The sequence below is a fragment of the Zosterops lateralis genome, assembly GCF_965231275.1.
Source record: "Zosterops lateralis genome assembly, chromosome: 16".
Lineage (NCBI taxonomy): Eukaryota > Metazoa > Chordata > Aves > Passeriformes > Zosteropidae > Zosterops > Zosterops lateralis.
In genome coordinates, this window is record NC_139776.1 from 5,522,495 (window position 1) to 5,581,952 (window position 59,458).

At 46.6% G+C, this 59,458-nt stretch overlaps 1 protein-coding gene across 2 annotated transcripts; it reads left to right on the forward strand.

Annotated features, from left to right (window-relative positions):
- The first annotated feature begins 7,420 nt into the window (after positions 1–7,420).
- Positions 7,421–34,712, forward strand: SLCO4A1 (solute carrier organic anion transporter family member 4A1). 2 transcript variants are annotated; one of them, XM_083873259.1, is made up of 12 exons: positions 7,421–7,455; positions 19,740–20,718; positions 21,968–22,058; positions 23,001–23,122; positions 23,427–23,538; positions 27,847–28,001; positions 28,660–28,855; positions 29,438–29,603; positions 30,199–30,371; positions 30,742–30,806; positions 31,317–31,465; positions 32,239–34,712. In XM_083873259.1, exons 2-12 carry the CDS (start codon positions 19,893–19,895, stop codon positions 32,386–32,388), a joined length of 2,205 nt encoding a protein of 734 aa, XP_083729385.1. In that variant the 5' UTR covers positions 7,421–7,455; positions 19,740–19,892; the 3' UTR covers positions 32,389–34,712. The 2 variants fall into 2 exon arrangements, with proteins under 2 accessions (XP_083729385.1, XP_083729384.1); XM_083873258.1 differs by lacking the exon at positions 7,421–7,455 and having other exon boundaries at positions 19,321–20,718.
- The last annotated feature ends 24,746 nt before the right edge of the window (positions 34,713–59,458 follow it).

Sequence of the window (59,458 nt, forward strand, 5' to 3'; positions counted from 1 at the left end):
CTGGTGCTTTCCCAAAATACCAGGAACCCTGTGGATCCCACTCTGCCCTCCTGGAAGGGGGATTCACTTCCACAAACACTGGATATATTCTTGGGGTGAAACATTTCATATTTTTCCTCAAATCCACCTGTCCTAGAGGAGAGGGAGATAGGGGAAGCACTTGCAATTCGCTCCTCTCATCCACATCCCAAATCCTGTTTCCCAGGAATCCTGGTAAGCCCAAAAATTGTTTGAAGAGGTTAAAAAGTCACAGAATCACAGGATGGTTGGGGCTGGAAGTGACTTTTGGAGATGATCTAGTCCAACACCCAACAGGTAAATCCAAATAAAGCAGCATTTTCCACTCCTTTCCTTCTACAGGATTTTCTTTCTCCTACAGGATTCTTGTGTAAGGATCCTCCCAGTGACACCGTTTTCCTGCAGCAAATAAAACGGGGCTGTTGCAATGTTTGCATGTGCAGGAGGAGAATTCATGCCTTGCTCTGACACCACTCACCTCGGGAGCTGCTGTGGGTGAGGGAGGGGACAGCTCCTGGTTCATTAATGTCTCAGTAAATTTACTTCAACAGCAGGAAGCCTGTGATGTGCTTTGCAGCACTTCCCAGCTCCTCAGACTACCCAAGGTTTTGCTGAGACTGGGTTTATTTGGGAATTATATAGCTGCAGAAGCAGTTTCTCAACCCAATCAGGTTGTCCAGTTGGGCTATTTTTATTATTGTTAGGTTTGGGGCTTTAAAAAGGAACATCTTACTTCCTGAGATTTCGCAGATTTTGCAAGAAACCTCACAGCAGACAAATTTTCCGACTGCCTGTGTGACTAAATCAGAAGATGTAATCCCTGTAAAGTGGAAATTATCTTTTTGGAGGGTTTTTCCCTCTGCCCAACCTTCTAAATTTGCAACTTCTTTTGAGAAGTGACTCGTCTTATTTGTTTAATGCCTGGCATAGTTGGGCAATGAGATGAAATAATTCTAATAACTTCCCTAACTGCAGTACCCTTGTTGCCTCTGTTGGGGTCTCCTGGCTTTGCCACCACAGGAAATGTCTGACATTATCCTGCTAGACAGAACAGCTGCTTTAGAAGACAAAATCTGGGGTTTTACTGGATCTATCTACTCTTATTTTCCATAAGCAACAGCCACCCCACCCTGGATGTGCAATGAGGCCACTGAGTCACCATGAAGGAGTGACCAGCTCATTCATCTCCCAAGTGAAGACCAAAAATCCCTTCCAGAGAAAAGAAGAGACATCTTCCTTCAGTAGTTAATTAGAGGTGGGAAAAAAAAAAAAAAAAAAAAAAAAAAACCCACCCAAAAACACCCAAAAGACTTGGATTCTTAAAATCACCCAGAACCAGAGTGATCAAGGCCTTACATGAGATAGTGATAGAATTAGCCTCATGATTTCTTCTCCATGTTTACAGGGATAATATTTTTCCAAAGTTCAAAGTCTTCCTCTGCAGGAAGCATGTGATGTGCTTTGCAGTCACACCATATTTTGTTGCTATGAACAATTAAAAAAATCAATTTCTGGAGCAATATTTTCTATGTTTATAATCTCTGAACTAATTACAGGACTGGAAAATCGATAGCTATCTGGAAATCTTTCCAATACGGCCAACCAAGCGTGCTACAGATCATGCTGGAATATATTCTTCCCAAACACATGCTGCTGCTGCTCCTGATCATCTCCCAGCTCCCATGGGCAGGTGATATCACTGTCAATAAACCTCTGTACCTCATTGCACTGCAGTGGTAGCATTTACCAAAATCTGCAGGGGGCTTTGGGGCTAAGAAAATCGCTGAGAGCTGGAGCAATGCTTGTTGCCAGCATTTTAAGCCAATGACAAAAAAAAAAAAAAAAAAAAAAAAAAAAAAAAAAAAAAAAAAAATTCAAAGACTGAGTTAGTTCAACAAGAACCTAGGAAATGAGGATGAAATAAAGTCGTTATAAGTCCATGTCTTGGTTATAATGTTGTTTTTGCATCAGGCTTTATTAAAATAAAAAAAAAAGTAGAACCTTAGGTGACTGAAAATAACCTCCTTCTTTTGTTCCTTAACAAGAGAGAAGCAGAGTTAAATGGGCAGTTTGATGGTGATTACACTTCAGAAACACATAAAGAGGAAGGGAGTTGCTCTGATGAACAGATCTCCTCTCGCTGTACAAACACACTGTGTTGACCATGGCAAATCAGCTGGAACCAGAGCTCAAAGCCTTGTGCTGGTGCTCTCCACACTTCCCACACACTGCAGGCATTGCCAAGATCCTCTCCAAGATGCTGCCGCCTCCCTCGTGCCCTGTGAGAGCTCAGTGTGCTGTGCTGGGTTTGTGATGCTGCTAAATGAGGACTAAATATTCCCACTGGACACGGTGCCAGCAGCACAGCAAGTGGATAAGAAGCACAGACCGTGGTGCAGGGGATTTTCCCCACACTCCCATTTGCACTCCTGATTGGTACAAGGATGTGATGGATTCTGAGCTGTCACAATGCTGCAAAGGGTTTGCTCTGATTTTATATGTTTTTCTCTGATTATTCTTCACAGCTTTTTCCCTCTAGTGAAATTACCAGAGGAAAAGCAGCACTGAGGCACATCCCTGCTCTCACTGCCTCCCCAAGCTGAGGGATTCCCACAGCTCCCCAAGGGGGAGATCCTCATCCTGGAGTGGAGCTTTGGGTCCAGCAGCCCATGGAGAGAAGGCACAGCACATGCCTTGCCCCAGCCCTCATCTCAGGAGGCAGGCCATGATTTATAGTCCCTCCTAAATAAAAAGTTGGCAGGTTGGTTATGCTCAAAGAATTTAAATTTTGGAGCCGAACACGATGCATGTAATTGTCTGGATTGTAAATATTGTTCTTATTAATTTCTGTTTGCACTTCTGTAGCACTGCCACGTGCAGCTGAGGAGCTCCTGTGCACATTGGGACAGAGGAAGGAGCCCCTGAGCTGCTGAAAACCTGCCCAGAACAGCGGGCCCAGATCTGAGAGGGGCCAGGGGTGTTGATGGCAACAACACCCAGAGCACACCAGTGGTGTGGCTTTCCTAATCTGGGCTGCTTTCTGCCAAAAAACAACAGTTACAAAAGCCCTGTGTTTATCACCAGCACAGTGAAAATTTCCCTTTTAACTGCTAAGGCTGAAAGGTCTTTGGTGGGGATGTGGAGCTGCTGGGTGCCACACACTGCTCACTCTGCAGGGACAGACCTACAGCTGCTGCCTCAGCTTCAGCGTGTTTTCCCTTCACATGATGGTGACTGTGGACTCTGCTATCATTCTTGAAATATTTATGTCATATTTTCTCCAAATAAAAGTCAACTGGAGTGCGAGAACTCACTTCTGTTTCTCTCTTAGGAAAGGAAGGCTGTGGTGTCTGCACATCACCTGAGGGGAAAGACCTGAGGAAAAAGGGCTCAGATCCTTCAGAAATCTTCCAAAGAGAAGATCCATCTCTTCCCTATCTCTTTTAAAATTAACACATCATACTTTACACATATTGAGCAACGAAATTCCTAATATTGCTTCCCAACAACCCCCAGGCCCAGTGGGGCAGTGCTGTTATTTCACAAAGAAGGTGAGAACAGGACACTCACTCCCCTGGCCAGCGACAACCAGCACCTCAGGGACACCCTGAACCAGGGCTTTGCACAGAGATTATGGGGTTTAGCAGCCACCAAAGAATGTGTCACTCATGAATTTATATAATTCTTCCTTAAACACAGTTACACTTTTGGCTCTGTGATGCCTCTGCCAACAGTTGCTGTTGTTTAATCAGCAGCAACTCGAAACTTCCTACCTCACCCTTTCATTTACAGGAACCTTTGCTCTTGTAATAATGAAGGCAGCTCACAGAACTGGGCAGGACAGATCCTGATGGTCCAGTTTGCAAAGACAACAGGTCTTACAACAGGATAACACAAAGTCTGGTAAAAAATCCCAGAGGGGGATTTTCAGAAGTGCTTTTCTCACTGCAAGCCAGCACCAGTAGTGTTGAAAAATCCTACCTTTATTAGTTATTTATTATACATTTATTGTGAATGAATTTCTGGCTCAAATTAGAGTTATAATAAAACTCTACACAATTCTGCTTTTGAAAAAAATAAACCGACCAGGTCTGTTCTTCCTTCCTGGAGATTTGTTCTGCAACAGGAGATGTGAATCATGGAAATATTTCTAACAGCAGCATTAGGAAATGATCGTTTGGGCACCAGAAATCCATAAGAGGCATTATGGCTTTAAATAAATTGTTTATTGCTACATTAATCTAATCTTGTAAATACATGCACACTTAACTATATTAAAAATGTAAATGCTCCCAGACCTGGACTTCACATGATGAATAAACAACTCCCCTTTTTTGCTTTGTCAGCTCTGTGGGTCATGGAAAAACAAGAGTTGATGGGCATTGAAAAAGTTGGTATCTGCACAGATTTAGCCAAAAGATTGTCAAGATCATCTCAGGGCCCACGTGGCTCACAGGACTGAACTTGAAGAAACCTCTTTCACCATCTGCTCATGGCAGAGCGATTCCAGCTCCAGGAGTGCTTCCAGCCAGTGCCTTCCCTTCCGTGGCACTGAATTAGCATTCATTAAACCCAGAGCTTTAATGATTTATGGAGATTTATAAAAAATGGCAGCTCAGAGCTGCTGACACTCCCAAAGCTTCTGACAGGAGTACAACACGTCATAAATCCATCCTGGTGTGAAATATTGAATGAAAAACTGGTGCAGGCATAGCTGCAAGTGTTAACATGACCCATAAAATCAGACTAACTAAAATTATCAGTGTGCCCCAAACTCGAGGAGATAATATATATAATAACAGTATAATAATTATAATGTTAGTAATAACACTACCAATAGAGTTCCCAGTCTCCTTGTCATTGTTTATTCTTGTCACTGCCCTGATAATTCTCAGCTCCAAGGATGAACAGAGGCACACACAGCCCCATGTTTTGAGAAACAACCTCTGTGTTTGGGGAAACAAATTCCAGCTTCTCTTATCTCTTAGAACAAGCTCCAAGATCTTTGGGATAAGCCTTTGGGAAGGCTTTGGAGGAGCCTTCTGTCACTCACACAGCAAGGTGTGCATTGGCTCATGCTGAGCCCCAGGGTCTTAAAAACTGGGGTTGATACAAACGTGCCCCTGGGACAGACTCCTTTCTATTTACAAGTGAATCAGCAGAGATGGCAAGGCTGATTTGCAGTGCCTGCACAGCATCTTAAGGATTTTAGTATAAGACTTCTTCCAGGTGACCTCTGTGCTGCCTTGCCACACCTGCCCCCTTGGTTACCTTATCACAGTTGCTATTAGCTCATGCAAATCCACAGCACAGGCTCCTTATCTTTTCATCTTCCTCACCCAAGAGGTACTTCAAGATGCTGAACAAAAGAAAAATCACTAAAAACTAAGTAAAAAATTACTCTGCACCTCTGAGGACAACTTCAGCCAAGGCAGAATGGACCAAAATACATGTGGAGAAGTGAGCTGAGCTGAGCTGAGCTGAGTGAGGAGCAGGATGCATCCCCCTGCAGACAGAGCCAATGATTCACTCAGCTCTGCACAGTGGAAGAGGAAACGTGGGGGATTCCCCAGCTCGGATGCCCTTGACGCAATGCTTCACCTTTACACATCTGTTGTCTTTCCACCCTCTTTGTTTAGAATAAAAAAGGTTTGAAGCAGGGCCTTATTCATCAGTAACTGCACGGCACCAGGCAGAACAATACCCAGCTTTGTTGTGCAGGAAATGATTTGTATATAATAAAGCAATACTAGTTTGTATACACAGACCAAATGTTTCCTGGATTTCCTGGCCGCAGCCTGTTGTAAACTACAGACTCTCCTACACTTCATTTTACTTTAAAAGCAGATTCAACAGCTCCCAATTCAACCAAACCCCACAGGAACCCCATCTACCTCCAGCTCCAAGGGGAGCAAGGATGGCAGAAAAAGGCAGCACCTTCAGCTCCATCTTGGAGCCATAAGGATGAGGAAGAGGCAGTGATGTGACCAGCACATCACCACAGCCCAAGATGAGCTTTGATCAGCTGCTGGCTCTGCTTCTGACTCATCCTCTGCCCCAGCTCTTGGTTCCCTGTGTGTCTCTGAGCTCTGGCAGCATCTGTGGGAAAGGTGACACACTGCTGTCCCTGCACTGCACAGAGAGGGGATGGCAGGGCTCAGCACAGCAGCTGGATGTCAGATGCCTACCCACATCTTTGGCCTGCTCTCTGCCTCCTGCACTGTTAGCTGGGCTTTTCCATTAGCCAGGTTATGCTGTGCACTCCGGGAAATGGAGCGCTGATTGCACTTCAGGAGCTGAACATGCAGGGCCTGAATTATTTATCTGTGAGCACAGAGAAACGAGCCCAATCCCCAAGTGACGTGGAACAGCTCTTGGAGGAAATGCAAAAGGGGATGCAAAGGCTGCACGGGTGGGCCTGAGGAGCTGCATGGTCAGAGTCTCACACATCACATCACATCAGATCTGCTGGGACTCCTCCTGCCCAGGTGGTCTGTGTGCTCAGGTGTGGCTTCTGATCCAGAGACTCTGCTGTGAAACTGCTCAGGAGCCACCTCTGTGCCTCAAACCAACCACTGAGACGGCCAAGTCCCCAAAAAGCAAAAAAACCCGCCCAAACAAATTTGTTAATGCAAATGCGGGGGGTTTGGGGTGTCCCACAGCTTTCCTGCTCAGCTCCCTCCACTCTGGAGGGGCTCTGCATCCCCTGCAATTATTAATTCAGCCGTGCCCAGCCCGACGGTGCCTGGCACGTTATGGTGCTGTGCAGATAGAGCCACGATAGCCGTGTTTGTATCCCGGGTTCAGTAATGTCCTGTTCCGCCACTTTCCCTGTTCCGCCAGCACAGCCCCAGCAGAGCCGGAGGAGAGACCAAAGTCCTGTCGCCGCTCTGTCACCGCAGGGGCGGATGCGGCTCCTCCAGCCGTGTTTCCCCTCTCGGTGCGGCGCAAGGATGTACCCCAGGATTTCCCCATGAGCCTGCCGGGGGTGCAGGGAGACTCAGACAGCCCCGGACGAGGCTGGGCAGCCCGAGCCTGGCCGCAGGTGCGCGGGGGGCGGAGAAATGAGCTGAGTTCGATGCGATGCCGCAGCCCTGACCCCCATCCCTACCCCTCCTCCTTCCTTACCCCCCTTCTTCTCTCTCCACCACCCCTCCCCGCCCTTTCCTTGCCCCTTGACACAGGAGGCTGCCCTTCCCGTCCCTCTCCCCGCTCCCATCCCGCTCCCCGTGCCCGCACCGCTCCGTCCCTCCCTCCCGCCGCATCCTCTGCCTTTCCTCGCTTTCACTTCGGCCTCACTTCCCCCCCTCCCATTGGCCGGGCGGGCGGCGGCGTCCCCTGTGATTGGAGGAGGCGTCTGTCCATCAGAGAAGTGCCCGCCCCGGCCCCGAGCGCGGAGCGGCGCTGGCGGAGCGCGGGCGGCGGCGGCGGCGGCAGGTACCGGCACCGGGCACCGGGCACAGCACCGGGCAGGGCAGGGGCTGCGGGGAGGGATGAGACATCGGGGGGTGCCTCCTGGAGAGTCTCCCCACCTCGGCAGGACGTGCCGGGCGGGTGCCCCCCGAGGGCGCGGGGATGGGCGGGGGGATGCGGCGCTCCCGGTGGGCTCGGAGGGGCTCACCCCGCTCTCCGGGCCCGCGGTGGTCACAGCGCTGGGAACAGCCCGGGGGATGTCACTGCGGGGAGGAGAGTCACCGGCGTGGCCCGGGTGACTGAGGGGTTTCCGCTTTGCGCTGCTCTCAGAGGATGCTGCAAGGCTGGGCTGATGCTGCTGCTGCTGCCTGGGACCGTGTTCGGGCTGAATCACTGCGGTTTGGGGGTTTCCTTTTCTTCTAATGCAAAATTTAAAAGATGCTGAGAAAAGATAGAAAGTCAGGCGAGGTAGTAAAGTGGCGTGGCAGGATCCTTACAACAACAACAAAAAATGTAAAGTTAATGATAAATTAATCCCCGTTTGACCGGAACAGAAGTGAAGTTATAGCGGGCAGGATGCTGGGGGGAATCGGAGCAGTTTAGTTGCTTGTTCTATATTACTTTTGTTCTATATTACTTTTGTTCTGTATTACTTTTATAACCCATTTGTTCAGATGATACAAATCAAAAGCTGCTATAATAAAACCATGTTTTTCAGCTCTGAGAGCCTGAAAAGCACAAGTGGACCTTAATCACATGAGTTTGTTGCATTAACGTTTTATTGCCATTTTACAGGCTGTTTGATTTTCCCAGGCAACACAGTACAAACCTGAAGTTATCCCTGCCTGGCACCTCTTTATATATATATATATATTAATATAAATATATTCACATATATATTTCTGGGCTCTTACTTTTTGTAGCGCCACTCGGTTGTAAAAACACACCTTAAAATAGCGTTTGAGTCAGAAATGAACACAAAGGAGATCTTTAGAAAAAGTGTGTCAGAGCGCTTGTGAACGTGAGAAAGGATGAAACTGCGGGGGGAGTGGGTTACTCAAATAATGAAAAGGAAAAAAAAAAAATGTAGCTATTTATATGCAAAGAAGTCTGGCTTGCAAACGCCAAAAGTAGTCGGGAAGTGGAGGAGCAGCTCTGTGCTCTGGGCGGGCTGGGGGGGACAGGTCAGAGCCACCTGCCCTGCCAGGACCCCATCAGAGCCCTGCGGTGACTGGAGAGCCTGGCCAGGTGTCACAGGTGCCACCTGGAGCCCTGGGAAGTGCCCACTCCACTGATATTCCCTTAAATTTTCCTCCCTGTGGGGCAAACCCCCTTGGTGACAGTGGCAGAAACAGGCGTGTGACCCAGGGATGAGAGATGAGGCTGGGAAGCAGCGATTCCTGCCAGGGATGGATATTCTTGGCCAGTGGAACTACCTGAGCAAGTGCTCGCTGGAAGTCTGTGCAGAGATTAGAGATTTGCAGGCAAAGGGGAAGATGGGATCAGCCACTAACAAAAGAAATACCCACCGGCTTAGGGAGATCAGCATCCAGCTGCTCGGTGCCTCATGACTGCAAAACTCCTCCAGGCAGTTTTAATCTTTTTTTTTTTTTTTTTTTTTTTTTTTTTTTTTTTTTTTTTTTTGTTTGTTTGTTTGTTTGTTTGTTTGTTTGTTGTTTTTTTGTGCATGTCTTTGCAGCACGGAGCATGCTGGGGAGGATCCTGCCCTCCCATTTGGGGCTTTACACCCTGCAGCAGCAGGGAATTGTGGCTCTGTTTTATGCTGCTCATTTTGCTCAGTCCACCCCAAAAAAGCATCACTGAGCACTTGTTTTGCTTTTCTTTATTTAACTGGGGTGTACCAAGCCCGGAACCTTCCCTCTGCACAGATGAAGGTGCCCATGTGCAGGATGCCATACATTCTGCTTTACCATTTTTTGTCTTCCTCATGTGGTTCCTTGAGGTGCTGCCTGTAAGTTGGTTATTCAGAGCCTGGGACATTTGTATCTTGCATAATCCCAGTGAACGGTGGAAAAGTTTTGCAAGACTCTGCACCCACGGAACAGAGCTGGCAGCTTTTTACCGGTGGGTTAGTGAGATGCTGGGTATGATTTCAGGGGAAAGGTTCCCCCTTTGGATTTTGTGCTTAATGAATTGAGGTCACTGTGTTAAGGCAACACATAAGAGTTACCAACCATGCACAGGCTGGTGTGAGCAGCCCTGAAATGCATCAGCCTGGGTTTCTCTGGCCACTCTGAAGGATGCTGTGCTTCCCCAGCACAGTTAAAAATTGCATTGTCTTGGGCTGGTGAGGGGCTTATCCTTGTGCAGAGGAGCAGATTTTGGGAGCTGTATCAGCCCAGAGCACGCCACGGGCAGGACCAGGGGCTTTGTCTGCAGGTCAGTGGCTCTCCTTGCACCTGTCCCCAGCTATCCCATCCCTCTCTGCCTGTGGGATCTCCTCTCCTGCAGCCACTCTCCCTTTTCAAAACTGATTTATTGCTAGACCTCCCCAGCACAGAATTAGTTTTGTTCCATCTTGGCCTTGGGTGACCTCGTGGCGTGCGAGCGCAGGGCCGGACGGCGGGAGCAGAGAACAAAGAGTTCTGCACGCACGTTCTGGGGAAAACGCTCCCACAGAGGGCACAGACTTCATCTGCTTTATGAGTCCCAGACAAAAGCATCCATCCTCCTTCAGCAGATGGGATAAGTGGTTGTGGACAAGCACTCAGAGAGGGCCGCTAACTTTAGTGGATTTTGTGTCAGAGCTCTCTCCAGTACAGAGGAGAGGATGTGATGAGGCAGTGAAGTGTTTAATGTTAGCAGAGCAGTGTTGTTCTAACCTTAAATCTCTCTTCAGGCAGAAGTACCCCTGAACCTGGGGTTCTGCAGTGTTGCTGCTGCCAAAACCAGTGTTGTTCCACCTCTGGATTGTAAATGAGCTCGAGCAGTGGGCATGTGTTAGCACTGGGAAATACTCTGTTTATTCTGGTTCACCTCGTTCAGCAAACTCCTGAGCCTTTCCAGCAGCTCTTGAAATTCTTGGAGCAGTGAAGCCCCCTTTCTTCTCTTGTGCTATTTCACTGACATCTGTAGAGTTTCATTAAAACTGAGTTTAATTGCTATTGTTAATGGCATGTTGCTTTATGGCATCAATAATCTTCAGTCACTGGAACTTCCAGAGCTTGGCTTGGGTTGCTTCAAGAAAAAAAATGAAATGCTGATGAGCTTTGTTTAACTGTGGCTGATGGTTTGAAGGAGTTAGGGAGTCATTTTCATGTTGAGAAAGCAAGATCAAACACTTTTTTCCCTAAAAAACTACTTCGATTTTGTAATATTCTGGCTGAAAAAAATCCAAGAAAAATTACTTTTTGGCATTTTTATAGCTTTATATTTGTCAGTTCAAGTGCTTTGGATATCCTTTGTGATAGGAGTCTATTTATCTAGATGGGATTAAGAGATTAAAAAAATATATTTAGATTTTAGAGTTTTGATAAATGGTAGTGACCCATGACACAGAAATAAAAAGTTTCCAAAATATCTGAAGCACTTGAACTCTTTTAGACTTTTTTCTCTCATAGCCTCTCCTTGAAAAAACTACGTCAATCTTTTTACCTTGTCGTATTCCAAATAAATCAGATTTGAAATTTTAGTTCAATATTCTTTTGCTTTAAAAACCCTGTAGAAAACAGAATCTACAGTCAGTAGATCTGAGCCAGTCAGAGCAGTGATGAGGCTGCTCCACCTTGCCTGGGCTGGAAGGGTTTGCCCAGGGCAGATGCAGCAGAGCTTTATGTTAGCATAAGAATTCCCAGAAAAAATGGGATTTCCTCACCTTTCAGAGCTACTTTGTGGTCTCCTTGGATTGCTGGAGTGAATTCAGTCACTGAGAATTTAGATCTTTGAGCCAGATGTGGGTCTTGTTTATAGCAAATTCAGCCTTTTCTGGAGTGCCCATATAATCCTGAGTAACCTGTGATCACTTTAATGTTGCATATTCTCCTTTTATTTGGCAGTAAACCTTGAAAAGAGTTTAATTTGGAGAAAGTGAATTAAAAAGAGTGAAAAGTAGGTAACCAGGCTGTGATACACTGATTACCTGTCTCCAATATTCTTGTTTTTAAATAATTTAAATTTTGAAATACTGCCTTTTTTTCAAGAGGCAATAAAAAGAGTTTCCCTGCTACCACGAACCAGCCAGTTTTTGTTCCCTTGAATTCCCTGTTGCTCTCTTGGAGTGACCTTGAGAGCCCTGCTTGGATGCCTTGTGTGAACAAACACCACCCTGGTTTAGCAGAATGATCAGGACCATCATTTCTTAGGGTCAAACTCAGTCCTCAGTGACCTCCTTGAGCTGATGGCTGAGGACAAGGTTATTCTGCTGTGTCCATTTCTCGTGGTGTGGGGGCTGTAGGATGTGAGCAGGTGCTTACCAAGGAAAGTGGAAAAGTTCCTGACCCAGAAATGGAAGCCACACTATGCTGCTGGATGGAAGGGGGAATCCCTTGAAGGCAGTTTCCAGATTTCCAAGTAAATCCATCCTCCAGCAGCTCTGTCCAAGTCTGTGACTCCTGGTGCATGAGAAAGGGGAGAATGCAAAGCAGAGCAAGTGTGTCCTCACTGCTCATGGCCAGCAAACCCCTCTGAGTCCAGCAGATGTTTGGGGTTGACAGTGGGAACATTATGTGCCTGTTTATTCCTTTATTGCAGGAAGAAACACCATTTGGCGCCAATTTGCTCCCTGGCAGTTGGAATGACTTGCTGACCTGGTTGAGCACTATCAAATGAAGGACATGCCAGCCTGCAAGAGGGGCAGCCTGCAGAGCCTGTGGTGCTTGCAGGGAGTGTGCACTCACCTCTGAACACCTCTTTCTCTGTCCCTTAGTGTGGATATTGATGTGTGTGTGTGTGGAATTGCTGTTTCATACTGAGCTGGGGTTCTCAGAGAGGTTTTTTATGGCTCAGCATTTTTCCACCTCTCACAGGAGTCAGTGGAGTCTCACCTCTTCTGATCAGGGGGGATTTTTATTTATTTATTTAGAGGCATCCAGCCATGGGAGAAGCCAGCAGCCACAGACAGCACAGCCAGGATGCACCTGCCCATTTACAGTCCCTTGTGATTTGTGGCCATGCTTGAGATTTTCAGTGCTTTCTGCACGAGATGTTGCTGCACCCTCTGTTGCAACTTGCAGTACAAGGAGTTGCCATTGGAATGAATCTGAGGTTTCTAAGGGAAGCAGCAGGCCAGGTTGGCTTCTTCCCACCCATCCTTGGTGGCAGTGGTCAGCAGCTCTTCATGCTGCCCAGTGCTGATCTGCTCTGCCCCAATTCCCCTTTGGCCCTGAGTTCCTGCCCTTCACCTCAGTGCTGCTCTAATTTTTGGTTGTGGTACTTGTCTGGGGTTTTGAGTCAGAGAATGAAGAGAAGTCATCCCTTTGAAAGTGCTCATCATCTCCTCTCGATGACACAAATAGGGATCTGCCCTCTTCAAAGAAATCCCCCAATATACCACAGTCTGTCAACATCTAGGGTATTGCATGAGCAAATGCAAATTAGCTGTGAGCTGACATTCTGTTTATCTAAAAGTATGAAATAAAATGAAGTGTGATGCCTGTTTAGCTCATCTTTAGGAGCTGGATAGGGAATACTGTGTATTGGGAAACTTAGAGGCTGCAGATGCCATGTCAGAAGTCTTACAGCCATGTGAGCCTGTGCCAGTGCTGGGCCAAATTCCCTGTGCCACATCGGCTTTGTGCTGAATGGGTTAAGTTTGCACCATCTGGCTTTGTGCTAGATCAAATATTGTTTCTGTTGTGGTAGCCAACATGAGGCCAGAATAAGCTTGGAGTAATATCCTCAGCTAATCCAACAGAAATATGATTGTGTACCTGTTCCTTTTCCAGATCATATCTGCAATAATGGGTGATTTGGCAACACAAAATAATCCTTGTGGACACAAGGGAGAAGACTGAGGGTGGAGCACTTCTGCTGGGAATACAGGCCCTCACAGCTGGGGTTGTTCAGCCTGGAGAAAATGTGGCTCTGGGGAGACTTTAGAGCCCCTTCCAGTGCCTGAAGGAAGCTGAAGAAGGACTTTTTACAGGGCCGTGGAGTGATAGGACAAGTGGGAATAGCTTCAAACTGAAAGTAGTTTTAGGTTAGATATTAGGAAGGAATTCTTCCCTGTGAGGGTGTGAGGCCCTGGCACAGGGTGCCCAGAGAAGCTGTGACTGCTCCATCCCTGGAAGTGTCCAAGGCCAGGTAGGATGGGGTTTGGAGCAGCCTGGGAGAGTGGAAGGTGTCCCTGCCCATGGGCAGGAACTGGATGGTCTCTGAGGTCCCTTCCAACCCAAACCATTCTGTGATTCTGTGACTTCAGGGCGTGTGATGATCTCCTTGCAACAGGGACACAAATTAGGTACTTAGCTTTAAACAAGTCATTATGAGACAAAAAATTGCAGTCCTAGTGCAGAATGGCTTCCTAGGGAGTCACCTGAGGCACAGCAATGGAGGTGATTTAACTTTGCATTTTGCACGCCGCAATGACCTCCAAGGTGCTAATCTGAGGATAACCAAAGCAGAACAGCTGGAGTTCTACTGCATTTTGAAGTATTGCACATTTCAAGCAGTGAGTTCATTTAAGTGCTGTCTGGGAGGCTCTGCTGCTCCCCTGCTTGGAAGGAATCTCGAGACTAATACCTAAGAGGATTAGGGAGCATCTCTAGTTGTTAAGCAAGATCCAGGCTAAGCGGTGTGCACCGGTGAGCTCGTGCTCCCAGGGCTGTTTGGGGGAGCTGTTACTTGCTGATCTAGAAAAAACAAATGGGTTTGTGGGGAAATACCCTTCCCTCAGCTGTATCCTTGCTGTGTCTCTCATGCTCCCACCTGGCTCTGTTTCCACCTGCCCATCTTGTGTTGTCCTGTGCTCACTGCAGTGGGGAGTGTTGCAGGAGATGCTGATGAGCAGCAAGTTTCTTTTTCTGTGATGATTTTAGCTCTTCTAATGTGCTCCACTGAGCTCTGGTTGGACATGAATGAGTGGGCATCCAGCCCACCAACACAGGGATGAGCTGGAGGACTTGTCATAGAAAGCTCAAGCTAAAGTCTGTCCTTGGCTGGTAGAGCAAAATGACTTTGTGGTACGTGATTTTCCCCACAAAGTCTCCTTAGTGCAGAGAGGAGGGGCTGGAAGGCAATTGTCTCAGGAAAAAGTGAAGTTCTAGGTAGTTTCATGGTAGCATTCCATCTGGTTTTCCGTTTTGTTTCTACCTTCATGTTGATCAAACCATAAGGATAAACAAGTGTAAGTGCCTGTAAACCATGGTAGATGTCAATGTTATTGAAATAAATCTGTTCTGAGCACAACATCCTTGAGTTGTGTAACACAGGATGTTGCATTTTTTTGCATTTGAGTGCTTCTATCTTTAGAAGCGCCAGAGGATCACGGCTCACATTCTTTATTTGGGTTTTGCTCATTTTGTTTAATTTCTTACATCATAAAGGATTTGTCTGAGTCTGCATCTTCTGCTTGGAAACAAAGAAGAGACAGCTGCAGGAGCTAACTGGTAATCCATGGGAAGAGCTGACCAGCAGCTCATGCAGAAAGAGTGTGCTGAATATAGAACACTCTTTAATGTGTTGTAAGAATCCAAATGATGGAAAGTAACACCATGCAGGGCTAGGGGTTGGGAAAATGCTGGTGGTGTATCTGGAAACACCCAGCTCCATGGGCAGTGACAGTGATGGAGAGCACAGCGCTGTGCCAGCATGGAAACCTTCCCAGCAGTGGCCAAATGTATGGGTAGGAAAAAGACATTAAAGCAAGAGTGACATTAGGGAGGGGGAGTTAGGAATTACAGCATAAAAGACCCTTTTGTCTGGTTAATCTGTGCTGTGGCAAAAAGCAGCGTCCGGGTTAAATCTGCTCCGTAGGTTGGCACTGCAAGTTTTTAAAGATGGTCTGAGGCAGCTGCAGCCAATTGTATTTGCACAGATAAGCTGGAACAAGTAAATAGACTCAGAAAATCTGGTTAGATTTATCTTCAAAGCATTTTCAAGCAGCTAATTGAAAATTATCCAAGCCACCTTCCTGATTTCTTGCATATTATTGCAATAATTTCCCAGTGAATGGAAAGCACTTGGAAAACATACAAAGGGTTTGTGAGTGCTAAGCTGTAGTATATGGAATTTATGTAATTATAAATATGTCCTCGCTCATGTGATAATTCAAAGCCAGTTTCTGGTGCTCTTTTCCATGCTTCAGACTCCAGTAGGGCTAATCATGTAAAAGCAGGTCTCTGACAGGAGGGGTGGGTCAGGATATTCCTATTGCCCCCCATTCCTGGGAGCTTTCTGCCTCATCCTCTATCTGTCCCTGCAACACCGATGGTGAGTACAGCATTTGGTACATGGTCAGCTGGCAGCTCTCTGGGCATGTTTCTCATTCCTGAAACTTTTCCATGCGTGCAGGACCATGATCTTCCCTCAGGAGTTGCTTTCCAAAGGCTCCAGTCTGGTCCTGGTGCCAATCCCACAACAGCAGCATCCTCTGTGTTGCTGATACAAAGGGATGCTTTTTAAAAGTGGGCTAAAAATGTAAGGGTTACACTTGGTGTGAGCTGGGTGAAGTTCCTCAGCTGCCAGGAAAAGAGTTCAGTGTTACTCAGAACAAGTGACTCATCCCATTCCGGCTTTTATCTCCTTGCACTGAACCAGTGCCCTAAGGACAAGCCCTGTTCACCGGACTGGGAGGTGGATTTATCTCACTTCTGGGAGGCTTCCCCACTCCTAAAGCAGCCAGTGGATTACACTTGATCCATATGGTGTTTATCAGCCATGACAGAAGGAGTGCTGCTAATCCTCTGAAGCCAAACTCTCCGAGGAAAATTCTCTGTGTGTTACCAAGAGAAGTTAAATGGACAAACCCGGATGAATTTATCCCTTGCTGCAGCAATATGAGCTTGCTACTTGGATGTGGACTTTCCCAGATTCTAAGTACTTGAATCAGTAAGTCCAGGCTCACTCACACATTGAGAGAAATAAAAATAGAGGAGACCCAGAGGAAAATAAAGGAGACCCATCACAGCCACTGGGCATTGCCTGAGGCTGCTCCTCTCCTTTTTGCAGTACACTTCCTGGTGATTTTTAATCCTTTACCCCTGTTCATTAGGAAATATCTCCATGTGTGCAATAGAATTGGAAAAACTACTAAGTCTGCTCATAAACTGTGCTCAGCTGTGGAAAGCAGAAGTTATGTGTAGATGTTATTTGCCACAATAATACCATATAAAAGTCAAAAACTGTAACGTGGAAGGGAAGATTAACTATTATTGGGCATGTTTCAGCAAATGGGATTATTTTGCATGTCAGTTATGAGTTAATTTGCAACATTAATCTCATCGCAGTCCTTGGCAGAAATACAAAATGTTTTTAATTGGTCCTATGACTTTTTAAATGATCACCTGATGAAATGCTTGTAAGTTTTACTATTGATTTAATGCTAAATATTATTGGGGGGGGTGAGTCTTTACAGATTTCATCAGGAAATACAAATCATATGCTTTCATTGCCTTGCTACTTCTGCTGTGTTGACTCGATAATGTTGGCACTCTGGAACCAGCTGTACAGTGGGGAAAAAAAAAAGTTGAAATTTTGCAGCAAAATAGCAAAATGAGGAAATCTATGGCAGAGAGATAATAGCATTGGGACTGATTCAGTGTAAGCAAGAAATCACCCGCTGAGTCATTAAAAACAGAGATGAATGGGAGGCAATAAATGGATGGCTTGGAAGAATATGAATGATTAGGAAGTGCATGAAGTTGCTTGGGTTTTTTTTTCCCCTGAAGATTATATTTTGTCCTCTAAAGTGGCATATGGCTCCTGTGAAAGCTGATACCCACAGTGAATGTGTCACAGCCAATTTATAAATACTTCAAGAGATGCCAAGCAGCTCGGGGGACAGCACAGAGCAGGAGTGGGCGCCCTGCCCACGGCACCTGGGCACCAGCCATCAGCCCAGCTCCACTGGGACATGTACAGGAGGGGGTGTTGGGCTGAGAAAGCTTCTGGGTGGGGGGAAACATCTGCTGCCTGGAGGAAGGGCTGGCTGCTTTCTTGGAAGTGCTTCACCCTGTTTTCTGTTAACTCTCACTGACAGTGGCAGGAGTTGAAGGGGGGGATGATGTGGTCACCTGGGTCCAGTGGCCCAGACTGCTGCCACCAAGAAAATAAAACCTTTGATGAAGAGCTGTAATCTCTTTCCTGATTCATGAAATACCAAAATATCAATATAAATTCATGAGGTATCAAAGGAGAGATCCCAGTGTTTAAAGGAGAGTTTCCTCCAGGGTGAAGCTGGGCCAGTTTGGGAGCTCAGGGCTCGTGCTTGCATATCAGGTAGTAACAGAGATGTGCTTTTTCTGTCTGCTGAAATCAGCGAGAGCAAAATCAATCCCCAGCCAAGAAACCTTCTTTACATGTGCAGTCAAGTGTAACATCAGACATGAGTCTGATACAAGTTTGATAGGGAGGAGGAGGGTGCAGCTGCAGTCCTGGCTGCTGTGCAAGGAGGCGTTTGATTTACATGAGTATGAACCATTCCGCCCCTTAGAGCCTGATTCAGCGCCTAATAATCACTCCTGACTTTAACAGAGTGCTAAGGCAGGCTTATTTATTGCTTCCAATATTGCATCCAAAGATGAGAAACAAATTTAGAGCTGTAAGAGTCATAAGAACACTGGAGAGGCAGAAAAAGTGGAAAAAATAGAGCCTTGCACCAAGGCATCATTTTTTTGTGCCAGCACATTACAGCAGTCTGTCTCTGCAGCAAAATTTCAACCCCTGCAGTTGTTTTTTGCATTTACACTTTACACATCAAAGTTACCTGGCTGTAACTGACTACCTGCCTACCTGACTCAGCCAGTTAAGGTAGGAGTTACCTGGAGGAGTCCAGCATGGAGAGCAAGGCAGTGCCCTCCTGCCTGCCAGGCTCACCTGCCCTGCCCTGTTATCAATACCCTGCTGAAACCTGGACCTTGAAATAAGAAATAGTCCATGCACTCTGCTCCCCCAACAGGGTAATTAAGATAAAATTATTTGCAAATGAAAGTTGGACCTAATTTGTTTAACCTACTTTTAGTACCAGATGTGTTGTAACACTAACGGACATGAACAGTTAAGATTTGGTTGCTCACATGGGATGTCCTCTGCCCTTCTGGGGTGGGAGCAGCACCTTGGTGCTGCTTGACCATCACTTTCTGCCCAGTCCTCCTGCCTCAGTGCCTGCAAGACCTGCTGGTGCAGAGGGAAGTCAAATATCAATCATTTTTTTACAGCAACATACAGATAAGTATTAGTCTTTACCAAAGGCTGCAGAATTCCCAGGTTACAGCCATCTGAACGTAGTTCATTTTATCAGGGAAAAAAACACCCTTTTCCCCTCTGCCATGCTGATGAGGCTGTCATCTCAGGGGGAACATTTTTGTGGGAACCTCTTGAACAGATATTGGCAAAATTATTGGGAATTAGAGGATGCTTTGAGGATTCTTTCTAATAAAACAGTTCTCGCCTAGCATTTGTTGCATATTTAAGACCAGTATTCAAGGGAGAACCTTATTATTTTCATCATTTATAGTTCAGCCAAAGGCATTTAAGGAAAAATACTCCTGGCTGCTGGCACAGTCAGGTGCTGCAGTGCACAGGAACAGGGTGAAAAAAGGCAGTCTGCATTGGTAATCAGGTTAGAGTCAGCTGCCTCTGCCCTCCAGCCTGCTCTGAAATGGCATGTAGTCTAATTAGTTATAGAAAGGATTTTACTGAATAGTTGTAAACAGATCTGAGGGCTTGGAATAAAATCAATCTGACTGTGGAAACTTTTCAGGATAATTATAAACTGTTATTGGCAGAGTGTGAAAGAGAGACCAAAGGACTTCTAGCACTGAGAAACTTGTAGCTGTGTGGGCTGTTCTCTGCAGGGGGAAGAAGGGGGATGGAGCTTGTGGAGGTCTCACCAGGTCTTTTTCAGAGGAGGGATAAGGGGCTTCAGTCAGTGGTGCCTTAGAGGAGCTTTTCTTTTAAAGCTCTTGAATGTTTTGTTCATTTCTGTAATGTCAGTAATGCCCTGACGCCTGAGGTACCAACACATCCCATGGTGGAAGGCACATGACCACGTGAACTGCACAGTGAAATGATTATACTTATTAAAAAGAAAAAAAAAAAAAAAGAAAAAAAAAAGAGAGAAAAAAAGAAGAATATTTGTGGGATTTGAGTATGGTTTTATATAAAGGCATGTAAAAATTCTCTTTGCACAGATCAGAATGGTCTTGGCTCAGACCTTCACCGTCTCCCTACTGAAGTGCTGAAAATTGCATCTCCTGCACAGGCTGGTCCTCGCTGCCCCACGGAGCCACCCTGGCCACCAGCCCGCCTACCTCATCCTGCCTCTGGACTCTGCATTCCCGTTCATGGCAATGCCCCAGAACTCCACCAGAGAAAATGGCTTTTGTTTCACTCAGCCCCTCGACTTCTCCTGCCCATCCCCTCGTCCCGGTGAGGCTGGCCAGCCCTTGGGTGCTATGGGTGGAAGGGATGGCTGCAGCACCCCCATGAGCAATGGCCTCACATCCTCGGGGGCTCCCAGCCCCTCTGACTCCTGTGCCCAGCCCCTCTGCACTCCCACTCCGGCAGAGGAGGAGACGCCTCTCCAAGAAGGGATTAAATACGTGTCTGATGAGGGTGAGGAGCTGGCCTGTGGCTGGGGGGGCTTCACTCCTGGCTGCTTGCAGCCCTGCAACACATCCAAGGGGGTCTTGTTCTTCCTCTGCATGGCCTCCTTCCTGCAGGGCATGACGGTGAACGGCTTCATCAACACGGTCATCACCTCCATCGAGCGCCGCTTCGACCTGCGCAGTTACCAGAGCGGGCTGATCGCCAGCTCCTACGACATCGCCGCCTGCGTCTGCCTCACCTTCGTCAGCTACTTTGGGGGGAACGGCCACAAGCCCCGCTGGCTGGGCTGGGGGGTGCTGGTCATGGGCTTGGGCTCGCTGCTCTTCGCCCTGCCCCACTTCACCACGGGCCAGTACGAGGCACGCTCGGCGGCCCAGGTGGGCGTCTGCGGGGGGAACCAGAGCCTGCCCTGCTCCCAGGCTGCCTCCAGCCTCTCGGGGTACAGGTTTGTCTTCATGCTGGGGCAGTTCCTGCACGGGATGGGAGCCACGCCGCTCTACACGCTCGGCGTCACCTACTTAGATGAAAACGTCAAGACCAACTACTCCCCTGTGTACATTGGTGAGTGGGGCTGAAAGGGCAGCTCCAGCCCTTCAAAAGCAGGGTGATGAGAGGGGAAGGTGATGGTCCTTCTGCCTTGGCCAGTCCACACTGTGAGCACCTTTCCCGACACTTCTCAGTCTTTTGTTCCTGTTGAGGGGCGAGGTGGAAGTCAGAGGGATGTGGCAGCTGTTGGGGAAGTTTTGATTATTTACCAGGGAGAAAATTGTGAGCTCAGTTGGGTCTTTTTCCTCTCTCAGCTGGTAAACGAGGGAGGGAAAACACCCAGCTGAGACTCCCCCTGTAGAGATGGGCAGTACCTCCTGCTCCTGGCATGGGGCCAACCCATGTGGCATGAGCATCACTGGCAGACAGCCATGAGGCCATACCCCCATCCGTGCAAGGAGGCACAGAATCACACCATGATTTGGGTGCAAAAAGACCTTTAAAGGTCATCTAGTCCAATGAGAAGGGACACCTTCAGCTCAATCAGGTAGCTCAGAGACCCATCTAATCTGACCTTGAATGTTTTAAGGGATGGAACATCCACCACTTGTTTGGGCAGCCTGTGCCAGTGTTTTATCACCATCATTTATATCTAACCTAAGTCTTTAAATCACCATCCCTTCAGGCCTCAGCACAGCAGGGATGGTCACTGGGCTGGCTCAGCTACTGCTGGTGCAAAGCACAGCCAAGAGAAGAGGCTCAGCTCACCCCTCCGTATCACTGGCCACTCAGCAGCTGCCAAGAACTTACAGTCCTGTTGATGAAAGTGCCAAAAGGGTGATCTTTTAGCAATTTCAGAATGTATCAGTCTGCCCACGCTGTATCAGAAGGCTGTGTAGCGTGGGAAGGAGATCACAAGGCTATTGTCAGCAAGTTGATGATCTTTCCGTGTGTCGTGGTTTAAACAGTAAACTGAAATAAGTGCCAGTGGTGCTGTGTTTAGTGTAGACATTTTGTGTTGTCAGTGGGGAGGGAATCCTGCTGCTTATTGCTGTGGCAGAGGGATCAGCTGCATCCCTGATAAATAAGGTTTATTCCTGAACCAATTTTGCCTGCCCCATACCATAAAACTTCCCAGGTTGGATGCAAAAGCTTCCCTGGAACAGAAGCATGAGAGGAAAACTTGTTGGAGTGATCTGGGTTTTTAGGGGGAGGAGTGTGAGACAGCCAGAGGCTGAGCATCCTGCATCCAGGAGGGAATCAGGCTGGGGATCCCTGGCTGACGTGCTGCTGGTTGTCTAACACGACTTGTTTTCCCTTTCAGCTGTTTTCTACACTGCTGCAATCCTTGGGCCTGCAGCGGGTTATCTGGTAGGAGGAATGTTTCTAAATATTTATACTGAAATTGGCAGAGAGTAAGTCGTTAAAAAAAAAATCTTGTTCCTTTCCCTTTCTGCTCTGTGTTTCCTTTGGGGTAGAAAAAAAATAACAACAATGATCTGGAGCAATGAGCTGGTGGCTGGGTGGAAGTGTGCCTGGGGTGTTGGGTGGTGTGTCTGCAGGTGAGGAGGCTGGAAGGGTGGTTTGCATTAGTGCTGCTGCTGGAGGGAAATTGCTGACAAACCTGTCAGCTTAAATCCTTCCTCACGCTGCACTGCCTGTGCTAATGAGGCTGTGAGCAGCAGATGAATTTTTTGAATGAGTTCCCTGATGAGGTAGTGCTCCCAGCAGTGCTGCTCACCCTCCCAGTCATCTCACCAGGATGCTTAGCCCCTCCTTGCTTTGTAATATTTGTAATTTATTCTTGTTTCCTTACGAGCTCTTGGGTAGATCACAGAATCACAGAATGCTTCGGGTTGGAAGGGACCTTAATGATCATCTAGTTCCCACCACCCTGCCATAGGCAGGGACACCATTTACTAGACCAGATGAATGGATTAATAAAGGGGAAATGGGTTTCCAGGGGAAGAAATGGAAACAGGGTTTTTTTCCACCAGTTTTCTTGCAAAGGGTGTTTTTGAGGTGGAACAAGGATCTTGGCAACCCTCAAAGCACAGCTAAAAGGAGTGAGGCGACTGTGCAAACCTGAGATTAAATGAGAATGAAATGATGCTATTTCCTGGGCCTGTGAAGTGTTGTGCTCTGGTGAGGCAGGAGGGATGGTGGACGTGCCATGCCCATCAGATCACTCAGTTTCCTTGGCTGTCCCCCCCATTACCCCCATCCCCTGCCAGCCTCAGGGAGAGGCACACGGAGCTGCCCCGCTCTGTCTCCAACCAACCAACCAACCAACCAACCAACCAACCAACCAACCACCTCCTCTCTCCCTTGTGTCCCTTGGGCTTCTCTTCTTGCAGGATTGACATCGCCCCCGAGAACACGCTGTGGGTGGGGGCCTGGTGGATCGGCTTCCTGGGGGCTGGAGCCGCCTCCCTCCTCATCTCCATCCCCATCCTGGGCTACCCCCAGCGCCTCCCAGGTATGGGGCTCCTCCTCTCGGGGCTGCACCTTGCTCCTGCTTGCCCTGGGGCTTCCATCCTCATGGATGTGTGTAGCCTCATGCACGTGGGAGCAAAGGAAGAGCTTCCCGTGTTTAAGTTGTAATTCCTAAATGGATTTCACCCCTTTGGCTTCCCATCTGCCTCTATTGCTGCTTCTCCCTCGCGGCTGTTGGTGGAGGGAGGATGTCAGATTGTGTTTTCCCCTCTGCAAATCCACGGCTCCAGTAGCATCCACATCCCGTGTCTGACACATTCCTTGTTCCCTTTGCCTCTCATTCTCAGGGTCCCAGCGCTACATCGTTATGAGAGTGTCAGAGGCTCATCAGCTGAAGGATGGGAGCCACAAGAAAGCATCGGATCCGGACTTTGGGAAAACGGTGAAAGATCTGCCTCGGTGAGAAAAGCACCCCACACAGAGGGAGCACTCCACAGAGGGGAGAGAGAGTAATGGGCCCAAGCTGAGCTTCGTTTCAGCCCTGCCAGCTCAAAGGTTTCACCCATATTCAAGCCATGACACTTTCTTTCAAAGTACCTGGTCCTGTGAAGGTCTGGGAGCTCTTGGCAGAGAGGCTGAACTAGAGCTGGTGCTGGGGGTCACATGGGGGAACAGGGGACAAGTGGCCAGTCCCATCTGGGTTTTCAGAAGCTCGTGTCCACCTGCAGTCCTGTGCTACACACTTGAGTTTTGCTGAGAGTGTCTGGATGCCAAGCTTTAGGAGGTGGGAGATGCCCAGGCATTGTCAGCTCCCTCCCTCTCCCCAGCAGCATTATTTTTATTTCTGCCTGTTTGCTTCTGCCTGGCCTCACCTGGCCCAATTGCGTGTTTCCAACAGCTCCTCCTCCCTGGCCCCTCGGGGCTTTATTCCTTTCCTCTATTTTTACTTGTGTTAGATCCCTGTTTTGTCATTTTTAATGAGAAACGAGATGAAACAGGCCCTGTGATTCTCACAGCTCCATTCCAAACCCAGGGAACAAGATATACTGCACTGTAACTTTCAGTTCCTGTTCTCTTTTTTTATTGGTTTCCTTTTTTTTCTTTTGCCTTCACATCTTTCCGCCACCTTTTATGTATTACTACTTCTTATCTCTCCAGCAAGGCAGTGACACAGCAACTTGCTTAATCCTGAGCTGCTGCTCAGCTCTGGGATGGGAACAAAGCAGGGGCCAAAATAAAATGCCATCTTTTAACCACAGAATTTTGTTACGGATTTTTGAAATATTTTATGATTTTTTTTTTTTTTTGCGTTGAGTTGTATTTAAATGGAGGGCAGGGGGAGAGGTGCTGCTTTATTTATTGCTTGGGGTTAGCTGGCATAGAGGCTCTGGATGTTGCAGAGATACCTGGATATTGATTAATTTTGGAGCATGCAGTCAATAAGGAGATCTTCCTTTTTTTTTTCTTTTTAATTATTTCTCCCAGGATTGTGTTTAGGGAGGAGATTTTATCCATTTGTGACGGCTGCTCCCTGCAAAGGCAAACCCCAGGCTGCTGCCAACAATCACTACTGAGCTTTAGTTGTGGTCTTTGTTGTGCTGGCAGAGGAGGATGGAAGCAGGTGCTCAGAACAGGAATTTTCAGCACCAGTCGAGCTGTGTTGTGTCAACACAACCCCTCACACCCATCTGAAATTCTTGGAGACTTTGTAGGAAGTTTAGCAGGGGTTAAGGCAGTTTTATGAAGAATATTACATTGAACAGATTTCAGTGCTGTTATTAAATGGCATTCTTGACTGGGTGCCATTTTCCGAGGTCGTGGCTTGTTCTCCTCACGGAAATTGAATTCATAACCTGCATTTAAATAACGATAAGGCTGGGACTAAAACCAACACAAATGGGGCAATAGAGGGGGATGAAATTCAGTGCTTTTCTTGCTTGTCTGGAACAAAGCTCCCACTATTTCTCTGTCTGACAGCAAGAACAGAGACAATCCTCCTCCAGGAGCATCTTTGCACATCTTGTTTCTGAATAACAAATACCCAAAGGTGGGAACTTGTACCAGACAATTCAGACCAGTGCAGTGTGGTTTGACAGCAGGAACCCAACAGACTTTTGTGGTCCCTGGTTTTGATTAATAAAAGGGAAGTGCCTTCAAGGCTTTCTGCTCTGGAAACTTGCATTAAAGAGGAGATCCCATCTGTGCAGCTCTTGGGGACACGTGGACCAGGCTGGAGGGTGAGGCCAAAGGACACTCACTGTTCCTTTTGTGTTTGTAAGGGATATTGTGCCACACATTTTCTCACAGTGTGGGCAGTAACAGCCTCAGAAAGATAAGCAGAAATAGTGGTGAAATAAAATACTGTTCTGTGCCATCAGATCCTTTCTAAGTGAGGTTAATGAATTGCTGCATTCACAGTGCTGCCTGAGAGCAGGAGCTTACAGGAATGCAGCCCATACAGCCTAATCCTCTGCCCTGGAGACACTTCTGTCTTAACTCTTGGGTTGAAAAGGCCTGATAAAACAGCATTTTCCTTTCTCTGCTTACATATGATTGCTCTCATGGAGTAGCCCCTTCTGTCAGAGCAGGGGGATTCAAAGGGAGGGCATGCAGAGCTGTACCAAGAGGAGGTTTTGTCCCTATGAGCTGCAGGGTGGAGTTAGTGAGGATCACTCCCTGGCCTGGCAAGCCCTGATCTCCAACATGAGGAGCTGTGCTCAATATTCCACTGACCACTCCTGGATTAGGTGCAGGGTGGGACTCTGTTCCATTTCATGGCTTTTCTGCAGCTTCCCCCCGTTGCAAAGGGAGGTTGGTTTATCTGCCCTCTGTCCCCCCCCTGCTGCTGGTGACAGTAGGTGTCGTTCTGTGCTGGAGAAGCCCCCATTCACACACTGTAAAATTGTATAAATATTCATTTATTAATGACTCCTTAGCCTTGTGTCTGTACTCTGGTACAGTCTGGGGGGTCCTGGGCATGCCAGTGTTCCTCAGAGGAGCAGGCTCTGATCATGCAGGTGGTCCCAACCTAGTCAGAGAACCATTCTGTGGGAAAGAGTTCCTGTATGTGCCCTTGGAGGCTTTAAGCTTTTTTAGGTCGTGGGATTCTTCTCTGTGCAGTTCTGGGTCTCCTGAATTCCCTTTGGCTGCTGAGCACTGCCAAGGCTATTCAAGAGTTAGGTGATTTCTGGGTGTGTTGAAAGTCTGATGTAATAAAAAGGTTTGTGTTGACTTTGGTGAGGTTTTATGTGCCATAGCTCCTCGTTACTACATTTTCTGTCTTCAGATAGATTAAAGTGAGTAAATCCTTATTCTTAGTGCTGAAAGGAGTTCCTTTGCATTTTCTTACTTGCAAGTCCAGCCTGTAACTTTTGGGCAGAGGGCACAGTCACACTAGTGCCAGGGAGCAACTCTCCTCTGTAGAAAGGTAAAGCCACTGTCCATCTTTTTGCCTCAGCCACAAGATCTACAAGCATTTTCTCACTAAAATTGTAGGCTTTATGCTTCCAAATTAAGCACAGTCAAAAAGATTTGGAGAATAAAATAGTACAGTAATCTAATACCAAGAGCTAGGCAGTGTAAAGCCCCCTGTAATCAAAGTGTAGGAATGTGTGGTATTTCTGTCTTTCAGCTTCTTTGTTCTTTTGATGTAATGAAATTCTTCCCTTCATGTGAGTAAAGTTGCATAAAGCTGACTCTGAGCCTCAGTGTGTCTCTCCCTTTCTTGTACCAAGGCAGGTTTTATCTGATTTCACATTTCCACCAGAGCAGGAGGTGGTGGCTGTGCCTTTCTGCTCAGTGAGCATCCCATGGCCTCACTCTTGCAGGATTTATGCCCATCCCAGAAATGGGATAACCTGTGGCACTGATCTGGGCTTGACTAAGGGGAAATCAGGGGGCAGAATTTGGAGCTCCTTACAAAACATCCCCTGCAAAGCAAAGTCAGTCCTCTTAGTCCAATATCCGAGATAGTGAGAGATAATTGAGACCATTCCCTATGCCCGAGGGCCTTTCTGCATCTCAGGGATGGAATTGTTGCTGGATCTGCATATAAATGACACATGGCAATTCTTCAGGCATATATGCAGCTCTTTCCTAAATCCCAGTGGGTCGAAATAAAATGGAGTTACTCAATTTATACATTAAGCTTCAAGTAGAACTGGGCTTAGATTGTGGCAGAAAGATTGCTTTCTGTTTTTCAGGTGTCTTGGAGTTGTTTGTTGTTTGCTCCATACAGAAAGGCTTGCTTGGTATTTCCCATGAGTTACAAAACATCCATGGTTTTCAGAGGTTGTTACTATTCTGAGAGTGTGGCTGCACGAGTAACCTGTGTATGTGAAGATGTAGCACAAGTTTTCTTCTCTTGGTTGAGTCAGGAGTCCCAAGATATCTGCCAACAGGCACTAATAAACCTTGAAATGATGGAGATTTGGTGAGGAGTGATGTCCTCTCAGTACTGCCCCATTTAAAAGGAGAAAGTACTCAGCCTGACCCTAAATGTTGGAAAATTACTGCTGAAATCATCCATGTGGAAGTCATGGGTGCCCTTAGTGTGAGTTACACCACTCACATACAATCTCTGTGTCACTGACTGGAAAAGCTCTTTCAAACCCCAATAAGCTTCCTTTGGGTGTTTTTCCTTTCAGAGAGTTGCAGGATGATGGGGGTGCTGCCTCATCTTACCTGTGATCCTTCTGACTTGGAAGACCTGAAATCAAAATGTGCCTGAAATCAGTGATTCAATTCCAATACATTTGTCTTTCCCAGGTCAGTGCTGCTACTTCTGAAGAACCCCACCTTCATCTTCCTCTGCTTGGCAGGAGCAACCGAAGCGACCCTCATTGCTGGGATGTCCACGTTTGGACCCAAATTCCTGGAATCTCAGTTTAGTTTAAGTGCCTCTGAAGCTGCCACCTTTTTTGGTAAGGAAACCACGTTTTTGCAATGTTTTGCCAACAAACAGAAGAGCACTTTTAGCTGGCTTAGAGTGGAGACAGATGCTTTGCAGTTTAATTATGGACTGGTTATCCTCTTCAGCTGTGAGATAGGATCATTTCCCATCAGCACACCTACACCCAGTGCATTTCCAGAGCTGCATCTAGTGACATCAGGAGGAAATGTGTCACTTCTGTAGCCATCTGTTACCCTCTAGAGGAAGGCAAAATAATTGTAATTCCTGCTAGTGCATCACCAGGAAACACTGGCTAAACGTTTCCTCTGAGGAGGGATGTCAGAGCTGGGGGGGATATTTTGTCAGAAACTGGGAGGGTCCTCACCTAAGTGCCATGACAAAGACCAAGGAATGGTGTCCAACAAGTATAAACACTCATGATGTGCTCCTCAAAGAGTCAGTTTTAAGATCTCTGGGTAGGAAAAGCCTTACCAGGCTCATGGCACATTATCTGAGCTGTTAGAGAGGATCACCAACTACAGGAACATCCACTGAACTCCCACCAAGAAACCACACAGCAAACAAGGGGTCCTTTATATGCAAAATACACTGCAATTAATGTATTCAAACCTGAAAACTCCTTGCTGACATTTCTAAACTCACTTGTGGGTTTTTTTCCTCTTTTTCAGGTTATCTGGTCGTACCAGCTGGAGGGGGAGGCACATTCCTGGGAGGATTCCTCGTGAATAAATTTAAACTGCGCTGCTCAGGAATCATCAAGTTGTGTTTGCTTTGCACAGTGTCAAGTCTGCTGGCCATATTCGTCTTTTTTATCCACTGCCCCAACATGCCCATGGCAGGAGTAACCCACATGTATGATGGAAGGTACCAACAGCCACCCTGTCTGTCTGTCTGCCTGTCTGTCTGTCTGTCTGTCTGTCCTGAGGGGCTCTGGTCCCAATAGAAGGATAACTCAAACACACAGTGCTGGTGGCAGATGTGTGTGGATGTGTTGGGGGTGCAAGTTGCTGTCTGGTCAGTCCTACAGGCAGATATCGAGGGTGAGACACAGAAAATATCTGTTTTGGATATTGTCCTAAGGGTGTCCTAAGTTTTGCAGTGAGATGGAGTTTATGGAAGAGACTCCCTAGTTAGTCAGGGAAGGAAGATCAGCAGGACCAACATGGGAGATGCTCCACTCTTCAGCTGCCTTTGCAGCAACCCCCATCTCTGTCCAGTGGGATAAACTGGACCAAAAGTGGGAGTCTGCTCTCTGAATGGAAGAGCTGGTCACTTAAAGTCCCTTGGTGGGAGAGACAGCCGCAGGTCATGGTTAAAATTTGGTGAGAAGAAAGCCTTCCCAAGCCTGGCTTTATGCTCCTTGGGGATCCATCGTAACTCCCACTGTCCCTTCCTCTCCCCATTTCCTCCTGTGCTGCTCACTGACTGCTCCTGTGTTTCCCTCAGTACTTTGCCAGGTGGGCACCTCAACCTGACAGCAGCCTGCAATGCCCAGTGTGGCTGCTTGCAGGAGAACTACAGCCCTGTCTGTGGCACTGATGACATCATGTACTACTCCCCCTGCCATGCTGGGTGCAGGAAGGTGTCTGAAGACCTCAGGAATGGCAAGAAGGTAGGTCTGAAAGCACTGTGGATGAGCAGGGTGGTGGCACATCTCTGGAGTGATTTGGCTAGCTCTGAAAAAGGTTTGAGCTTTGCTGCAAATCAGTGTAAAGTCAGCCAGGGCAGGGTGGATGCTCTCAGGTATCATGTGAGATGGAGGCAGAAGGTGCTCTGAGGTCACCCTGCTTTGCTTCTCTCCTTGGATCCAATCATCTTGGCCTCATTCTGGGTCAAACTGTGCTGAAATCAGTGGAAAATCACCCAGGCAGGCAGGGAGCTTGGTAAGCACCTGACTTCTGTCCTAGTGCTCATTTTGAGTCTTGTATGGACATGATGCACTGCCTCATCCTTCCAGCATATTGCTCCTGGAGTCAGACAAAGGTTTAGGAAGGGTAGAGGTGATCCTCAGCTGCCTGGCAGAGTTAATTTCCCTTGCTTAATTGACCTGTTTGGAAACAGAGGTGTGTCAAAAATGCAGCTTCATTTCCACTTCATTCTGGGTGTCTAACCAGCTACTTTCTGCCCTCCCTGAAGTTCTTGTTTTTAAAGCTTTGACTGTCACCACGCTCTCCTCAGCAGATCCCTCACCAGCCTTTCTTTCCCAGGTCTACCATGAGTGTAGCTGTGTTGACAAATCCCTCCTGCCTGGCCCTGACACAGCAGAGGCAGGGAAATGCACCTCCTCCTGTGACAAAAAGCCCTTGCTTCTGTGCTTCATGTTCGTGGTCATCCTCTTCACCTTCCTGAGCAGCATTCCTGCCCTGACTGCCACTCTGAGGTAAGCACAGGATGGCCCTGCCCTCTGCCAGCACTGCCAGGAGCCTCAATATCCTCCCCTCTGCTTCATCCTGCTGGATCAGGCGTGGAACAGGTGTGGTGGGAACCACTGAGTTAGTGGCAGCCTGGAGACATCAGGATTAATTCCTATCCCAGTCTAGCTGGAAAGGGAAATTTCAGCATTGGAAGCTTTGCCCTCTGGCATGGGGTGCACACATTTACAGCAGGGCTGGAGGGACACTGCACTAGGGTGATCCTGGATCTCCAGAGGGGATGGAGGTCTCAGGTGTGTTGGACTCGAGGACCTGGAGTTGTGAAGCAGGGAGGTGCAGCCTGGCAGCATTTTTAAACAAACCCCTTTTTTTCCCCAGGTGTGTCTCTGACAGACAAAGGTCCTTTGCACTCGGGATCCAGTGGATTGTGGTACGAACACTAGGTATGGAACAGAGGGAATTTGCACACCACAGTGGTCTGGTGGTTCTGGGAGGCCAAGATGTCACCCAAGAATAAAACACATTGGGTTGGAAAAGAAGGGAGTAGGACACACACTGCTGAAAAAGAGGATGCTTTCTTTCATTTGATGTCATCCAGGACAACCTAATTCCCTTTGCATGTGATTTGCAAACTGAATGGAGGGTTCTGTAACACGTCACAGGTGACAGAGGTTCAATGTCCTGCCAGTTTGCCCTTGTTTTAAGGAAAAGGAGCAGAGGTGTTGAAGTTCCTGTGAGTTTCTTTGGGCTCTCATGCAACATGTAGGTCAGGATGGCCAAAAGACCTGCTGGACTCTCAGATCTTGAAATTCAGCATGTTTTTGATACCTGGTGGCTCTGGATGCTGCAGGATGAGTTCTCTTAATTGTGGTATCAGCAGAGCCTGTTGCTTTTCTGCAAGTGCTGGTGTGTAAGTGCTGCCCAGACTGAAGGTGCCCTCTCTCTGCCCACAGGAGGCATCCCTGGCCCCATTGCCTTTGGATCCATGATTGACAAATCCTGCCTGCTCTGGCAGGACCAGTGTGGTGAGCAGGGCTCCTGCTACGTTTACCAGAACTCAGCCATGAGCCGATACATGCTCGTCGCTGGACTGGTCTACAAGGTGAGGCTGCTGCTAAACTCCACTCCCTGATAAAACAGTCAGGTCTTTAGGACACAATGTTTTACTCTGGGAAAGAATTTTACAAAGTCGTGTTGCCCTGATCTGGCCCACCCCCGGATGAAATTAAATTGTCACACAAGAAATTTCTCAGCAAAGGCAAAATCCCCATTTACTTCTCATCAGGTAATGGTGCTCCAGACACCATCATTCTGTTAAATTCCCATTATTTTCTAGGCTTACAGCTTCTATTACACCATGTGAAATATCTCCTTCCAACAGAAAGCCAAGTGATTTTTGCTAGAAATGGAGTAAAATCTCTAAGTGCAGTGTATTAGTGAGAGTGGGGGATGGCATTGTGGGCAGGCTGTAAATAACCATTCCCCAGTCACTGCTAGAAAATAAGAGAGCTTAGAGCTGTGGGTTTTATTTATTAGTAGAAAACCATAATTTTAACTGCTCCCAAACAAGCGCTTGCCCTAGACAGTAGTGTTTAGCAGCTGCTGTGATAAAGAGGTTTTCAAAAGCCTTCCAGCAAAAGGATGAGGCAGTGGAGGCTCATGCAGCACTGTGCTCCAGGTGTCCACGTGGGGCTGAACTTTTCCAAATTCCCATTGCTATAGGGCTGGCTAAATTCAGATTTTTACCCCCACTGGCTCTGTGTGCTTCCCTGGCTGGCCAAAATCTCCTCCCCAAAGCTTGGTCAGCAAAGATGTGGGGTGGGCACCTGGTTTTAGGGGGGAGCAGAGAGTAATGGGGTGTCTCCATGGCTGCAGGTCCTCGGGACAACCTTCTTTGTAGTGGCCTGTTTACTCTACAAACCCCCAGCCCCGGAGTCAGCCCCAGGCAGCTCGGATGCATCTGAAAATGGCACCAGTGACCTCCAGGAGCACAAGCCTTCACTGCCAGCTGAAGAGGATTTATAGTGCTGTCCACATGCAAGGGACTTTCTCAGCCTCAAAAATACCACAGGAAGACATTATGCAGTCTCACAAAGGGGTTTTTAAATCAACTGTAATATTTTAAATTTTTATTCTTTTTTTTAGTTGGAGATAAATAATTTAATTAACCACTGGTGTGCTTTGCTATTTTCCTAACGGCAGAAGCACATTTAAAGTTGTGCGCTGGTGCCACGTGCAGTTATTTAATTTTATTTAAAGAAAGGGCTACTGTAGCTTTATTCTGTGTCTGTGACAAGCCAGGACCATGTTCTCCACTCGTGGAAGTAATCACTGGTAACTCCAATGGAGCATGTGGGGTTTAAACCACCAGAGGATCTGGGCCAACTGTATTGAATATCTCAATTGTAAAGCCAACTGTAGCAAAACTCCTGTTGGGACTTCCCAAGTGTGGGAGGAGCACTGCTGTCCTGCAGTCTGCACTGCACAGGGGTCAGCTGGCCCTTGAACTGCTGCATGCAAAGCAGACAGCCCTGGCAGTGTTCTCCTCCTCCCTGTGACACACAGAATCACTCTGTTCAGGAGCACCTTCTCTCGTTATGCAAGTTCCTACTACTGGGAGAGGAGATTTGGTTAGCAAATCCATCAGTACACTATGGGCAGCCATTCCCAGAGCTGCTGAGCACTGTACACTCACTGCCTCACTCATTGCAGGGTTTACACCGTGGTGACACTTCATTTTTTTTTTTTCTAATTTTTATTTGTGTTGTTTAAAAGTGATGCCTTTTGTAATGTACTGTGCAAAACTTGAACTTCTTGCTGTTTGCTGGGCGTGGGAAGATGTGAGATGCAATTCTATGCAATGTTTCTCTTGGATTGTTCTGTAAAGACAGTGGGTTTGGGTGAATGGAAAGGTGGGAATGAATTTAATTTGTCTCTAGACCAGTAGCCTGAGGGCTGGGTCTGCCTTGTGGAGGGGGGTGCTGGCTTGTAACTGGCCTGCTTGGAAGGACAGAGGGCAGCGTTCCCAAAATGACCTTTGAATGTGCTCTTGCAGTATTGATCAGGACCTTTCTGAGGGGCAGAAGTGGAACTGGGGCATGTGTGAGTGTGGTTTCCCTCTCAGTGCAGGTCAGGCCAGGTTAGTACTCGGTGTGTCAGTGTTTGCACAGCCACATGGTGCAGGTGCATCCCCAGGGGAGGCTGTGGCCAGCCCCTGCAATCCTGCATTGTGTAACTTTGCTCACAGGGGACAGGACCTGCATCTCTGAGCTGCAGAACTGGTGCCTCCTCTGTGCCAGCTCCCACTCAGCATTACTTTGTAGATGTTTTTGTATATTTTGTGTATTTATGCTTTCAAAAATGGACACAGGGTGGGCGTTTGATCCTTCATTAGCAAAGGACTGACTCTGGGCTGTTTCCCTTGCAGACAGGGATGGTGGTGCTGGGAGTGTGCTTGATATTCAGGTTGGTGGAGGAAAGCAGCTTCTTCCACTCACAGATCCCCTTCCACCAAAGCCACATGGTGACCTTCCTGATTCCAAAGCCCTTGTTTCCCAGCCCCTGTTGAGTGCTGGGGCAGACTGTGCATCCCCTGCCCCATTCCTGAAGTGCTCAGTGCCAGGCTGGGTGGGGTTTTGAGCAAACCTGTCCAGCTTAAGATGTCTCTGCCCACAGCAGGGGATTGAAAAAAAATCATCTCTAAGGTCCCCCCAACCCAACCCATTCCCTGATTTGGTTTCACTCTCTAGTAACTGCTGGAAAAACTAGAAGTGATAAGGATGAGATGGATGGTGGCTTTTGGCTGCTTGTGGATGGGCAGCTGATGCAGCTTTGATGGGGCACAGTGTGCAGGAGAGCTCTGTTTTTTCTAGGGAGGCAGGATTAGAACCACTGATGCAGGATTTAACCCCAACATCTTCACCTGGGTTTGGAGCCACCTGCAAACACAAGGCTGTTCCCAGGCCTTGCCCTTCTCAGCTCAGACACTTTGGGTACAAGCAGGGATCTTAGATGGGGAAATGCATGAATGTATTTTGGAAGCATATTTTATGTATGATGTATTTATGGAAGGTTGAAGTTTTTCTTTATATATATATATATATATGGGTATATATATATATATATATATATATGGATATTGCAATGCAATTTTAATGTTTATAAAATGAGCTTTATCAGAATGTGTTGTTTCCAGATCTAAACAAAAGCTCCTGGGATTTATAATGTTGCTGTGGAACTGGTACTTCAAGGATTTTAGTGAGCAGCAAAATGGCATTCCTGTTCCATAAACAGGCTGTTTAGGTGTACAGGTAATTTAAAATATTTGGAAGTATGTTTCCCAGTCTGATATGAAGTATTATATTGCTATAAAAGCATAGAAATATAACCACTCTTTCACAGGTACTTGTGTGCGTGTTTTTCATCAGTTGTCACCCTTTCCCAGCTGCAGTTCTTGGCTGGGCTGTATCCATGGTGCCATTTGCTGCAAGGTCATCATGGGATCTCCAAGGAGGAAGGTTGGAACTCAGGTTCCTGTTTGATTCGTGGCATTAATAAAGCCCCTCATGGCTACAGGAGCTTCAAGCATCGAGGCCCTGTGGGTTGATGCCTCCTGCTGCTTTACCCACTCCTCCTAAGACAGAGGATTGTTGCATTTGAGGGCAAAAAGAGATTTGTGATTACTGGGGAAGAAGAACCATTTCCCTTCTTCATCCACAGCCCAACTCTGTGAAAGCCATGGGGTGTCTGCCAGCCCTGTGCTGGGTAGAAAAGGTCAGGAGTTCTGTGTCACCTGTGCTTTGCCCAGGGTGATTCACACTGCTGGGGACTGCAAACAAACCGAGGCTGGTGCTGAGAAGAGGCACGGGGAGTGCAGCAAATGAGCGCCCAGAGGGAGGGCAGGCAGGAGGAACTGGATGTTATTTACTGTGGGCAACATCCCAGGCAGTCGATGAGCCGTTTCCCTCTGCTGAGGAGTTTGTTTGGAAGCTTCCTGGAGGTTTTTAAATGCCAGTAAATAAAAGCTTTGAGTGGCACGCAGATGGTTCTGCAGAGCCTCCCACCCTTCTGCTGCTGCCTCAGTCTCTCCTGTGCTGGATGTGCAGAAGAGACTCAATTCCTCCCTGTCCCAGCAGCTGCATCCTTTGGTGTCGTTTGGTGCCCTCCTGCCTTTGTGCCAGAGGCAGGAAAGGCAGCAAATACTGACAATTCACTTTTTATACTTAGCTTCATATAACCCAGGAAGGAAAAAGAAACACCAAACAAACGATGATGTGCAGAGGAAGAACCCCCTCCTGTTTTTCCAAGGGTCAGCCCCTGCTCGTGGCCCTCGGTCAGGGTTTTGTGCAGGGCCAGGTGGGACTGGGGAAGGTGCCACTAGATGGCAACGGAGCACGGTGCCATGGCCAGCCCGTGTGCTGGTGACTGCGCCTTCCCGGTGCTTTATGCAAAAAGAGAGAAATCAAATTGGTGCAATCACCAGATTCCAGCTTTGCAACAGCAAAACCACGAATACAGGTCCTGAGATCCATATAAGGTCCAAAAGTAAAATTTTAATATCTAGTGATGCATTATTCTAGGGAAAATACACATTTTGTAAGCAGAAAGCTGTGCAACAGGTAAGGGTTCAAAGACAGCAGCTGTATTATTGCTACAAAAGCTGGTAAACTATTATCTGAAGTGTTCCCTTCCCAAGAGGGGATGGAGGGCTCTGACCTGTCATTCAGAGGGCAGTTTTTATATTTTGATTTTTCTTTCTTCAGATGTTATAATTGGGGTTGCTGTTAGCCTGATCCTTTCACCTCACTGAGACAAGCCTGCCTGTATTCTTCTGAAGTTAAAAGGATGTTTGGTTTGGAACACAGGAATAATCCCAGGTGCTCTGACCTGGGTAGAACTCCATGGTAAATCTTATACTGAGCCCAGTGATCTCTGGGTCAGGGTCATAATTAATAATTTATCTTTATAACTTGCTTTAAAATCAAACAGAAAAAAAGAGGAGTGGTGGGTTAAGGGAAATGTTTTACCAGCCAGGGCAACCTCAACCCAGCAAATGTGAGGGTGTTCAGGAGGTGTGAGGGGTGGCTGTGGCTCTGCCATGGGAGCAGAGCTGGGTTTCCTTCACAGAGTTGCAGGGAATTTGAGGAAACAGAATGTGCTGGCATTTTCTGCAGCCAAATAATTTTCTCTGGAACTGAATAAACACCAGGATTTTCTTGTCTTCCCTCAAGTTTTCATATTGACCTGCAAGCAGCAATTTTAGAAGAAGAAAATGAGACCATTCTGCTCCTTCTGATGGGGTGCTGCATGTCTTCTCCAGCCAGGGACCCGCTCTCCAATTTCCTAGAGATGCACAGAAGAATGGATCTCACATTAAATTAGAATCTTCAGTTGTGTTACAAGTTGCCTGCTTCATTATCAAGTAACAGTCTTGTCAGTTAAGAGAATCCTGAAAAACCTCCTAAAAGTGCATACAAAGGGATGAACCCTCTGAACACCACAAATTCTCTTAAAACCCCTCTTTCTAGTAAGGGGGAAGCAGAGCTGCTGTAAAATGAATATTGCAGTAGTTCAGTGAAACACTGATGCACGAGTAACTATAGAAACTGTAGCTCCAGACATGAGTGTTCAACATACTAATGTGCCCTGCTTCAAACTAATGTGAAAAATGTGATTCTTACTATTCTGCCTTTCTGGTTTAAAAATACAAAATCTGTTCCAAGTGGAGCAGTGCTCTGAAAGTTGAAGAAATCACAGATGAAACCTTGCACCTCAGCAGGGGGAAGAATTGAAAATGCTGAGCTACCCGAGCCTCTGTGGCATTGCAGATGAAATCTGCCCTGTGGTGCATAGAATCGTGGAATCATGAGATGGTTTGGGTTGGAAGGGACCTCAAAGCTCATCTCATCCACCCCTGCCATGGGCAGGGACACCTTCCACTATCCCAGGCTGCTCCAAGCCCCATCCAACCTGGCCTTGGACACTTCTAGTATTGGGCAGCCACAACTGCTCTGGTCAATAGAAAAAATAAAGTACTCGTTGTCTCTGCATGCCTTCACTCTAAGGAGGGATTGGCAGAGGATTTGACTTGGGAGATGTAGATGCTTACTTTTGTTTTACTCTGTGAGGAAAAATAAAATCAGTAGGGTTGAGCTTGATACACCAAAAAGAGGATGGATTTTTGCGTTTTTAATATCGAGGGTTGTCCATCTGACTTCTCAACAACTTGCTGCTCCCTGTGCTTCTCCTGGGAGACAGCCCAAGGTGCTAAAGACACCCAGTCAGGGCCCTTCTGAGGTGTGGTTCATCTTTCTTTAACAATATCTTAAAACCTTATTTTCATCTCTTCTTTTTTTTTAATCCATTTTCTTTTTTAAATGTGATAATTCCCAATTCCCCACCAGCAATCTGGGAAGATCATTTGTGCAATCCTTTTAACACTTCCCTTGGATCTGCTCTAAGAATATTCCCTCATTAAGACACTGCAGTGTCTTTCATTTTCTCTGTGCTGGGAGCTGGGCCCTCAGCAGTGTGTCACCTGCATCTGCATAAATCAGATAACCGGGAGGGAAATTGATGAAGGCCCGATTTATCAGTGTTTTTCAGAGATCTCACACTTTGTAGGTCAGTGGACTTGTGAGCGTTCCTGGCAGTTTATCTGCTTCTTGTCTTGCTCTGAATCTTACGATGCTCTTCTCTTTGAATCTTATGATGCTCTTCTCTTGGAGATAAGGCTCCTCTCATTTTTCCATAGCTCTGTTATTCTGCTATGCTGCAGATCCCAGCGGCTCCACTGGGGTGACTCCTGGGGATGCCCAGTTGGGTTTAAATTCCCTGTGACTCCTGTGAAGGCTGGAGAACATCTGCTCCTCCCTGATCTCCACTGGGACACCGCGCTCCGGCTCTGTGTGCCGGGGGAGCTGCCCAGAGCACACTGAGAGCTGCCAAACCTCGACTTTCAACTTCAGGTGTAGAAATTTTTCCATGGGTGGCAGGGACAAGGAACTCTGCAGACCTGAGATGTTCTAGAAACATCTTTATTATTACAAGGGTTGTGGGTAAAGAGGGCTCTGCTTCCAGCCACCAGCCTGGGCTGGAGCAAAGCCCTAAAGAGAGAATGGGGAGAGAGAAAGATAGAAGAGAGCTAAGGGGTGAAAACGGGGTAGGAGCAGGGGGAAAGCATGGGGAGAAAGCAGGAGCAAGAGAGGTGAGAGAGAGGAGAGGGGAAGGGCCAAGAGAGGAGCTAAGAGGGGTGAGAGGGCAAGAGAAGAGAGAAGGTAAGAGAGCCAAGAGAAGAGAGCGATCATCTTGTTACAATCCATTATATCTCTTTTTGTGTTGAATATTCTAATTTACAGTGACCAACCGGCGTGAGATACAAAACCTACAAACTTTGCATGCAGCCTATAAGAACTACTACATTAGCATGTCATTTTATATTCTAAACTCTAAAAGCCACATTTCTTATCTGTTTTTTTCCTGATGCCTTTGCAGAGTGGAAAGGCAACATTCCTGTCTTTTGTTTTCCTGTCTTTTCAACCCATTTTCCACTAATCACCATCTTCCTGCCTGCCATGATCACATCTCAAAACTGGCTTTCATTTCTATTTCACTCACAGGTTTTATATCTGCAATATTTCTTACTGTGATAAATGTGGCATTGGGTAAAAATTCGTGATAAAAGAATATAGAAATATATGTTAGATTGGTGTTAATATAAAATGTGAAAAGGTACAGTCTGTAGAAACTTTCCTCCAAGCCAGGCTTCTGCCATCCCCCAGTCCCAGGACAAAGAACAGGACAGGAGCCATCAGGATGGACAAAGACACTGGCCAACCCAGATAAGAATCGGCATCATACCCAGACAGAGAAATTCCTCCCCAAACGAAAAGGAATACACATTGAAATAACCATGGACTGGCGGGCTCCATCCACACGTGAAAAGAACCTTCCCAGAATACTATTTGCAAAGTTCGACAAATCCAGGAAGCCCATCTGAAAATTATTTGGACTATATGCTGGACTATTCCATGCACCTGTTTCACCTCGGGACACGAAAACCCCTATAAAACCCCGAGCTGCGATCCACTCCGTGTGGATTTGGGAAAACTGTGCCTTAGAGTACGGACCCCTCATCCACCCAGCGCTGTGCTGCAAATCCTATTTGTGGTTTTCTCTCTTTATCGGTGATTGGGATTCTTTTATTAATAAATTGTTTCTTTATTAATCCGATATTTGCCGTTGCATTTATAACACTACCATGCAGTCATATTCATAAGTCCTTCTTGTCCCTTCTTTCCCAACACTCAGGCATTCAAAAGCTGTGGGGAGAAGTAGAAATCCTCCCCTGATGCTGCTCCAGGGGAATCGCCTCCCTCCGGAGCATCCCAAGGCCAGATGGGCGCTGCTCTCTGGGAGCAACAAGCCTGGAGAGCTGGAGGGGGAAAAACCGAAGTGGCTGTACTCGTGTTTTGCTAATCTAATTAGGCAAAAGAACATCATTAATACTCTGTGTGTCTAATTGATTAACATTCCCGCCGAGCGCGGGGTTGCTCTCATTAGCGGAGATGCCTCTTCGCCCCGAGTAGCGAATGTGTTGTGTTATCTCGGAGGCAGCATCTCCTCTCCGCCTCTGTGAAGTATTTTGCATTTTTACAGGGCCATTAGTGATGAGGGGGAAAGGGAGGAGATGGGGGAAAACCCCCGAGTGCAGAACAGCAGAGGGTTTTGCACAATGAATGTTTGTTATCTTTTGTGCCTCATTAACAGCAAAAGGCTGAAAGATTTTTATTTTTTTTTCAATCTCGTAACAATAATATCTTTTTTTTTTTCCGATCCCAAAGCATGACAACAATGTTTTACATTCTGCATAGGAAAAATAAACATTAACTGGGGCTTCAGCGAGCTGAAAACCTGGAACTGTACAACTTGTTTCCATAGGATTGAATCAGACCTCTAAATTCTCATTTTGCAACTTTCCTTTCCTTTCCTTTCCTTTCCTTTCCTTTCCTTTCCTTTCCTTTCCTTTCCTTTCCTTTCCTTTCCTTTCCTTTCCTTTCCTTTCCTTTCCTTTCCTTTCCTTTCCTTTCCTTTCCTTTCCTTTCCTTTCCTTTCCTTTCCTTTCCTTTCCTTTCCTTTCCTTTCCTTTTTTCTTTTTAACTTTCAGTTTCATAAGTATCTGTATGTTAGTTTTTTTGCTTATACCAGGATTTTTCAGTTCCTAAAAGGATAAATGTGAGATGATTTATGTCTCTTGCCATTGCCAGACACACACTGACCAGAGGGATTTCCCAGGCTCCAGCAGCTGATCTGGGTGTAGGAACAGAATTACATTTAGGCCATCAAATTATTCCTTTTGCAAGCAACTAAATGCAAATTCTGATCGTATTTTTTCCTTTTTCTTATCCTACCAGAGGGATAAAAGAAGTTATAAAAATATGAAGAGCTCCAGACTTCCTTAGGGAACTTACCAAGAGGCTGTTTTTTTCAGACAGTTTTGCTCTGGTTTCCAGGTTTTTTCTCAGTTGTATTTACCTGGCCCAATTTTCCTCAGCAGCAGAAATCAGTCTACAAGTTATACATGGTCCATCTGAGCCCATCCAGGGCAAATCAAAGCCCAGGGTGAGGCCAGTGCTACAAAATCTCCTGAAATGTGGAGCCCCTGTGCATTCCCTGGCTGTGTTTGGTCTCATTCCCCAGAGTGGTGACAAATCCCCTGTGAATCTGGGTCACACCAGGACAGTGACAAAGGAGCAGCACAGGCTGTGTGTGCTGTGGCTTCTGCTTAAGGACAGCCTCTATCCAGCTGGGAAAAATGGGTTTATTCTTCAGGAATGCACATTAAAAAAAAAATCAAATCAAAGCAGATTAATGCAACCAATTGAGTTTCATGCTCACTTCCTATAGTCGTCGTGGAATTTTATTTCTGTTTGTTTCAGGGGAGCAAAAGGCACTTCCAAGAAGCAAATAATTGTATTTACAGAATTATTTTTGTGTTCATGGGCTCCTGAGGGGAAGCAGTGGGAATGAGTTGTGATCTGACTCACAGAATAAACTGCTCAATGGACCCACTTCCCAGACTGCTGCTGCTAATTTAGGTTGGCATTTGTTTATTGTTTGCCTTTCATGTTGCTCGTTTCCTCTCTGAACGCCCGCCTGGCATCGCCCACACTTCTCATTTCAGCAGGACAAAGCATCCAGAGGCTCAAGATGTTAAGGGAAGGTCTCATCACAAATGCTGCCCTGTTCCAGGAGGCAGCTGCAGGTTATTAAGGTTTATCCTTGTGCTTTTCTGGCTTCTCATTTCCAAAGCGACGCAGCTCAGGCAACTCAGGGAATCATTTTTCCTACCTGGGTAAGGGATCCTGTTAGTGCAGTAGGAGATGGGACAGAAGGGGAGCAGCTCTGGAAGGTGATTTATTAACCCTCCTCCTCCTCCAAACAGCTGCCCTGGGGGGTCTCCCATCCACATCCCCTCCTGCCACCTCTCCATAGCCACAATTCAAGGAAGTGAGCCCACATTTACTAAAATAAACTCCTTTTATGTCTCTGCAGCTCAGGAAAAAGCACCCATCCTTTACCTGGAGTCCAGTTCTTTTAAAACACATATTTTTGCATGTTTTCAGCCTAAAATGGGGCTTCTGTGGATTTGAGGGGTTTTACCCACATCTATGCCAGATTAGGTTTTGAAAGAAATAACATCTTATCTTATTCCACCCAGGATCACAGCAAATCCTCTACCTCTTGAGAGCTTTAGTTACCAGATTTCATAGAATTCTTATACAAATCCTGTCAGTAGATTAAAGGCAGATCTGAGCATTTTATACCCTGCAGGGCCAGGGCTCCTGGGTCCTCTTGTGGCCCAAAATTGGGGATAACTCTCCCCAGGCACCCTGCAAAGGCTAAAAACTCTCGCCCTCATCTCCTCAAAACCCCTGAACAGAATAAGCCAGAGAGGAGGTTTCCATCATCCCCTGGATTGTCTCAGCATCAGGAGTAATTGCTGTGACACTGATTTTCTGTCTGCTCTATTAAGCCAACCTTGGGGACCACAGTCCCCTCGAGGATGTGGCCTCCCAAAGGTTCCCTGTCACGTCTTCCAGCCCTTCTGGGGATGCCTCAGCTACTGTGGGGGGTTCCAAAGCAGCCCATGACGTGTGCTCAGGCACACCTGAATCCTTCCTCAAATGTCAGGCCTCCTCTGGAAGCTTTGCACTGCAAAAATTCACCTCACTTTCCCTCTGGCATTAGGTTACATTGCGTATTGCAGGAGCCGTGAGCAGGAATATGCATACACACAGGGCTGGAGGAAGAAAGAAACACTTTAAATGAAAGATCAGGTTATGAATAAAAGATAAAGGAAATGTGATTACTGCAGAAACCAACTGAGAGCAGGCAAATGCTGAGGTGGATTAAGGAGGAAGCGCTCACTGAGCGTTGCCACGTTTGCTTCCCTAATATTCTGTTTATAGACATAGAACCAAAAACAATATGTGGTTTGAAAAGAGCAACATTTAACCTCCCTCATGCCAAGTGCTTTGATTTAGGCTTCTCTTGATGTGCCAGAAGTGATTAAAACTCCTTAACAGCTGCGGAAATAGTGGAAATCCATCCCTTCCTACCTGCAGCCCATTGATGGGTGTCACTGGGAGCAGGTGGTTCGGAAGGCACCAGGGAGAGATCATTCCTGGTAACCTTTTGTCTGACAAGTTGTCCTGGATTTTAGTGTAGGATGTGCACAAAGTATTTATTCTATCACCATCTCCATGAGCTGTTGGAACCAGGTGGGGCAGTGTTTTCCCAGGCCCCTCCTTTGGGCTCTTCTGCTCATGGCCCATCAATGCCTTGCCCAGGACTCACAGGGAACTCCCTCCAGGAGCTCTCTCTGTTTAATGGGCCATCAAGGAGCCACTGCACGACTCCTCATCCCATTGGGAGATGCTCCGCCCAGGGGGAGGAGCCAAGCATTCCCACCTGGAGAGAATCTGGGATTTGGGACAGGACAAGCAGCCCTGACCCACTGGATTCCCAGAGGAGCAGAGCTCCCAGACCTTTCTACAGGATCACTGCTTCAGGAAGAGCCCCTCACCTGGACTGCTTCCACCATCCTGCTCAGGTTGTGTTCTGACTCTGTCAGTGGTCTTTTGTGTTATTGCATTTATTTTATTTTACCTTTTTACCTTTCTTCTTATTAAATTGTATTTCTAACTTGGAGCCTCTCACTCATTTTGCTTTCAAACCACGACACAAGTGTAATGTTAGGGGCTTCCCTTCCCTCTCTCTGCTCCACAGCATTCCCCACCTCACTGCCTGGAGCTTTTCCCCTTCTCTCACACACAGGCAAGAAGTGAGACTGTGCAGCCGTGGGGAAATACACCCTGTGTATCCTCCTGGCAATACACAGAGTCCAGAGCTGCATCCTTCTGCTCTCCTGCTGCCTAATTAGGTTTTACATACCTGGGTAACGACAATAAATGGGCACAAACTGGAAAGCATCTTGGAAAAGACAAAAAAAAAGTTAAATTTTGACTCACTATAACATGACGACCGTGGTAGATTAGCTTAAAGCTCTGTACCAGACCCAAGTGCTGCTAAACTTTGACAGGTTTAGTTTTGAATTCAGGGAAGATCATGCAAACTTTGGTGCTAACACTTAATTGTAGGAGCTTTAGGTCTGAGTTAAAACCCAAGGAGGGGTGGATCTTACATCTTCTTGCTCACCACCTGAGCAATCCAGGTGACTTCAAGCCCTTCAAGATCTTGGTGCTCAGCCCCACCTCTGACTGCTCCTAAACTGAAATTTCTGCACAAATCTTCCCAGAACTAAGAAGTTTTCCTTGGCATTTTAGAAAATCACTCGAGGGAGATGGAGTTAACACAAATCATACCTCCCAGCCAGCAGTACATGTTTGGAAAAGAGGCTTCATTTCACTAACTCAGGTTTTTTAAGAACTATACCTGCTGGAGAAGATGGCAGATAGCAAAAACACATGGTGGAACCAGCAGCTGAAAAAGAAATGTTCTTATCCCATACTTACTCATTTATAGGCATTTTATAAGTTCTTTTTTATCCCATGTCCACCAGCTGCTTTTCTCCTAATTAATCCCCTTTGGAGGACAAACCTTCCTCCCACCGCCTTCCCCACACATGGGCTCTTCACAGGTGTTCTGAGCTCTAAGCTGCAATTAGATTGTGGTCCACAAAGGCCAAATAAACAAAGAATCACCTATTTGGGGTTCCTGTAGCTGCAGGGAACAGAGGGGACTCCCCAAATCCCATTTTCTCCTCCTGCCTGGGACAGCATCTTTTCAAGTCTCAGTAGCATTTGTCTCCACACCTGGTCCTGAAAAGGTTTTCTGTGTGCTGTGCTCTCAGCTGCTAATTTGGGTAACAGCATCACTGTAATTAGAAGGGGAAAATAAAAACCACGGAAAGAAAAGGAGTCCTGGGGTGTGTAGGGAAAACAATGAGGTTTGTTTGAGAGTCCTCATTGCTTTCTTGGGCTGATCACTGGTAGCAGTAAATACACACACACACATACATAAATTTGCACAGTCTAGCTTTTTCCACAGCCTACTCTCCACAGACAGAATGTAAAAACCATCATCATTTGATACTATAAAACTACTTGACATTTTTCATCGTGAATATCAAGATTGTTTTCTTGCCGCTGCAAATCCCCGCGGATGCGTTATGCCCGGTTATCTCAGCTCAGCACATTTCACAGGGGGACATGTTATAAGAGTGGCAAGATTGACAAAAATAAAAATTCACTTGAATGTAGAAGGCAAATCTATTTCTTGTTTGGCAGGCTCTGGCAACTGGTGCTTAAACAGCTCCTCATGCATTTCGGATGCACTCGCAGCACTTGGGCAGAGAAATCGCTGCCTCCCAGCCTGGAGGAGAGACAGGCACTTTGCACCACCCGTCTGATCATGGATCATCAGAGCTAAAGCTGCACAAAAGCTGCTGCTTAAGAGCATTTCAGCCTGGGGAATTCAGAGCTGCCTTTGTAAAACATTCTACGCCGTTTATATCGAATTGGTTTAAGCATCGCCCCTTCCTGGGGCAGAGCAGAGTGGTGGAGTTCCTGCTGCCTCAACTAAGCAAAGCAAAAAGACATTTTGCACCACTTCTGGGTGCAAATTCCCTCCACTAGGAATGGGGCCTGGGAGAGCTAAAACCCATTGCAGGATTCCAAATATTTTAAAGTATCTTGTCCAGCATTTCATTCTGGTGGAAACTTGCTTTCCTCAGAAAATAAAAACCTACCAAGAGCTGGATAAGAAGAAAGAGCTGGTGGAACAGGATGAATGCTTCCAGGGAGGCTGCTGGGGTTTTGGCTTTATATTCTCCCTGGACCCTTCACCAGCCAACTCATCTCCTGAGCTGGCCATGATGCCCAGAGATGTGGTAGCAAATGTTGAGGTCCCAATCCATGGCCTGACATAGCTGGGAGCCAGCTGTGGGTGGCACCAGGGTGTCAGCTACAGATACTCACCAACTGTTATCCAGATTTATGGAAAATGGGCAGGAGACCTGACTGGCTCCCCTGGGTCTGGTGAGCAACAGTCCCACCGCTGAGTGAATCGCAGGAACAGAGTGTGCCTCATTAGAAGAGCTCCTCATAAGTTATTCATTGTTATTTAGACTCAATACCAGACAGCAAAATTTAATCAAGCCAGCATTGTGAAATAGCAGTGAGGGAAAACTGGCGAGCAGCTCCACATTTCCAGAGGCATTATGAAATGGTCCCTGTGGCTTTAGCTACTCATTTTGCCATGTTTGTTAGCTCCTGCTCTTCCTGTGTTATTCCTGCCAAGCAGAGCCTGTTGATTTCACTCCTCTCCATCCCCCCAGGGCAGCTGGGAAGGGTCCTTGCTCACCTGCTGTGACATGTCTTAGTTGGTGGGACCTTGTGGTTGGTGGCACATGGGTGGGAGAAGAGTAACAGAGGGGTTTTGGTGAAGGATATACTGACTACACTGTGTTCATACTCAGAGCCATCTCACCTGGTCCTTGAACATTTAAACAGAGAATGACTTTCAAAGTGACCTGCCCCCAAAACGCAATTATATGGATTATAATGCAAGAATATTACCAGTCTTCCCTCCTTTTGATCATGCCAGTTCAAGCCAGCAGCAGAACTTGACTGCCATGGAGATGTAGCTTTTCTCTTTTTCCATCTTTTTCTATTTGTGTCTCAAGCCTGTAAACCTGTTCTCAAGGCTCATTCATTTGACAACAATGTTATATTAAGATCCCCATTCACCACTCCTCGGGTTTTTCCTTTCCCTCAGTGCTGCTGTCCTGGGTGAACCAGAAAGTCCTATAAACTGGGATGCTGATTAATTACCATTATCGCAAAGAGATGCTAAATTTTCCAGTTGTGACTTGATGTCTAATTTGGTTTGTGAGAAGAGTAGAAAGGACCACTGGGCTCTTCTCACTGGAGTTGGAAAGAAACTTTTAATGGAAGTTAGAGGCACCAAAGAGGATTACCCTGTCTGCAGTGCCAGCTCTGAAGGGTGAGCACAGCAGATGAATGAGCAGGGAGATCAGCACAAGATCACTGCTACGCTGGGGCACAGAGGGAGGGAGACACCCAAACTCCCCCCCAAAGAAAGGCTTGGCAGCCACACCTTGCCTGCTACAAGCCTTTCTTGGAAAAAAACTAGGAGAAATCATAGAATAAACTCAGCTTCTGGATTTTCCCTGGAGCTCACAGGGGTTGCAACTGCTTTGGGGAAGATTGTCTTGTGTTCAGCGCAAGTCAGGCCCTGACAACCATGTTTGAGTTTCCCATGCTGTTAATAACAATGCACAATGTTACTCGTACTGCCAGGGCTTCAACAAGAAGGAAAGGGAAAACATTCCAGTAACTGCTATCATTGGCTTGTGGCTATTTACAGCACCTTGAGGGCAGCATGCCCTGTCAGAGAGCTTTGTGACCCTTTACCTGACTCCTCTCTTCAGTTAAAATTGGAGATACTCCCTTCTCATTTCCCTGAAGTCCTTGGCAGACAGCAAGCCATATGCTTTTTAATACCTGTTGGTAACAGAATTTCCAAGTGCTCCAGAAGTCAGATATTTTTGTGTGCCTTTTAAAATGGAGGAACACATTCTTTTATTAATTCTAGGACCCAGGAGAAGGTCCTTGCTTCCAAGATACACAGTCTCAGGGCTGGTTCCCAGTACCCATGTCAAACCATGCTGCATCGCCGTGAGACAAGGAAAAGAAGGGTAGCAAATCCCCCTGAGCCTGAAAGGCTGATGCATTAGTTTATTGCCTCTCCTACCCTCACTAACTCCATAATCTGATGGAATTAGGAGAGATGGCCCAAAAACCAGGAGAGTGGAACAATTCCCTCCAAAGCCATAGGTGCCCGTGAACTGTTAGCGCACATTTCCGCCTTTGCCGGGCATCTCGTGTGAGAGGGGAGGCAGCATTATCCCAGCAGATGTGGAGGAGCAGAGCCATATGTCTGAGTGCTTTATGGCTCCCGGGGGGGATGCTGCAATCTCTGTCCTGTGGACAGCAGCCCTTGTTGGGAAAGAGAGCACAGAGGCTGAGGCAGAGCGTGTCTCGTCAGGAGATGGTGTCACAGATGTCACAAAGGGGTGTTTGAGGGCTCTGTGGGCGCCTGGAAGAGGTGACAGGGTTTTCTCACCAGCTTGGCCCATCTCCCCTTCTCCTATCAGCACTTGGAGGGGCTCCATCCTGCAGCTTCATCTGCTTGGCTTCCTTCAGCACTGCCTGTTCACAGCCAGCCTTCTGCTCTGCTTGCTGCTAATGAAGTAATCCAGCGTCTCTGCCAGCCACCTGGTGCCTTTGTTAAACGGGGAGGGAGCGGCAAACTGTTCTCATCTCATCTCTAAGCTGACAACTTTTCTCATGTGTAGAGTCATAAATATGTAGGAAATTCAGCCACCACATCAAATGCCTGATCCTGACTTAAACCTGGCTTTCAAAGAAAGACATGTCTGCTCAGAAATGGCTCATCCTGGACTTGGACTATTGTGCAGTGCCTGCTCCCTCCTGTGATCTTTACTCTGTCCCCACTTGAGTTCTCACTAAATGAATAAATTTATACCTGCTAGTGCAAGTTGGGTAGGAAACCCTGTACCAAATGGAGGAGACATTTTGTGAATATTTAATCAAATGGAAGAACAATGAGAAGTCCCAAGGCATGTTTCAGGCAGGAGGTGATGGAAAGCAGGTGTGAGAGGCTCTGCTTGGGACAAAGGTTCCACGATGGGCCATGTGCAATGCAATGGTCTGGTGCGGAAATAAGTGGTGGAGAACAGAGCTGGACCATTCCATCCATCAACATTCAGAGGCAATTTTATGTACTACGAGTCTCATGCATGCTCATGTTGGTTTCCCACGTAGCTTGTCTTATTCATGGCTTGAAGCTATAGCAATTTGGCTGAGGAAAAGGCTCTGGATAGGTCCTGATCTTTTTCCCAGCCTCCAGATATGGTGTTACTCCATTGTCTCCAGCTGAGTAGGAGGGATCTGAATGTGAACAGTGCATTTTGTTATGCTGGAACAACATAAACTTTTGGAGCTGTCAAAGGTCACGCGATGATGGAGTCGGGAAATTATAAAAGTGCTGGAAGAACATTAGATGATATCACATCTACAGGGCAACAGAGCTCTTAAAAAATTACCCCAAGCCATGACAGCTGACTGTGTTTTGTTATTCATTGACTTTGGAGGAAAATATTTTGCCTAAAAATCTACAGGACCTCTAGAACCAGAAGGACTTTCATTAAGACACAATGGAGTTCCAGCATTATCAGAGCTCTCCTTTTCCTTCTTTCAGGAGCTTCTTCAGAGTCTAAGATGGTATTTATTGGTCTAGCTGGAATTTGGGAATTAATAAATAAAGATGAAGAATCCAAAAGGAAATGAATTATTAACTACATTACACACCCAGGGTAGCCCTTTGTACCTGAAGTGTAAGGAAAGTGGGGGAGTATGGATTAATTACACTCGATCTTCTGGTTGCCAAAGACATATAAATTTGCCATGCCATGAATTTTCCACTCTTCTTTTTTTTCCCCTCAGTTTTTATTTTCATTTGCCTGTAACACAGTTTTAAATACTGATTCCAAATGTAATATGCTTCCAAAGCAGCATTAGTGCTGAGTCTAAACCAAACATTATCTGATTAAATCTTGACCCAGATGAGTTTGTCTACTTTCTGTGCTTCTAAATACATATTTACCATATGTTGCCTCATATGCTGCTTTTGTTTTTTTACTGATTCTTGGGTCCAAATGCTGTAATAATCATATGTTCCTTTTAGTGTGAGTCAAACAAAGTTCCGAGTTTTCAACCACGTTTGCAAGTCTGAAAGTTAAAGAGCATCAACATCCATGGTCAATCAACACCCTGGTCCATCCTGATGCTGTCATATCTTCCCAGCTCCAGAATCAGAGGCCAAAGCCTCAGTGGATGTGGATTTTTCCCTGTGCTGAGGCTGCCCAAGCACACAGCACCTTGCAGCCTCCTCAGGACCCCTTTGATGCTGCAAAGTCCTGTATGGGTTAAATTTATCTAATAAGCAGCCCATGGCTCCAAGCAATCCTTGCTGCCTCGGGGAGAAGGTGATGCCTGCTCCTGCCCTGGATATCTCCTCTATGAGGTTTCATCTCTTTCAGCCATAGGAAGGGCAAAGTTGAGCAGCTCCTGAGGGCTGGAGTGCACAGGTCAGGAGACCCCCATGGGCACCCAACCCTCTCCAGCTGGGCAGTCTCAACATCACAAGTCTTTTAGCAGCTGCTGAGCCTGCAGCCCCAGGTCACACTTGAACTGTCAAATGAATCAACACAGAAATGTGTCAGATTGGAGTGAGGGCTCTGGTTGGACCTGGCTGGTCCCTGGCCCCTCTTCTCCAGGATCCAGCAAAAGGAAAATGTGTTTTGTCTGCTGGGGAGGGCTGTGTTCTCCCACCTCTGCTTCAGCACAGGTTATAACCCCCTGCACACTCCCATGCAGCTTCTCTTTTTTGTCCAAATTTCCCGAGCAATCATGAGGAGGCTGTATGGATCCCATTTCTAGTCTGCTGGTTAAAAATATCTTGTTTTTTGGGCTGGGCACAAGGCTCACTAAGCTGCATATTTATACAGAGTATTCAGACTTCTTCATCTACTTGAATCAAATTTGACAGTGCCTACAAAATCTCTGAGTATCTGGAAAATCTAAATCTTTTTAAATGTGTTTAAGTATTTGCACTGTTGAAATGAAAGTGAACATAAATGCTGGTTTAATATTTATCCCTGTTTGTCCATGGATTTTATTTTCAGGTTTTCTGTGACAATAACATAAATGTAAGTTATTGCTGACACATATTCATACTTAATTCCTCTCTCCCAAACCTCTTTGTACTCGTGCTACTTATTCTTGCTTGAGCTCTCCCTTTTTTAACCTGTTTCCTAGCAAATTATAGTTAGAGGTGAAGCATTTTCTAGTTCAAGCCAATTTTTAGAATTATTCAAGCATTTAATTTAAGGAAAAGCATGCAATTACAGCAAAGCACTTTGGAAAATTTTAATCCTTAACTGAGAAGCTGCCTTAGAGTTTCTGGGATGCACATCCCCTTATCACAGGCTGAACTGGAAGCCCACAACAAAACCCATGAGCCAACATCCTGCAGCTTCAGCCCTGTGGTTGTGTTGTAGCAGCCTCAACATTGATTTTGGCTGCTGCAAAGCTGGTCCCATTAAACACACCTACGAGAAAGCCTCCCAAGGGAGTGGGTTTCTGTCTGAATAGCAGAAGTTGCCGTGTTTAATTTAAACATTTAACATTGAACATCCTCTCACCCCACGCTTGGAATTGATTATAAACCTCAGGATTTATGTCTTCTTTCTGTGAAGGAAAATCCTCAGTGGGCAGAAGTGGGGAAGGAAAGGGAAGGCTGCTGTTCCTCTTTTGGGCTCAAATCCACATGTGCTGGCCAAACTCCATTATGTATAATATTTACACATATTCTGCATCCCATCCATGATCTGCCTTATTGCTCAGCCTGACTCCAGGAGTGGCAGCTCTGAGCAGTAATAGCAGGTTTCCTGCAGGTTTACTGCAACCCGTACCTCTAACCTTTATTTATTCCAAAACTAAAGCATTTCTCTGGGTATCATCACACAAATTTAATTTCATTCATCTGTGCCAGGTAAGAAATTACACCCATGAATGGGGTTTGCTGTTGGAGTAATGGAAAAACCACTTAATGTCACTTAAGCCATCTGAGACCAAACCTCACTGCCAGGACACCCTGGAGGACAAATCCATGAGCTGCAGGAATAAGGGGGTTTCAGGGGAGGTTTGTTTGAGATGTTTGCTCAGTGCCAAAACCAGGCACGAGGATTTGTTGCTATTTTATAGGTTGGCAAAAAATTCTACATAAACACAAGCTGCAATAATTAGGTTGAGACAGTAAGATACAAGTGAAGTGAGTTAGAGGAAGAGAGTGGATTTTGGCCTTGTCATTTTTCCCTCATTTTGATTTAGATGGTGGCATGGAATCATGGAATCATGAAGGCTGGTAAAGGCCTCCAGGATTGTCATGACCACTCTTAATGGAAATATGAAAACACATTGGTGGTGATATCTAAACCCGGCCTGTTATTTAGCTCCCAGTCAGCTGGGACATGGCAAAAATCAGAAATTCCTGAATTCCGGCACAGGTCTGGGCAGTCAGGAAAGCAGGATTGGGCTCAGATGTGGAGCTCTGCCACTGATTCCAGATTCTGGGCAGAAAAGGAGCTCACTGAGGCTGTGTCTCCATCCTCTCTCCACAAACTGGCAACATTCAAACCTAATTTGCCTTGTAATGATTCTCATCTAATGTTTTTTTCAGAAACAACAGCAAAAACGTGTGACTTCATGAAGAGAAAATCGAAGATGCTCACAGGAGGTTCCTGTTATTATCTTCACATTTTGGGCTCTGTCTGTGTGATCAAATAAAGCAATGGGAATGATGATGGTTACTGTTGTCACTGGCAGCTCCTCTGCAGCACAACCCGCCCACGATCAATACTATTGTTTCTGGAGAACCATGTTCCTGCAGAGCCCAGGCCAGCCCATCCCCTGGGACAGCAGGACAAGGTGCTGCAGCAGGTCTGGATCTGCCCCCCGCTTCCTCCTCCTGATGAGACACAGCACAGGAGAGACCCTGCAGATTGCTGTGCTTTGATTTTGCATTGCTGTGCATTGAGAATAGCAGGGAATGGGGGGAAGGAGTGCTGTGTGCCCCAGACTCTGGAGGGAAGCCCTCATTTTGGGGAGAATGTCCTGCTGATCCAGCTGGAGGTGGCTAAAACAAGGACACTTCTGCTCATGGGGGAAACTTCATAAACCAGAACCATGACTTCACATCCCCCTGCACATCCTGGGCAGTGAACTTGGGGTGAGATTTATTTGTTTCCATCTTTATCAGCTCCCTGGAGCCAGCAGGATCATTCCCTGTGTCTCTCTGGTGTGTGAGGAGTTGAAGCCCCATCTGTGAGGATCCCCTGCCTGGAAGGGTCACCTCCAGCAGCAGCTGCTGTTTGCCATGGGGCTGAGCAGGGCAGCTCCCTACCAGGCAGGAGAGGAAGAAAAGGATTGTCTCCATGAAATAACTGTCTCCTAGAGGAATACAATAGTAGGCTATCACCTGGTGAGGCTGGTGGGAAGGTGGGCAGAGCCCTGTCAGTGAAGAGTGATTCACTGGATAACTGTTTTACAGGAGAACTTGCAGCACTAATCACAACTTCTCAGTTGCTAATGGCTGAGAAGAGTTAAATGAAGAGTAAAAATAGCTTCACGTCTTCTGAGTCCTCCAAGAGCATGGCACTTGTGAGGAAGTCTGCAATTAGGCAAACTGAGAATCTACAGGGAAATGGATTTGACTTATCTCCTTGACTTTTAGCACTTGAAGAAGAAATTCAGCCTGTCAAGAACTGAATATGAGAGTATTGCACCTCTCCTGGGTTAGGAGCATCACCTTCTCCCAGATCCTCTGTGATCAGGTTCAAAGGCCAAACAGGATCAGGAGTCACCCCAAAAGCAGAAGAACCCACTTGAGCTCCCTGTCTCCAGTTGTCTCCTCCCTTTCTCTGAGCCTGGAGCCAGGCAAAGAGCTGTGAGCTGCCAGCAGGGTGATGTGCTCCATGCCCTGGGTCACTTCCCATCGTGGGCTGCAGGAGGGAAAGGACCATCTGTGACAAGCCCCTGCACTGGGGTTTGCTCTGGGTTGGTTGGTTGGTGAGGGTGACATTGTCACATTTTCTGTCTCTATTTGCTGTCAAAATCTGCTCTAAACCAATTTTGCTTAAATTTGCAAAATTGCTTCTTCACATCATCCCTTTTACATCTTGAAGCAAGTGTGCACTTGATCAAAATCTTTCTTTTTATACTTGGAGCTCAGCCTGTGACATGTCACGCAGCTAATTCAATACCTACACATGCCCTTTTATTCCAATAAAAGACGAACAGATAAAGTGATCTCCTCGTATTGCACCACAAGATGGATTTTATTTCTTGCAGGTTTGCCCTTTCTCTAGCATATCTCAGATCTCTTTATATGGCAGACTATCAATTTCTCCTTCTAGCTGGTGTATTAGGCTCACAATAAAATGCGTTTGCATCCTTATCAAGGAAAGCAGAGAGTCTCACAGAGGGCAGGGGTATATTTCTGAACTCCTTGGAGGGGCTTCTGGGAAGTCAAGATCCCTGTTAAGGGACAGATACAAGCAGGTGGGAACTACATATCTTCCTAATGCATCCAAAGCTTAGCCCTCACAAAGGTGAATTTAAGACTTGCTGCTTGCTCAGCTGGTTTGCCAGTGGTTTCAGAGGCTCATCAGTGCTGTTAATTTGTTATTCTCCCAGTTATGATCCACTGAGGTGTCTCAGGTGCTTCTCTTTCTCCAGAGAGACACTCAAATGAGGCATCCCTCGAGACAAGCCTGTTTGGGGACAACAGGCGAAGAACTCCCAAAAGTCTTTAAAAAGAACTCTAAAAATCTTTTAAAATAACTCCTGGTATTTATGGTCAAAATACCACATTTTTTATATGCCTCATATTGTTATAGGCCCCATTGGAAAAGCCTTTCCAAGCATTGGCCTTGCTGTGCAAATTAAGCTGTAGAGGTGACAGAAAGTGTTGCCTGGAGTCCTCTGCCCTCTAACAGTATTACTTATGCAAACAAAATCCGGGCAGATCTTGCCACCCTGACTTCAGCTTGACTTTTGGCTTTTAATTCTTGAATTTCATATCTCTGTTTCTCCGTGTGCCTCCCTGGCAGAGGAATATTTCTCATTGCACTGAGGTCAACCTGCTCATCTGGCCAGCACAGCTCCAGGTAAGGAGCTCCAAGGGCTTTAAGTGTCTCTCTGAACCTCACACAGTATCAGAGCCAAGCTGACCTGTGGCTGTAAAATTTGCTGAAGGATCAGAGCAAATTCTGGAGAATCAAGTCATTCAAAGAAATAATCTTGTTAATTGAACTCTGTCCAGCTGCCTGCCAATTCATCTCACAGCTGCTTTTGTGGGAATGTCTGTCATTGTTACTTCTTTTTGCCACCTGGTGAAATATGACTTCCTTTAACGACATGATCATTACTGAGGATGAAGGACTCCATCTAATTTTTCTAACCTATTTCACATCCTTGTCACCAGTGTGGCTTTGCTGCTGTTTAGCAATTTCTTGTATGAATTCATCCTTCTCCCCAAATCATTCTCCAGACTTTTTTTCCTCAGGCATTCAGACCTGGGTTCAAGGTGGGTGTGCAACTTTTTCTACTTTGCTGTAAAATCATATACTGCACTAAAAGTGAACTTGTTTTAGCTTCAATATCTGTACACATGGGCTTTGGAAACAAAAGAGAAAAACTGCAGCCTGAGCCTGGGAAAGGAGAATTCCCCGGAGTGACCTAATTGTGGCCTTCCAGTACCTGAAGGAGCTACAAGAAGAATGGAGAGAGAACATAAAAGAGCATGGAGTGACTGAACAAGGGGGAATGGCTTCAAACTGACAGAGAACATGTAGAGATTAGATATTAGGAAGAAATTCTTCCCTGTGAAGGTGGTGAGGCCCTGGCACAGGGTGCCCAGAGAAGCTGTGGCTGCCCCATCCCTGGAAGTGTCCAAGGCCAGGCTGGATGGGGTTTGGAGCAGCCTGGGATAGTGGAAGGTGTCCCTGCCCATGGCAGGGGGTTGGAACTCAGCCTTTAAGGTCCCTTCCAGCCTAAACCACTCTATGGTTCTGATTCAGCAGAGTTTCCTGAGGAGCCAGTGAGCAATTCTAGGAAAGACACCACAGGATCTCCCCTTTGCTTTGGCATAAGGCTTTGGAATGATATTCACAGGTTAGGCAAGACAAGAAGCAGAGCAGGGAACTCTCTAGAAACAAAAATTAAAAGATGCTGGAAGAGAACACGTTGTTTTCTGTAACATGAAAAAACCCAACTTATTTTTTAACAGTGAAACAGTTGGAAATATTTTCCCTTGGAGTCAGAACAGTTTGTCTGTGATTTATGAGAATCTTTAGAAAGATAGCTATTGTCCAGAGATTTCCCCTTCTCAGTAAACATTTTTCCACTAAATCAACCAAAGACTTATTTCCCACAAGCTGTGTCCTTTTTTTTTTTTTTCTTCCCACATTTCTTCAGTACCTGCAGTTCCCCAAACAGCTCTGATGAGACTTATGGAAAAAAAGATGTCAGGCACTGATGGCAGCCCCAGTTAGCACTGAAAGGCACTGAATGAGCTCTCTCTCTCTAGCACAGGATTAAAGGAACTAACTTCCCTGGCCATTTTTTGGGTAGATTTTTTTTTTATTTATCTCCTGCTTGCTTTGGTTGTTTCCTTACAGTTTAATTTAGAGCGGTCCCAGGGCTGCTCTACATTATGGAGACTCTGGAGTTGGGGCTTTTACCTGAATATGGGAGCTTTTTCCTTTGGGTTGGGTGCAACAACCTCTGAGCCATAACAGAAGAAGGAAAAGAAAACCCTCTTCAGGGATTCTCTGCTCATTCTAACAGGGTTAATACTGGTTTTGTCATCTCTGGTCCAAGATGCTTGAACTGAGAAATTGTCTGGGTAAATCTGGCCAAGGGGAGGAAGGAAACCAGCCCAGCCCGAGGTGTGAGATGTGGCTGGGAGGCACCAGGGTGGGCACAGGGCTAGGGCTGGTGCCTCTGCAGATCTGCTGGGCTCAGCAGGACAGAGACTGCCCTGGAAACAAAGGACCCAGGGCAAGCCCACACAGTGATCCCAACAGTTTCCTGGCCACAGGAGTGAGAATAAACCCTTCCTCCAAGTCTCACATTCCCCATGAGAGCAGCAGGTCCTGCAGTGACAGCAGTGAGAAAACAGAAGGATGGAAACTGGGATTCTCCAGGCTGAGGTCAAGGCTGTGTCCAGGCAGCTGCAGGGCAGGGATGAAGCTCAGCAGCCTCAGCAGCCTCTTGTTCTTCCTCCTGGTGACGATGAGGAGGGACATTGTCACACCCTCTGAGGCTGCAGAGCAGTGTCAGCACCCTCTCCTCACACAGGGATTCCAGCGTGGGTTTGGGAGCAGCCCAGGCTCAGGAGCAGCCCAGGCTCAGGGTGTCAGTGCTTGGAAAAAATAGGAGGATATTGGCTCTTAAAGGGAAGAATAGCAGGAACAAGACAGATTACAGAGAACCAACAATAAGCATTTGCACAGGTCACAGCGTGCTTTGGAAGAGGTGAAGTGCCAAGCTTCTGAGTTTGAAATGTCACAGAGCAACTCAAAGTCATGTAGGGAGTCCCAGGAAAGTTTCCAGTGGGAATCTTTCTGGAGCTGACCCTGCTGCATCCCATAGTGCTGGTCCTGGAAAAGGAAAGGGACTTTCTGTGTGCAGGGGACCAGGCTGAAGGGTGTCTGAACACATCCTGTTGTTTGGTGACATAGAGCCAAGGAAAAAGCTCTTCCAGCCCATGGCATTTACAGCATTTAATAAAAAAGCTCACACCAGGAAAGAGCACAAAACATGCCCAGTGCTTTGTGTGTTTCCTGAAATCCAAGGCGTTTAATCAGGATCTGGGAGTGTTTCAAACACATGGGAAGGTCACTGGGAAAAGACTGGGAGAAAGTAAAGAGTGTTTGGCTGCCTGGGATTGTTGCTGCGTTGCTTTTTCCTTTGCATTTTACAACTGCCAGGCCCACTGAAATTTTGGAAAACAGCGTCAATTATTTGGAGGAGGGCTGAAAAATGATATTAATCTGCAGATTGAGTCCTGAGCCTTCCTGCAAGATGCTGGTGTGGGGTGTGAGGAGAGGTGCAGGCGCTGGAGCATCACTGGCTGTGCTCCGAGCCGGCACCGCTGTGCGGAGCTGTTGGGAGCACAGCTGGCACAGCCCTGCCAGGGCTGCAAAAGCAGATTAAACCCCTGGGGAGCAGAGGAACGGCCCATCTGCGTGTGCCCTGCTTGGGGCCACGAAGGAGGTTCCCAGCCACAGCAAGTGCAAACTTTCCATTCAGACTACTCTGTCAAATTTTTTGTATTTGTTCCTGGAAGAAACCCCAGGATTTCCGAGGAGAAACCCTGCATGCAGCGCTTTGTCTGTGTGGTGAGCACTTGTACTGCATATATGGAGACAAAATGTGTTTATTGCCATGAGGAATCAGATTTGGGCTTGTTGCAGTACCAGCCCAAGAGACCCCAAACTCCTTTATCTCTAAGCTAAAGCAGTTGGCATATCCTGTGTCTGTCCAGTTAACACATCAGCCTCTGATGTTTGTGACAAAAACTACAGGGTCTGTCAGCCAGTACATTCATTATCTTAGAAGGAGTTTTGCCTGAGTAAAGGTCAGAATTTGACCATGCGGCACACAGAGTACAGGACCTGTAAAAGGTGTTTTGACATCTCATCCCCCAGTTCGTCTTTCCCAGAGACTGATCCTTTGTCAGAGTGATTCTCTTACCAATAGCACCATACACATCACAGCGTGTTCTGGGTTTTGTGTTGCCTTTTTCCTTTCTAAAGCTGCCCAAGAACACACATGCTGGGGGTGTGTGATCATTGCTCTGCTCTGGGTATGTCTGTCCACTTTGCCAACCCACACACCGACGTGCTCGCACTGCACAGCCTCAGCGGGTGAATCTGCCATGAAAACCAGAGTCAATAAATTTCTTATGTATCAACTGGCTTTGATTTAAAATACTCTTCTGAAATCAGTTCAGCCAAAGGCAGTAAATATTGTTTATTGCTCAGCCAAAGCAACACTTTATTTTGCAATAAGTTGAGTGTAGGAGTGCCTGTAGGTAATGATCCAGTCAATATTGCCACCAACAATGCTGATCGATGTTCCTTTTTCTATCACTTCTTCCTCCCTCACTTCCTTGCTTTTCAGGCACAGCATGCCCCCAAAAAAATCCCTCTACACTCCAGGATTTTACCTTCCCAACCCATCTTAGACACTCCTGACTTTTAAGGGAGAGCCTGTCTATAGTGAGCCCAGTGGGAACTGATTTTAAAAGTTTCAATCAGTCCAGCATCCCCTGCCTCATGCACCTGCTCTAACAGGGGACTGGGGCTGGGTGCTCCATGGGAAAAAGGCTGATGGTGTCTCTCAGCACCAACCTCTTGCAGAGCTTTCCCTTTGCTGTTCCCCGTGCCCTTCAGAAAAATCCCACCCCATGAAATCAGGCAGGAATGAGATGAACATGAAAAATTCCTGGTGACTGGAATAACCTGGAAAAAGAAAAGAAGAAAAATACTGGAGTCTACGTAAAGGGGAATGAGGCTTCACATCTGAGGCACAGTGGGACCCTCGGCTCGAAGTCCAGGCAGTTTAAATAGATGAGGTCTTTGGGTGACATTTTCCTGCAAGATTTTAAGTAAATGCCTTGCTGTAACATTTGAGATCAGGCGTTTCTTGGTTTCCATGATTCTTTTCCTTTTTTAAGCTGCAGACACACATACACAAAATATATTAAAACGAGCCCAGATTAGCTAAAAGGTCGGCTGGTTCCGAAACAAACAGTGGGGATTTATGGTGGAGGCTTTGGAGCACCAGAAGGAAGCGGTTCATCCCCGCCTCTGCTTTGGCTGGAAGGGGAATGTGGA

Bases quoted from the DNA above. Each gene is read 5' to 3' on its own strand.
- SLCO4A1 (XM_083873259.1), top strand. From the start codon at position 19,893: ATGGCAATGCCCCAGAACTCCACCAGAGAAAATGGCTTTTGTTTCACT. The intron at 22,059-23,000 runs GTAAGTCGTTAA...CTCTTCTTGCAG, and splicing joins TATACTGAAATTGGCAGAGA to GATTGACATCGCCCCCGAGA. The intron at 30,807-31,316 runs GTATGGAACAGA...CTCTGCCCACAG, and splicing joins GATTGTGGTACGAACACTAG to GAGGCATCCCTGGCCCCATT.